This window comes from Papaver somniferum, chromosome 6 (assembly GCF_003573695.1).
Source record: "Papaver somniferum cultivar HN1 chromosome 6, ASM357369v1, whole genome shotgun sequence".
NCBI lineage: Eukaryota > Viridiplantae > Streptophyta > Magnoliopsida > Ranunculales > Papaveraceae > Papaver > Papaver somniferum.
In genome coordinates this window covers 38873157-38945245 of record NC_039363.1, presented here as the reverse complement: position 1 = coordinate 38945245, position 72089 = coordinate 38873157, and the positions used below count along the sequence as shown (strand labels likewise).

At 39.0% G+C, this 72089-nt stretch overlaps 2 protein-coding genes across 2 annotated transcripts; one reads left to right on the top strand and one right to left on the bottom strand.

The window, feature by feature from the left end:
• Positions 1 to 31492: 31492 nt before the first annotated feature.
• Positions 31493 to 51705, top strand: LOC113287350 (C2 domain-containing protein At1g53590-like). The gene is made up of 12 exons (XM_026536084.1): positions 31493 to 31961; positions 32087 to 32161; positions 32766 to 32909; positions 33275 to 33370; positions 33474 to 33605; positions 47826 to 47978; positions 48064 to 48105; positions 48301 to 48349; positions 49010 to 49102; positions 49183 to 49366; positions 49704 to 49800; positions 49904 to 51705. Exons 1-12 carry the CDS (start codon positions 31857 to 31859, stop codon positions 51002 to 51004), a joined length of 2271 nt encoding a protein of 756 aa, XP_026391869.1. The 5' UTR covers positions 31493 to 31856; the 3' UTR covers positions 51005 to 51705.
• Positions 51706 to 52290: 585 nt separating this feature from the next.
• LOC113290741 (ribosomal protein S14, mitochondrial-like) lies at positions 52291 to 52626 on the bottom strand. Its single transcript, XM_026540326.1, has one exon. The coding sequence runs from the start codon at positions 52624 to 52626 to the stop codon at positions 52291 to 52293; it is 336 nt and encodes a 111-aa protein (XP_026396111.1).
• Between the last annotated feature and the right edge of the window lie 19463 nt (positions 52627 to 72089).

Genomic DNA, 72089 nt, shown 5'->3' with positions numbered 1-72089 from the left:
AAAGCTTTGATCGCTTCGTTTTCAAAAGTGGGCTTCGAATGAGCGATCGCCAATCCTTCTTTGATCTTAGTTATCCTCAACCCAGCCGCCAAGTTCATGTTACCAGGAAATGGATTGGGTACCGTAATAGTGTTAGTCGAAATGTGCTTAACCTACTCATCAAGGAGCTCTATGCTCCCTGCCCTTTGACCGAGAAGGATTTCAAGGAGATGCATGCCTCAGGTCGTGTGAAATTGAATGCTGAGGTTGCTAAGAAGTATAAGCTATCTTCTAGCAACAAGGGTCGCCTCTCTTGTCCAACCAGTTGGGACCCCCTTCCTGGTGACGAGATTTCTCAAGGGGATGGGAAAGGTAGCGTTATTCCCCATCCAATTCCAAGAAAATGAGGCGTGTTCCTCCTATGAATCCTTTGCAAATTCCTTTGGATGCGTCTCCTCCCCCTGCTAAGTTATTCCCTTACTCTTTTGTGTTATTTTTTTTTTATCAAGTCACTTACTTAGTTATTTTGGTTCGCCACACATTTTTAGAATTCTCCGCCTATCGGCTGCAAACCTAGAGGTCTTATGTTTGAAGAATATATTAACCTGCCTATTGAGGAATGGAGGGACGATCGACTTGCTAAAAAGATGAGACGAGATGCTGGTATATTACCCAATCCGCGATTGCCTTCTTCTCGGACCGCCAATGTTTCTCCTTCATTTTCTCCGTAGGCTCCAAAAGTGGGGTCATCATCCGCAGGTACTTTTATTGAACGTGTGGAGCGTCAACTTGGTCGAGCAGTTAGCCAGAGCGGTCTTGAAATACTTTCTCCCCGTATGACTCTTCACTCTACTCGTCCTTTAATTGTTCGAACGATTAAAGATCCCAATCATCCTCTTCACACTCCCTCCGACATGTTAGGTGACGGGGACGAGTCAGAATCGGATCGTTCTATCAATGATTATTCTCAAGAGGGTAGTGGTCTTAAAAGCGGTGCCCAGGGTCAGAGTTCGTCCCCTCGTAAATCCCGTGAGTGTACTGTGTTCATGATTATATTACTTTGACATACTCACACGTGTCGGTTAAAATGTTTCCGTTGCAACTTATTTAATGCATTTGGCCACCTATATATGTATCTCCACTTCCCTCATTTTGAGTGACTATTTTATTTTTCTCTCTGCTTTCGATTTTTCTTTCCCCTTAGGTCATTCAGAACCGGCTATGTCAAGTTCTTCTTCTTCTTCTCGCAAATCAGTTCATTCTCCTATTAATTTCCTTCCTCCTTCCGATTCGGTATGCGTGTATTTTGAATTTCTCTTATTGTGCCAAGGTATCTTGCATATAATTGTTTTTTTTAATATCCGTCTTCTCTCTTTCTTTTTTTAGAATATGGGAAAACGTGATGGCGCTCAAGGGAAGGGAAGCGGTTCGAATCAATCTATTAAAGGAAACGAATCTGGCAGCGCCAATGGAAAGCGTCAGAAATCAACTCCCAAAGTTTCTCAGGGCGTGAACGCGGATGCTGAACTGATGGATATTCCGGAGGATCCCAAATTTCAATACCCGCGTGTCGTGTCTTCGGCGGAGGATGGTGTGGATAATCGTTACATTCTAGTACACGACTTTTGGGTTCCTTCTGCTAAAGTAGCCACCTATCGTCGCATAGTGGAGAAGTTTGGTCATATGTGCATTCATGAAGAAATGCCTGTCAATTCCTTGATCGTGGCTACCGGAATTACTCGACATAGCGGAAGGGCTTTCTTTGGTGGAGGAAACTCCAATTGATCCGGTTGTTTTGAGGAAGTGGGACGCTAACATTCAGACCCTGATGGCTCTTCGCTTCCCTATCAAATGGCTCAAGGAATTGTTGGACTCAGCAAAGGCTAGTCATAGTGCGCGGATCACCCTACCTCGTGAAATTGAAGAGTTGGAATGGGAATACCAGCAGCTGCTCGACGTGGCAAACGCGAAGAAGGAAACTTATGATTAGCTTATGGCGGATGTGGGTCGTACTACCCAGGAGTTGAAAGCCACTCGTGATGCTTCTGAGGAAGTCAATGGGCGTTTGGCCAGGAAGAAGGCCGAATTGGTTGCTTTAGATATTTTCTAATGATGACTTTTGAAACTCTTTTCTTTTTATTGGTGAGGTTGAGGATTCTATGGTTTGCTTTTCTTTCATGGGACATGTGTTATTGTTTGTTTGGTTTCGTTACACTTATTATTATGGTTGGATAATATTAAATATGGTATCCCTTATGTTTTCATATAAGTAGGGGTGAATACGTCTGATGTCCTTCATATTTCTTTTTATAGTTTGTTCCTTCTTTGGTTGCTAGCTATATTTCTGCAGTTGATGGCTCGTCAACTTCATGGGTATACTTTGGCTTTAACTCCGGTACCATCACTAGTTTTTCCGTATGAAAAGGATCATGAGCTAACTCGCTTGCTATTGGTAAAAGCTAAAGTGGAGATACTTAGAGAAGTTAGGATGGTAAGCAGAACATCTACGCGCGCGCGCTTTGACGAGCAGCATGAGACTTATTCAATGGCTCGAGGTGCACAAATGTTCGGGCGTGTCACTATATCCATTCAACGTGCCTTGGATAATGCCATAGCCGCTCGAAATAAAGCTGAGCGTTTATACCAGGAAGCTCTAATCATGACGACGGATATTGAGAAGGCAATAGCCGACTGTCATGCTTTTGTTTCTCAGCATGCGGGCCCGAGCCTTCCCGGATGTACTTTAACTTTTTGTTTTGTATCTGCTTTTATCCATCCTATTGATATGAGGGCGGAATTAGCTCGTTTACTCATTTTGAAAGATGAAGTTTGTATGTTGCCTGATGGTTTTGGATAAAGCCTGGAAGGCTTATGATGAACATACAGAAACATTAGGCATAGCTCGACAAGCTTGTGCTTCTAGTGAAGTCATGCATGAAGTTCATCAAGTGTTGGAGGAAATGCGTAGCGCTTTTACTGACTCTACTATTCAGTATGTGGAAGCTCAGTTGATGATGCAAGACTTAGACGAGGACATTTCCTACTTCCGTTCTCTTATAACTGACTCTTCTTCGTTATTTTAAGGAGTCTTTATGTTCATCATTTTTTTTTGTAATAAATATTATCTTGATTATCGTGTTATTTGGATTATATATATACGAGAACTTGCTTTAGTTAATCACTGAAACATTGTTAAAGTTTTCTTCTCTTTTCTATTTACCTCAGTTATGGCTGGTCGCATTAGATCGGTTCTTGAGATGAAGTATCTAAGTCATCTTCTCTGCGTAGTATGCCTTGCTCGAGATAATTTTGAAGTTGACAATGCAAGTTGGCATGAGCAACTATCTGTTGCGGATCATCTTGTGAAGAGGATTCAGGGTGAGGGATGTCTTCCTGACTTATCGCTTCTCGAGCATCATGGTTATTGCCATGAGAAACACATGCTTACCCATTTTCGTTGTGTTGAGGCGGATCATAGCGTGAGGTTTATTGAGGCTGCTTTATCTGAAGTTCGATCAACATTACATGTATTACCATGATTTTTTTTAAGGGGTAATTATGAAGTAGTAATAAATGTATTATTGTAAAAAAAAAAATTAGGGGTAGTTATAACGGTAGTTATGAAGTAGTAATAAATGCATCGTTGTACAAATTTCTATAAATAGGCTCTTATTGTTGGTATAATGTTTTATTCTCTAATTCTGCTTCTTGTATTTTTACTAAGTTCCTCATGGCTGAGCGTTTACATGGTTATTTGTTGGTTCTAGTTTCCGTGCCGACGTTGATATCCCCTTTTAGGAGAGGTTCTGAACTAGACCGCCTACGGCTTGTAAGAGCCGAGATAGCACTAATCAGAGAGAAGAGGCTGGCGGGTCGTGCGGAGGCACGCGCTCATTTTAACAAGCGGTATGAGGCATTTATAAAAGCTCGGGAAATTCAATCGTCCGGACCAATCTCTTTCGAAATTCAGAGTGATTTGGATGATGCTGCTTCCGCCCGGCATGCAGCTGATCAATTAGTACGAGAGATAAATCTTACCATGTTAGACATTAAGCAAGTTATTGCGGATTATAACACTTCCGCTGCTCATTTTCCCAGTCGTCGCATGCATGGTTATGCTTTGTATTTATGTATGATACCTGCCTTGATGCATCCTGCGCTTAAGCCAGTTGAACTGGCACGATTGTTGGTGTTAAAGAGTGAATTGAGATCTTTACGGACTCATAGGTTAGTTGTACAAGGGCATGCTCGCAAAGCATTTGAGGAGCAAGAGGAGACTTCCAAAATAGCTCGTCAAGGTAACGCATCTGAGTGGATTTTGTTCAAGGTAGATCAACTGCTTGGAGATCTACGAGTAGCTTTAGCTGTAGCTACCACTCAGAGTGAAGAAGCGCTTCTGATGATGCAAGATGTGGACCAAGAGATTGCTCACTGTCGTATGCTAATTGCTGCTGAGTCGACTTGAAAGTTGTCCCCTTTTTTTTGGGGGTATATAACTTAGTTTTGGAAACAAAAGGTTATGGTCTTGTTCTTGTTCAAGTTCTAATGGAAGAGTCAATTAATGAATTACGTTTGTTTCTTAAGCAACGAAAAGTGAAACTATTACAGGCTATTGTCATTGGTAATACTCAACTTGTTCAAGAGTGTGAGGGGATGTTTAGGATCAGTCAAGTGCAATATTTTCAAGCTATGGATCTTTATGATGAACGACTAAGTACCAGCCGGGTGGACCCCTCGATAGAAAATGTGATGGCTGCCAATGAGGATTTTGAGGCATTTGTGGATGCTCGTGATCGGATGGAACGTATGGAAGAAAGCCTGACCATTGCTCGTATCCGGCTGAGGCGCGCGAACTCAGTTCTTTCGTCGTTCCTTTAACCTATGTTACTGCGTTATTCTTCTTTTACGCTTTTCTTGTCTTGGGCGTGTAGAAGTTCTTTTAAGAATGCCGCTATTACAGAGTTTCGTGTTGTTTTGTCACCTTAATCAATGAATTATGTTTGATTGGCCTGTCTACTTTATCATGTCCTTTTAATTCGTTTGTCCGCGCATCTCATCATATTATATGCGGGCTTTTGATCATTTCTTGGACTATTAGTGTACTTCATCCAAAAGCCATGCACGGACCCTAGCCTTTCTTGGACTATTGGTGCACTTCATCTAAAGCCATGCACGGAGCCTAGCCCTTTCTTGGACTATTGGTGCACTTCATCTAAATCCATGCACGGAGCCTAGCCCTTTCTTGGACTATTGGTGCACTTCATCTAAAGACATGCACGGAGCCTAACCCTTTCTTGGAATATTGGTGCACTTCATCTAAAGCCATGCATGGAGCCTATCCCTTTCTTGGACTATTAGTGCACTTCATCTAAAGCCATGCACGGAGCCTAGCCCTTTCTTGGACTATTGGTGCACTTCATCTAAAGCCATGCACGGAGCCTAGCCCTTTCTTGGACTATTAGTGCACTTCATCTAAAGCCATGCACGAAGCCTAGACCTTTCTTGGACTATTAGTGCACTTCGTCTAAAGCCATGCACGGAGCCTAGCCCTTTCTTGGACTATTAGTGCACTTCATTTAAAGCCATGCATGGAGCCTATCCCTTTCTTGGACTATTGATGTATTTAGATGTATTTAATCACGGTATATGCTACAATTCATCATGACTCAGTTCGAATATAAAATAGATGATTTATTATTTTCATCCATCCGGCGTACATTAAGTTATTCAAGTGTAGTAAGTTTTGAGCCATTTACCATTGATAGGAGTATTAATGCGGGAGCCTTTCATCCGCTTTAGGTAATAATATCCACTTTCTGTTGCCTCACTTATCATGTAAGGACCTTGCCAGTTAGCAGCAAACTTACCTGCTTTCTCATTACGTTGGACGTGCGGTGCGATTTTCATCACCACATCATTCACGCTGAAGACTCGTTCTTTCACCTTTTGGTTATAGTACCTTGTTGTCCGCTGTCTATACTTATCCGCGAATCGCTCAGTCTTGGCTGGTCACTCTTCTAAGGTGTCCAGGTGTGCAAATCGACTGACATCATCCAGAGTAGTGAGACTAGCCATAGCCACACGCGCGGATGGTATGGAAATTTCCGCTGGTAGTATCGCATCTTCTCTATATATCAGGGAATAAGGGGACGCTCCTGTGGAACTTATTCTAGAGATACGATATGCCCAGAGTGCAAGCGGTAGTTGTTCGTGCCAGCTCCTGTGATGATCATATAACATTCGGCTTAATATTCTTAACAGTGTTTTGTTGGTAGCTTATGCCTGTCCATTCCCCTGCGGGTAGTAGACAGTCGAGGTGTGGAACTTGATCCCGTATTGATCCAACAGATCTATGACAGTTTGATTAACGAAATAGGTACCATTATCTGAGCGTATGATCATAGGTGCCCCGAATCGACAAATGATGTGCTCTTTGATGAACGCGACAATTGTTGCGCCTGAGTAGTCTCGGAGTGGTATAGCTTCAACCCATTTGGTAGAATACTCGGTTGCGGTGATGATATACTTGTGACGCAGGGACGAGGTTGGGTTTATCGGCCTAATGATATCAAGTCCCCAACTGTGAAAAGGCCATGGGGTGACGATGCTATGCAGCCAGGTACGTGGGGCGTGGATTAACGATCTGTGAATTTGACATTGCTGACATCTCTTTACGTGTTCCGCGGTATCGAATTCCATTGTGGGCCAGTAATTACCTGCTTCGTGTAGCTGTAGGAAGAGCTTCTGCATACCTTGGTGCTCGCCATTGTGGGTTGTAGCCATGACTATTTCCGCCTCTTCCTGTGATAGACAATGTAATACCTTGCCTACAAAACTCTTCCTATAAAGGACACCTTCACTTAAGAAAAATCGGACGGACTTCCTTTGAATTTTTAGTGCCTCCTGTCTGTTTGACGGCAGGCGCTCATGATGGATGAACTCTATGTAGGGTTGTCTCCAGTCTACTATCTCCGCGCTGCATATTTATGTTTGTTGCGGGGGTTCTTGGAAATCATCGCATTTGTCTTGGACCACAGCTGCTTGAACTGCCATGTTTGGCCAGTATACGCCCATCCTTTGTAACCGTCGATATAACGAGATTCCCCTGTCTGTCTGCATGACTCCTCATGGACGCGATTCAGTATTTTTTGTGCCTCTGACTTTCCTACGCACCGTGACAGAGCGCCTCCATATGTTCGAAAGTACAATGCTCCTCGTATTAAAACAAATTTCTTTAGTACTTTGATGGGCAACACTTGATCGTCCGCCCCTCTAGTCATATCTTCGATATACGCTGTTCTCCAACCATCTTTTAACTCGAATGCGATGTCCTCTTTCCATGTGCTGGGCAGAGCTCTTCTTTTACTACTATAGTGCCTTCATCAGATTCGTTTAATTGTATCTTAGCCACCAGCGTATCCATAGAGTCCGCGTGTTTGTTAGTGGACCTTCCTGCGTGCTCCACGACGGTGCTTCCCCTTCTTGCAATCAACTCTTGGGCTTCCGCTCGATATGGCGCCAGATGTGCTTCTTTTACTTGAAAGTCGCCTGATATTTGGTTTCTGACTAGCTTTGAGTCTCCTTTGACATCAATGGCTCCCAGGTTGAGCTCCTCCGCCAATCGTAATCCGAGGATTAGTGATTCATATTCCGCCACATTGTTTCTACATTCAAAGTCTAGCTTGAAAGAGAATGATAACAATTATTTATTAGGTGTTCCGAAGACTATTCCTGCTCCTCCATAAGAGCCGTATGAAGACCCATCAAAGAACAATTTCCAGCGCTCCTCTTCTTCGAGTTCCCCTACTTCACCAGGTATTTCCTCACTTATCTCTGTCATGTCCATTCCTGGTAACGCTGCTAACAAGTCCGCGAATGCTTTCCCTAGTACTCCTTTCGACCGCTGATATTTTAGTTCAAACTCGGATAATTGTAGCAGCCAGCGAGCTGTCCTGCCGGATAATACGGGTTTTGTTGCTAAGTAGGCAATTGGATTATCCGTGGCCACCACTATGGTTTCATGCGCGAGCAGGTACGATCGTAACTTTTGTGTGGCATAGATGAGTGCTAAGCATGCTTATTTCTCCAAAAACACCTACAAAGACATAAAATAATCAAATAAGTACAATATCGAGTACTAACAATATATACAAATGAGCTATATTAGACACATAAATGCGTCTATCAAATACCCCCAAACTTATTATTTGCTAGTCCTCGAGCAAATCTAATCTAAAATAAAATGACTACACTTAGCACGTGCAGTAAGCCGTTAAACCACTAGGTGGCCCTAGTGGCGGAGTGTTGTCTCCGGGGGGTTTACCAGAGGTGTACCCACAAAACCTTAATACTCCAGAGCTTAGCTATCTACGCAGAACCTTGGAAGGCACTAAAGAATCTCCTTGGTTGGCATACTTATTGACTACAGAAAGAAGTACCCTGATGCGAAATTCCAATTGTTGTACACGAGTTTGCACTCAAGCATACTAAAATTCATATAAAGTGACAGAGCTCTACTCAGATAGTTGCACTATGGACATCATATTCGGAGTTTAAACTAATCACATGGATAGATCAAGAAGATGGATATAGAAAACATAGATGGTTTTGATGTTTACTAAGTGAACGGCGTTTCCCATATCTGTCTGAAGGCCTCCGCCAAAATGAACCTATCCTAATGGATTGAGATACTAGTCTGACTAATATCAACACACTGGCATATACAAGGGTACCAGTGGTCGATAACCTAACTCTAGGTCAACACAACTGGCATATACAAGGGTACCAGTGGTCGACTTTATTGAATTTATTCCTTTTGGTCAAATGGTCTGGTCTCAATTTTTTTTTTTTTTTTTTTTTTTTTTTTTTTTTTTTTTTTTTTTTTTTTTTTTTTTTTTTTTTTTTTTTTTTTTTTTTTTTTTTTTTTTTTTTTTTTTTTTTTTTTTTTTTTTTTTTTTTTTTTTTTTATGGTATCTCAATCACTCTAATTCACCCTAGCATTGGTAACAACTTGAATCGCGGGCCCCACCTATCACTTAGAGAAACATAGTTTAAAAACAAAATAAAATAAAAATAGAAGTGAAAAGGACTCAACGAGATATGGTGAAACTATCATGTTATTTCTAACACCTGAGCTCTGTGCTTTTATGAATAGACTCTTTAGATGTTTCCATCTAATCAGATTGGTTCCTCAAACTCCTACAATCAAAATGCTTCCATCCACTTAGATTAGTTAGTGCAATCCTCAATAGGCATAAATTTCTAAGCTCTGGAGTTTATTTATTCATACTAAAAAGTTTCTCCCATACCCCCAAACTTAAACCTAACATTGTCCTCAATGTTCTAAAGATGAAATTAAAAGCATGAACAAGGAGAAACTGTTACCATTTGAAATGAAAGAGTTACGGAAGGATATTACCTGGTTGCATGAGATTGGGTTACCTCCCAAGAAGTGCTAAGTTTAAAGTCTTCAGCCAGACTAAGAAAAGTATTAGTCAACTCGAACCGTATAACAGTAGCCGGAATAACTGTGGGTCTTTAACACCAAAAAGAGCTGACAAAAGGAAACTGCAGTGAACCAAGAAAATGTACAAGACTAGCATGCCCTTACCTAGTTTCCTGATTAAGATATCTATATCTAATTGTGGTTCAGGTTCAGGTTCTATAAAAGGGTCTAAATATATTTCTTTAGGCTGCAACTCCTCAAAATTGAGATCCGAATTATTAGGTCCTAGAGTCTGTAAGTACTTAAATAAGAACTTAGAAGCACAAAATAATAACCTAAATAATTGAGGATCCTCTAAGTCAATCAGGTTTGACTTACATAATTGACCACAGTGAGAGTAGTGGTCATTCTTAAGAAAATGTGTCGATTCTAATATCCTAAAGTAATTAGGTTTAGTCTCAGAACTTAATAATTGACACATTTGAAATTTATACGTTCCCACAATTGTTTGAAAAATATTTGGTGGGAAAACAAAGTCGATCTTAGTATCATAGCCTGGTCTAACCTCATCAACCAGAGGATGGGTTTCTAACAACTGAACTTCCTTATGGACATCACTAGGTTCAGGAAAACGAGTATGAAAGTAATCTTGTAAAATGGTTGAGGCATTGATGTCAAGTCCTAAGTGTGGGGACTTTCTGAGAGTTAAAGGTAAGGCACTAGGGAAGTGATAATCACCCCCAAACTTAGAGTTTTCAGTTTCTCTAGATAGACCTCTAATTTTTTCTTGAATTTCCGTATCTTCAGAGTCCTTAAAATATTCAAGAGATTCTTCTAAGTTATTATCAGGTAGTGCATCTTTACTCATCTCTACGGGTCTATCTTCTTCTTCCAAGACTATTGTTTCTAAGTCGCTAGACTCTAAAACAGTATTTTCGAAATGAACCCGTTCCTCTAAACCACTATCGGCTTCGTAATCAAAAGGAAAAACTACATCGTCTAAAACGGTGGTATCCCTAATCAAATCCTCGTCCTTTTGAATAGGTGAATAATCATAAAAATTATTTGGATTTGAAGTAGAAATAATATAATCACTATAAAGCTCAATTGGATTACTAGATTCCTGATTACTATGCCTACATGTTTCAGATTCTTCATCACTACTATCCTCATCATCATAATAGTACGAAGATGATTGAACCTTATCTAAATAAGTAGTGTTACCAATTATAACCTCGTTATCTTGATTATGTGAAAAAGTATCTTCATTCTCAAGGGTATTATTGGATACACTATATTGGCAATTCAAGTTATTTCGAGCAATACTTTCATTCGTCTCTAACTCAAGTCTACGTGTCGACTCAGCTATCCTCTCAAGGGTCTCTTCCAAAGAAAGTTCCCTTAGTGTAGGATCTAAGTTTTGAGTTAATCTATTGAGGATATCTTCTACAGATTCAGTTGTTGTTGCAGTTCTTTCGTCCATAACTACATTATTCACCTCATCTAATTTATACGTCGATTCAGCTAACTGACGTGATGACTTAGCTAAATTCCTGAGAGTCTCTTCTACAGAAGAATGGAACTGAAGGATCATAATAAGGACTACTTTTCAAAAGTTTGATTGTATCCTCTAAAGACGAAGAACTAGTATTATAATCTTCTTGCTCGTATGACTGATGCGCGTGCGGATAGTAATTGGGCTCACCATGGTATGAACCATAACCTTGAAAAGGTTGACGTCCCCAGTCACTATTCTCACTATGGTCATAATACTGATGATGTCCATATTCAAATTCAGGTCGATATTCATTGTATTGGCTTCTATCATACCAGTTCGACATTCTTAATTTCAGGGGAATTCTACGCAATCACAAACAAGTCCGACTCGACCAAATCAAACCTATAGAATCTAGCAAACAAAAAGCATGATGGCTCCACTTAGATTGTTTTCTAGACCAGCTTCTATTCCTTCGAAAAGGAATTCGTTACAATTTGAGCACACCCCTCTGGAATCAATCCGAGCTAATGTAAGTTGAATCGAGGCGAGGGAAGCTCAGTGGAGCTTTGATACCCAAGGCCTCACCGCTATCACAAGGCGGCGCAGTCACGCATTCAACTCACAGAAACCATCATGAACTTTGAAATGTGCTTAAAGAGCAACCAATATTTTTCGAACGAGTTTCCTATTAAGCTCGTTACCCTATTGGTCTCGTTCTATTCAAAATTTTAGGCTTAGGTTCGCGTTTGGTTTCGTTTTCCTAAGGCGGGCAAGAAGGAAACGGTGATGAAATACGAGTCCTTATCTTGTTTAGGCAAGGCCTTGCCCTTTACTAGGAAAATAAAGACAGTCCGGTTCGTCCTCAAACAATTATCACCTTAAGGCAGACAGTAACCCGCGTGCAGGAGATTCGCGGGTGTTTCGATTGGACTTACCTCCCGTACCAGACGGGCGATGAACCGTTGTCGTCGACTCGGGCCACGACTCCTATGACGTGTGCGAACCCGAGGGGCCGAGACGATATAGTAATCGTCGTCCTTCCCTGCAAACAGTTTGTATTTAATTTTTTTTTTAATTTATAACCCTTCCGTAGGTTTTAAAAATAATGTCCAAAGTCCAGAATAAAGTCCAAATAAAAAGTCCAAAATTACAAAAAATATGAAAAATAAAGCCTATTTACAAATTCTAAAAATAAATAAATAAAAGCTATATACAAAAAAAATAATAATAATAAAAATTAAATCCTAAAAAAAAAATTATGTCTTTTTCTTCTTCTCTTTTAGCTTTTAACTTTTAGCTTTAAGCTTTTTGTTCCCAAGTCCTTAGTATTCCACTTCGAACCTGTAAATCAAAGACACAAAAAGAAACGTAAAAAGGAACAAATAATAGTAAAAAAAAATAAAATAAAATAATAAACCTAAAAACAAATCTATATACAAGTCCCCGGCAGCGGCGCCATTTTGTTGTAGTAATTCGATTGCGGTAAATAAGGATTCGATGCTCGGACTTGAAAAGATTTTTAAAGCAAAAATATATACAAAATTGTCACAGGATCAAGAGACACTAGGACTCAGGATTCCACCATAATCATTCATATAATTAATATATTTATTTCCAAAACAATTATAGCTCACATAAAAATAGGGACTCTAATTCTTGCCAAGGTAGATTTTTAGAAGATTAACTGTAAATCGAAAGCATGGCATATCAAAAGTACTAAGACCAAGCATAAACCATCAAAAGAAATGACAATCAATTAAGAAAAAAATCATAAAACATTTAATAAAAATGCAAGAAGTCATAAAAGAATTAAATATAATTTTTATATGTGTAAAATATGGCTTCCTCTATCATCCCAGTATTGGGGTTTAGCTATTCATATCAATCACACACTCAAAATATTAATTCAAAGTTCAAAGTGTGATTAAAAGAGTCAAAAGTTATAAAATAGTGGTTCTGAGACTCACAAAACACGTCCAACAGAAACGATAGAATATAACTGCAGCTAACTGCGACACTTCGCTGATGCTGTTGACACTGCTGAAAATAAGTCTGCCCTGGAGAGTCTGTTCTTCGTGTTCTTGAAGCTTTTTAATGGCAGCAGCAGCAGCAGGTGAACATTGCTGTTTTTCCTTCTTCTTCGCTCCTCCTGGCTCTGGATCGACACCCAAACTCTTCATACCCCTTCTCTGACATAAAACCAACTATTTATAGGCTTTAAATCCCCTTGAAACTCGATCAAACCCCTTGGAAATCTCCATTATTCTTTACGGGTTGTTTGAAGAATAATCTTCTTCTTGTTGCGTTACAGGATGTTTCTAGCTATTCTCTCGTCTCAAATATCTTCTAGGACTTTTACCCAACTGTTTTGATGTATATACCACGCAAGATATCCCATAAATCTCTCAAACTAATCTCAAACCCTAAACAGAAACCGTGTGCACTGTCTTGACTTTGTGTGGATTTTCTGACTTATACAGCCCAATTAGATGGGTCTAATCGCTTCTAACAGGTCCCTTATGTCTTGTAGAGTCCGTGGGTGCCAAATTTGCCCATTTAATCGCCTCCTAGGTCGCTCAAATCATTGATCCAAAACTGTTGACGCTGCTGCCTTTTTTCCCGCCAAAATCCAGTTTTGAAACTTTGAAGACGACCTCCCCCTATCCAGTTCCGGTGTCCCTTTAGTACATGCCCTGAAATGGGGTGCCCCTTAGTAATTAGGTTACCCCTTATCCAAAGTGAGAGTCCGTATAGTAATTTTCTCCCACGAGCGCAAAAACCACTTTTTAGCCAATTTCGCCGCAAAAGCTTATTTCTCCAAAAACACCTACAAAGACATAAAATAACCAAATAAGTACAATATCGAGTACTAACAATATATACAAATGAGCTATATTAGACACATAAATGCGTCTATCAGCCAGCGAGCTGTCCTGCCGGATAATACGGGTTTTGTTGCTAAGTAGGCAATTGGATTAGCCGTGGCCACCACTATGGTTTCATGCGCGAGCAGGTACGATCGTAACTTTTGTGTGGCATAGATGAGTGCTAAGCATGCTTGATCTTCCCTTGAGTATCTGAATTATGCGTCTCTGAACCCTCTGTTGATATAATGGATTGAGCGTAATTGATCGTTGCCAAGGTCTTGAGCTAATAACGCTACAATCGCCACGTTGGTAAACGTTGTATACAAATAGAGAGGCTCGCCTTTGACAGGGGGTCGTAGGACTCCTGATCAAGCATTCCTTGATATTCTGGAAGGCTTGCTCTTGCTCCTCACCCCACTCGAACGGTTTGTTTTTCTTCAGTAATGGTGTAAACGCGCGCAACAGTTGCGCCAGGCCCGGAATGAACCTCCGAACGTAAGACACCCTACCAATAAAAGTTTGCAGCTCTTTTGCATTTGCCGGCGATCTCATAGTGGTTATTGCTCCGAATTTGTCCGGATCGATTTGTATTCCTTTGTCAGTGACAACAAACCCTAGAAATTTTCTGGAGGTGACACCAAACGCGCATTTGAGAGGATTCATTTTCAAGTGGTATTTTCTACATCTGTTGAAAACGTGCCTCAGATGGTTAAGATGATCCACTCGTGCTCGATATTTTACCACCACATCATCAATGTATACTTCCATGATCTGATGCATCATGTCGTGGAAGATCGCTACCATGGCTCGTTGGTAAGTGGCGCCCGCGTTCTTCAATCCAAAGGGCATGACTGTGTAAAAGAAATTTTTGTATGGAGTATGGAAAGCCGTCTTGTGCGCGTCCTCTACCGACATCTTGATTTGGTTGTATCCGCTAAATCCATCCATGAAAGAAAACATACCATATCCGCTCATATTATTTACCATTATGTCAATGTTTGGTACCGGAAAATCATCCTTAGGACACGCTCGGTTTAGGTCTCGATAGTCGACGCAGCATCGGATTTTGCCATTCTTTTTCTCTACTGGGACGATGTTAGCTAACCATGTGGGGTGTTGGATTGGTCTAATGAAGTTGGCCTTAAACAGCTTCTCCACTTCTTCCTTGATAGCCAACTTTACCCCTTTAGAAAAGTTTGGCTTCTGCTGTTTGACGGGTTGATACTCGGGTGAGACATTGAGGTTGTGTGTGATCAGGTTGATGTCGAGGCCCGACATCTCGTCAGGCGTAAATGCGAACACATCTCTATACTCGCGGAGTAGTTTAATCAATCGTGATTTTTCTTCTTCTTCTAGATGCTTGATGATATGCACGCATCGTGGTTCTCCTTCTGAGCCGAGGTTCACTTCTTCTAGTCCGTCCATAGTTGGATCGGGCTTCGTCTTTTCCTCAGGTAAATCTTTTATCATTTTCTCTACCGAAATCAAGGGTTCTACTTCTTCTCGCCAATCTTCACCAAGTGTGGTTGCTTCCATCATGTTTTTTTCGTCCTCCGATGACATGGCACAGTCGTGTTGTTGACTGGAAGCTTCCCCGGCTAATTGCTATAAGCGGTAAACGTTTCTACCCCCTGGTCGTGAGAAACGATTGAATTGAGTGTTCTTTGTTTCGACTATAGCTCGTTTATTTCCCGTTGCGGGTCCCATCCTTGACGGATTGAAAAGGGATCTGGCCTTTCCTTTTACTTCTGCCTCCGGCTGGAATTCTTCCCACTTAGGGAGGGTGATAAAACACTCTGTTTGTTCGCCTTGGTCTACAGATGGTTGTGTGTAGAAAACCGCATCTGCCATGTAAGCCTCTTCTGGACTAAATGGATTGTTCGTAGCTGGGATCCGGAATTGTCTTCCTCCGATATTGGTCTTAACACATTGATGATAAGTCGATGCAACCACCTTGTGGTTCAGAAGCCATCCTCGCCCTAGTAAGACATGAAACGTGGTATCATCCTCGAGTACGTAGAAAGGCGTGAGCGTTCTGATGGGTCCAATCTTCATCATCAGATGTACTATTCCCATTGACGTCTGGGTTTGTCCGCAAAACCCCCTTACAGTCGTTGCGTGCATTTTGATTGACGCTCTTGGTACTCCTAAGGACTCCAATGTGTGCAATGAAATCATGTTGAGATATGCTCCGCCGTCTATAAAAGCTCGCTTGAGAGGCTGCTTGTTGATATGGGCTGTGAGGTACAAAGGCCGGAGGTGCTCTCCCGGATAGCATATATCTTCATCAATAAAGGTTATAGCTTTCCGCGGCAACGGATTGTACGCCTTGCCAGATGCGATGGCTGCAATATCTTTGGATGCTTCGCGGATTTGATCCTCGCTAAAACCAAGTGAATCAAAGAATTTTTGGGATAAGAATGTTTGGGCGAATTTGCTAGCGACTCCGGTTGTATCTGAGAAGGTAGCCGTCTTAGTTGCCTCGTATGCCTCTTCTTCCTTATCATCTTCCCATGGTCTACAGGTTTCCTCCTCTGTAGGTTCATGGGAGATCATCATGATTTGGTGCTGAGGGAGCGGATCCTTCTGAATGCTTTGCTCTCCTATTTTTAGATCGCCTCTGGCTCGCTTCCTTTGCACTATATAACGTAGAGAAAAACATTCCACAGTCGGATGATGGACTCTTCTGTGATAATGGCAGTACCGTTCATGCATCTTATCCGCTGCGGTTGGTTCCGTAACCACAGGTGGCAGAGTTTCTTCTTTGTTAGCTACCCATTGCTCCAGAAGTCCTACTATCTTCTCCCTACTGCATGGTAGTGGTGGAGGATTTGGTCTCCCTCCGTATGTTCTTCCATATCTCCTATTTGATTGTCCTCCTCGATAAGGGCCAAAAGCAGCCGCTCCTCCTTTACCTCTATCGCCACCTTGATCATTCGACGCCGCATTAACATAATGTAATTGCCAGCTGTGTTCACTTGCTCCGGAGTTCATAACATTCGCGCAGTCTGATATTCGCAACCTCCTCAACTTCGACAAAATTTTGGAATTTGAAATTTGTCAAATCCAGTCGGAAGACCGCATTCATTCCTCGAATACAAATTTCCACCAAGCGCTCTTCTGGGATGTCCTCATGGCATTCAAGTGTGAAATCCCGGAAACATGTGATGAACTTCCCAATTTCTTCTCAAACCCGCTGGGTGCATCTTCCCAAATCTATTGCTGTGACTCTCCTTTGGGCGAAATAGAATTTTTTCAGAAAGAGTTGTATCATGGCGGGCCATGAACTGATACTTCCGGGATTAAAATTATCATACCAAGTAAAAGCATTGTTTGTAAGTGACTTTGGAAACTCCCTCATGCAAAAGCTTTCGTCCTGAGCGTATGCGTTCATTGCTGATATGAAACGGATTACATGCTCGTGTGCGTTTCCCTTTCCTCCATATGTCTTGAATTTTGGTGACACGTAATCTTCAGGATATGAGTACTCGGCAACCTCGATGGAGTATGGCGGCTCCAGTGAATCGTAGGCGTTGTGTTTCGTTACTCGATAGTTTTCCTCTATATATTTGGCGATTGCATATCTTGTCATGCTCGGAGCTGTGTTCTTGACAACCTTAGTTTTCGTCGTGCCTTGTTCTCTCGCTCGCTTCAGTCGTCTGCGTAGCTCTTGCTGCTTTTTAATGGATGCGTCTAATTCCTCTTGTAACTCGGACATCTCTCGCTCGCTGATCTCTGCCGCGGATTTCTCTTTAGGCACTTCTTCTTTCCTCTGAGATCCTCCAGCTCCTTGCACAATAGGTGTAGTGACTACCGCTCGTACATGTACCTCTTCATCACTTTCTCCTTGAATGTCTTCCATAGTGACGCGGTCCGAGTTGGGAAGTGCTCCACCCGCTGACATCTCAGGGCTCGCACCTGGGAGTCATGTTGGACTAGAGGTTAAGAACCTCCCACTGTGGTCGCAATGTTGATAGGGTAAAATGTGGGAAGGAGGAACTAGCTCTAATCACAGAAAGTACTCCCATGGTGTAGAGAGGTTTAGGAGAGATAATGGTGGATTAATGATGATCTTAAGAAGTGTATCTTCTTTTCCTTTTATAATGACCCTCTTATGGATAAATACCCATAAGATTACCATATTACTAAACTGTCATTTCTCTTTCCTTAGGTTAATACCAAACCCTAAATGGCCTTTCTCTTTAATCCAAAGCCCAACTTCCTTAGTGTGTTCTTGTGTGGACTAGAAATTCTCATCTTAATGGGTTAGGCCTAGTCCCCAAGTCCCTTTTATTCCTAGAAGGGGGAAGGGGTGGGAGGGAGGAGGACCTTGATAGGTTAAGGGGAGGCTATTCGTATGATTAATCATTTCCATGTACCAACAGTCTTCAAATCTTTTTTTATCTTCAAAACCTGCACAACACCACTTGAATATCTTTTGATCAATCACGCACAGAATGAAGTTTGTTAACAATGAATTATCACAAGATGTCTTTAGGTCTAACAACAGTTCTAAAGATCCCGTTGATACTTTGATCTAGTCTGAGTGAATCTTATATCATAAGAGAAGATTCTCAAGCATAAACAAACTAGGTCCAATCGAAGTTTCAACAACCGCTAGTCAATCAAAACAAATTTAAAACTAATAACACTGCAATTATCTAGTTTCTCACCAACGGTACTCGTAGAGCTTCTGGATTCCACAGAAGTCTTTAAACAAGCTGTCGTAAGAGATTTCACATAATTAGGATACTTTCCTCTCTGAATAGACGGCTGATAGACACATTTTTGTGTCCGATTTGTCTCGATTTTATATATTGTTAAGGCTCATTTTTGTACTTATTATGGTGTTTTATTTATTTGTAGGTATTTTTGGCCAATAAACATTTTTGGAAAAAATTGGCTCGAAAAGTTGTCGGAAAGCACCCGGAGGACATTTGCTATACGGACCCCAGATTTGGCTAAGGGGAACCCCTGGGAGGCAACTGCTAATCGCACTCCATCACTGGATAAGGGGCGACCCTCTTCTTCATTTCAAATTCTGGTTTTGGCGAGAAAATGAAGAACAGAACTGAGTGATTTTCGATCGAAGTTTGAAGGAGTTCTGGGTAGATTAAAGGGATGAAATTTGTTGGGTAGTTGTGATATGTCCCAACAAAACTATCATGAGTGATTTGATCGATTAAAATTGGCTGGATTTTCGGCGAGAAGGAAACAGAGAAGCGTGTGCATGGAAAGATATGTTCACAGGATTACTCCGTTCCTGGATTGATTTGGCATGCTGAAGAAGTGTGCACCATCTAAGCAAGGATATTTTTCACGAATCATACAGCTGCAGACGCATGAAGAGGCGAGAAAGGAAAGAAAATTGTCCGAGATTATTTTTTATTTACTGCCGAGCTATGGAAAGATTTTCCGGAGTAATGAGCGAAGATTTCTGTCGCTGAGGAGTATAAAAAGGGTCTTGCGGTAGCAGAGAAAGGGTCTGGAGAGTTTGGGAGAGTTAGAGAGCATCACAGAGGCGAAAAATCGAGTTTCAGAGAACACCATTTCTGCTGCTGCAAAACTGAAGAACACGAAGAACAGACTGACGAAGACAGTCGTTTATCAACAGTGACAACGACAGACACGTGAGGGTCGCAGAGATACAACAACAACAGTTATCTTTTATCGTTCTTTGTAACAGTGTTTTGCAACAATTGTAAACGTTCCAAACACCCGATTTTCATCATTTTCTCCATTTCATCATTTGTACTCCTATTTTGAGTAATGAAATCAACTTTTGAGCCTGTTTCCAACATCATGATGAGCTAAACCCAATCTTCCGGGGCGATGGAGGAAGCCATTCTTCCAAAAGTTATGTGGTAAAATTTATTTGAATTTATTTGAATTTATTTATGCAATTCTTTTATGATTATTTGCACTGAATGAAAATTGAGTAATGATTTTTATTAATTAGTTGCGTTTTCTCTTGATGAAGTATGCTTAGTTTAGGGCTTTTGATACTTCATTCTTGCGATTAACAATTGATGTTTTGAAAATCTAATTTAGGCAATGATTAGAATCACAATTTCTTTTGATTGGAGTTATATTGTCTAGAATTGCATGATGAAAATTAACATTAAATTACATGAATTTTGGTGAATGGTGAAATCCTGAACCCCGGTCTCTCTAATATAATCAGTTTTAATTTGCTTTATTTTCTTTAGTTTTAAAATTTAAATCTAAAAGCACAACCTTCACAAGTCTTGAACGAACTCTATTTATTACTACAACAACTTTGAAAATACATCAACGGCTCCACCAGAAACAACAAGAAATGAAGTTTGGCTGTCTCTTAGGATAGTTACTAGAAATGCAAACTTAGTATTTATAGACCAAGGATGTTTGGACACCAAGGAATTTCCAAAACCGAAAATATTCTCAAGATATGCAATGAATTCCCAAATTCGGTTTTCATAATTCCAATAATTGTTGATCCAATATTTCTGAAATCTCTCAATAGAAAATCTCCAATTAGTAAATGCACATTACTAATTTTTATTCTCTAGAGATACGCATTAATTTCTGGTAATTAAAGCATATAAAACCAAAAACCTTAATTAAAAGATTCTTAATTTATTTCGGGATAGGATCACCTTGAGTACCAAGGAATATCTTCGAACAATAAATGATAAGAGTTATTGCTCGTGTTCAAAGCATGTTGACATCTTTTAACTGCAAATCCTTATTTCATATTTACATGTATTTGCTTTCTTGGAATCGGTTATACCACACTTCCAAACAAGTTTAGAATTGGTTTGCCAGTATTCCAAGACTACTATGTGACTGGTCATACCAAATCACAATGGTTAGTTGTGATCGGTCCTTCCAAATCACATACATAGGTTCGGATCGGTTATACCAATCACTAAGATCGGTTATACATAAATATGGTACCTACTTGTGATCGGTCACACCAGTCACTAGGATCGGTTATACCATTATAAGGATCGGTTCCATCTACACATGGTATCTACTTGTGATCGGTCACACCAGTTACCAGGACCGGTTACACCAATTACAAGGATCGGTCACACAACACTTATGATCGATCACACCAATTACTGGGATCGGTCACACCACTTACAAGGATCGATCATACCATCTCATGGTGATTACTTAGGATCGGTTACACTTACCAGAACCGGTCATACCAAATCATTAGTCTAGGCATTGTGATAGGTTGTATCAATATAAATAACCTGAGTTAAGATCGGTTCTACCAACTCACACATATTGGTCATTCAAAGATATGCAATGAATATGCGGACCAATAAACCTATTGATTTCCCTTTCGATTTACGAAACAAGTTCATGAATGTACTTCCTTTTAAACAAATGTAAAACATTGTTTCTTAGGATGAAATCTTCACCATAACCCATTCACATAATCATAACACTATATACAAGATTATGTCGATATCATATCTACGAAGTTCAAAAGATAAGTGTTATACTTCATAGTCTAATTCCTTAATACTATGATCATACTATTATGATCATGTCACATTACTAGAGTATTACATACAATATGTACAGTATATACAGCTTTGCAGTTATGTTTTCAATATAGCACGACTTGAAAGATATGTTAGGAATGAAAAAGTTCAAGTCAATATTACAAACCTCAAGTGGAAGGATGACGTCGTCGTTGTAGTTCGTTACTTCTTATCATTCTTCAGGTCTTCGGAGTAATACTTGTATATCTCAACATTCCTATACTTTCTAGTCTAACCTAAACAAAGTTGACTCTAGTATTTAATCAAGCGAGACTCTAGATGAGTTTTGATACTAAAATATGACTACCAAACTTGACATACCAACGCTTGGTGAGTACAACCGAGCTATGCTCTAATAAAAAGAATATTGCAATGGAACCGTACCTGCATTACGTGACTTGAGAGGTAGAAACCCATTGTTGGCGGAGGAAAATGAAGGATGCTGTGGGAATCATTCTGGAGGCAAAGATTTGGCACAAAGGTTTTTACAAACAAGCTGAAGTGTGTGGCCTGTCAGCTACATCGCCCTTTATTAAAGAGACCAGCAAGGGAGCTGCATTTGGTTAACAATTGCAGATTGGATATAGTAGGTCAATTACCCGCTACACCAGGGGGGGCGTCATATACTTGTTCGTTTCAACCAATAGCATCACCAAATATGAAGAAACAATAGCTTTGTTAAGGATGCTGGCAATACATATTCACGAATTTAGCTGCGGAATATAAACCAACTGTGATTATCTCTGACAACAGAAAATGTTTCGATTCTAAAACAATCAAATCTATGTGGCAACTGGATGCATATCCTGATGATGGAATGCTCGACGAGATAATTCTCAAACGATTCTGATATTTTATAAACTTGGTTTATAAATCTATCTTTGTTCTAGTCAGAATCAAGAACTCAACATAGCATACACATGTATTTATTAAAGAAGTACTTGCAAAAAGGAAAAAACGATCAAAGGAGGCACCAGAAAAGGCCAGACAAATGCATTATGTTTTACTTTATTTTATTATTTATATTCATAAGATAAAGATGAAAAGTGCACAGTCTGTGATACACATCAAGTTGACGTCGATGGAATCAGTGGTAAAAAATGCTTTAACAGCTAAAGGATTTAATTACCTTTGAGTCTTTTTATCTAAATGATAAAAGACGTAAACAGCGGCAGAAGAAGACAATAAAGAGAAAATATGAAAGAAAAGAAAGAGACAATTGATGAGTACCTTAGTCTCGTCGACCGCAAGACACGGAGCTGACACCAATCAACAGAATGGATGTTAATCAATCAAAGGAGTTAACTACCGTTTCTGGTGTTAGTTTGGAGGCTTGATGCAGTAAGTAAAGAAAAAAACAAAGAAGAAATGAGTAATCTACTTCGAAGACTGATTTCAGATAACTAAAGAGAATTTTTCTTTCCACTTTCCATTATTTCTTGAAACTAAAGTTGGATATGGGGTATTAGAAGCCGGGTTCAAAGTGATTAAAGGATCAAGAAGAAAGAAAGCTTACCTCTTCATAATCCATGAAGAAAATAGGCGGCGCTTAGCACTGATTCCGCATAACTTTGCTCAGCAATACATAGTGTTTTACAAGAAACAAGATACAAGGGAAGTGGAGTCCTAAACTAAGTAAAATACATGGTTAAAAACATTTCGGGAAGAACTAAAATATTAATGTTATTTTATGAAGGAGTCCCATGAAGAAGGGAAATCTAGTATACAATTAAAGAAAAACTATTGTCCCCAAACATACATGGTGTACCGTGGTCAAAGGAACCTCTTTTTCTAATGCATATTCTGGCGGTTATGAGAGCAAATAAACCTGGACGGATTGGGGATACCCAGATTAATTGGGGTATACAAAATTTAAATCCATCTAAGGTAGTGTATTAAGGAGTGTCTAAAAGATGTAAAGATCATATTGCCCTAACTATGATTTCAGTCAGTCAACAAATCACTAAACAACCATGCCAATCAAATTTCCCTGATTTTTGTAATCAAACTTCATGTGATGGAATCAAGAAAGCAAAGAAAAATCAAATCAAAACAAAACAAAACAAAAAAGTCAAAATGAACTGAAATTTGGTTGTATGGGTGTACCCGGTCTCATATCCCGTACAATTCGAAAATTGCTAATGAAAAGTCGTCAGGGTATCTCATATCCCGGACTAATATTAGTCGTTATCTTCCTAGGTTGAGTATAGTGACGATTTTTCATCTCTGAAATTAACATTTACAGGGTCGTCATGGTATTCATCATTATACCTAGACGACTAGTGTTGTAGTAATTAAGGTCGTCATGTATTGAAAACTTGAACCTTCCCGACCAATAACTGTTATAAAACGGTTTCCCTGTGTACGTTTTTTTTTAGTCGGCATGGTTGTTTTATATGTAACCGTGACGATCCTGTTTCTAAGAATTTTAGTCGTTGGTGTTTGGAATTATCTACCTTGACGACTATAGTTATTCGGCAGGTTATGAAATTAATACCCGACTAATCATGCATTTGTAACACCTTTCTATGTATGTCAAAAATCCTATAGCCGACATGATTTATCATCAGCATGCCGACTACTAATGGTTGTTATCTTCCAAATTTTTCGACCGTGCCGAATTTTCATACTTTCAGAATTGAAAGTGTTGATTCCTTCTGTAATTTTGAGTATGAAATCACTCAGCAGCTTTGCAATCCCCTTTGTAGAAGTGTTTGGCTAGTGTGGTTTCTTTTCAGTTACAAAAAAAATCTCAAAAAAGAAAAAAAATCCTTAAAAATCATAACACATAATCCATGAGTTCAATCCAATTAAAACCTAATTTCAGAATTTTAATTTAACTAATTAACTAACTAAATTAATTAACCTAAACAGATTATTAGTGTTAATTAAGCAAGGGTAGATTCTGAAAATAACAGGTTAAGGGGTATTGTGTTTTACTTCAAAATGACCCAGATTTTATCTCATTAGGTATGTCCAAATTAATCTAGGTATACCCCAATCCGGCGAGGCAAATAAAGGCCGAGAATTATTGATTTATTTTTTTGAAGGAAAGAGGAGCATGAAAGCTCCAAACTTCATGGATCTTCAAGTATAAATACAAATATAAAATGATAAATACAAGGTCGTTATTTTGGATAACTACAAATTTAGGGTTAACTACAACTAGATTTAGTTTTTATTTATAAATAAAGGCCAAAATCCAACTCAAAAGGTACACAGTTTAGTTACCCCACCTTTTTAAAATCATCACAATTTTCATCAACAATTTCTAAAAGAATTGATCTGATGAATATTCAATCAATCTATGCATACTTCGAAAAGTGTTGGAATAAATATTTTTACATCAACACAACGAACTTCAAATAAAACGCAAAATTTGAAAATATTCTGCAAGAGAGATAATTCATAACTGACAGTCGGTTTTTCGATTTTGAGGTGCAAACTTTTATATTTTATACTTTTCCAATCACTGATGTAATCGATCATACCGCAAAGAAATCATTTTCATATATTAATTAATGAAAAGAAGGTGACAACAAGTAATGTAAAATAATTTGAAACCTGAAAAGCTTGTTGAAACTAGTACTGGTGAAGAGATTGATGATTTCTTGTTCTTGTTTGATGTTTCCATTTCTTACTCAGTTTCTTTTCATACATTGATAATGCAAAAATAATAATTATGTAGAAGAGTTTATATTCTAATATGCGGAGATGAGATTTATATATTTTTGTATTTGACTGGTTCAAATTATTTAACGTTGTTTGTTCAAATTCAGAAGAGGTTGTGATCAAGAGAACGTGATTAATGGAGTTTTGAGGATGTAAATCTAGTGGAACAGTCGTCTCTCTGTTCATACAATAATCCTTACTGAAATTTTCGTAAACATTTCATTCATAAATCAGGAAAGTTAGTAAAATCATCTTCTTTACTTTGTTTACAAATAATATTTCCTTAAGTTCTCGGATCTTAAAGTTATTAGTAAAACCTAGTCTCTGGGTTTTTTACTGATTCCTTTAGGATCTCTCTTTATCTTCTTCATTCCCCAAAAAAAAAATCTCCGAAAGATTATTTCCCATCATCTTCAAGTCTAATTCCCATTTTCTATACCATTATAGCCAGTTAATTCCCATCATCCCCACCATTATTGTCAGTTTTTCAGTTATTTTCTTTACGATTTTTTCAGAAACCGTCTGAAACTGTTAAACAACTTCCTTTTCATCGGTTATCAAACCTTGTTTTATAGTTATTTCCAGACTTTGTCTCACTCACTTTCTTATTAACAATGAATTCTTCAAATCAACAATCCCATGATGACCTTCTACAGCACTTCTCTAATCTCCTATCACAGGAAAAAGCTTCTTCTACAATCAACCTCAATAATCACTTCCCAGGATCCAAACTAAACCATCAAAATTGCTTGGTTCTGAAAGTAATTACTGCAAAACCACCTCAAATCAACACCATAAGGGATATTCTTCACAAAACTTGGAAAACAAAATCATGCATATTATATCTCTATCTTCACTGATGATACTTTCTTAGTCAAATTTGAATCGCATGTTGATTCTGTACTGATAATGGAAGGAATTCCTTGGATTATAAAAGAGGATCTTTATGCTCTTGAGAGATGCACTCCTGGTAAACTACCAAGTGACTACAAATTTGAAACTGTGGAGTTTGGTCTTCAAATCCATGGACTCCCAGTGGAAAACTTATCAGCAATGTTTGTTTTTGAATATGTCTCTCAAATAGGAAGAACTCGGACTATTCCAGTGTATGAAGCAACAACATGGGGTAAATTTTCCAGAACCAAAACTCACATCAACATAAATTATCCTCTCCCTCAAGCACTTGCTTTTCCTCTGGAAAATAACCCAGATTATGCAGTAACCATAAAGTATGACAGACTACCAAAGTTTTGCCTATTATGTGGGTTAATAGGGCACCTGATGAGAGTTTTTCCCCAAATGAATGATCATAAAGATTTCATATTCAATAACTTTCCGGAACATATGCATGATGAGGTGTTGAAACTACTACAACCAAATTATTCTCCATCCATTAATGTTGTTGCTAGGAACCAAATTTCTGAAGTTCCTGTGTTCAAAGATATTTTTGTTGTAGAGGAATACCATAGGAACTCATCATCAGATAATGCTCCTCATATTTCAAGTAGAACACGTAATGCTTCCACTTCTGTAATTCATCCAAATGCTCAATCGGATATTCCTCAGGATCAGACAAACTTTCATAGGACATACAATCCAACGCAGGCAAGACTGAGATCACATATTGTAGTTCCTGATAGGGTTGTTGTTGAAAGAAGTTCCATGGATGTTTATAATTTCGAAAGTGGTTCTTCTGATTCAACATTTGTCCAGCATTCTGCGAATCGTAGTAGTGTAACTATGAATAGAGGGAAACAAATTGTGGTTGAGGATTATGTTGTCAATCCAAATCGTCCAAGGTTTTCTGCAACGGTAAGTGTTCCACATACCATTCAAGTGACAACTGAGAATCCTGACTGCCTTAACCCGATTATGGCTTACACAAGATTGAATGGAGTTGATAGGAACAACAATGTACTGGTAAACTCTGCTGCTAATTCACTTGGTCAAGACTGGAAGTATATGGCTCGATCTCAAGGTCAACAGAATTTTCTAATGATTGGAAAACCAAAGGAAGCTAAAACTCCTAAAAGAAGACAAGATGAAGTCTATATAAGAAGAAACTCTCCTCATCCAAAATCACAGAGAAAATTGGAACATGGTTCAAACTCTAAGAATGGTACTGCGGCACATCCTAAACAACCGCATGATAAATGTTAATTCTTGCATGGAATTTTTGGGGTTTGGGGAATCCCCCAACAATAAGGGCTTTACACTCATTCCTCAGAGGTACCAGTCCCTCCGTTTTATTTCTTTCGGAAACTAAAATGTCATAAAACATGTCTTTAAAAAGAGTTAATTAGTTTAGATTTCACAATTTTTGTATTGTTTCATCTGTGGGAAGAAGTGGTGGTTTATGGTTGCTATGGAAGGAGGAGATTCAAATTGAAATTATATCCATGTTGTAGTTAATAACAATGATTTTATTCAACCCTGGCATCTGTTTTGCATGTATGGCCCTCCAAATATTTGTCATAGAGCTAAATTTTGGGAAACAATGACTCAATATGTTCAGAATTTTGATGGCTGCAAATGCTTCATAGGAGACTTTAATGCTATTTGTTCCAAGAATGAAAAATATGGTGGTCTGGCAGTATTGAATTCGAATATAGCATATGTCAATAATTTTATTCAACAGAATCACCTGATAGATCTTGGTTATAAATGACCGGCTTACACATGGTCAAATGGTCGTTGTATGGATAATCTTATTCGACAACGTCTTGATAGAGTTTTAACCAATCCATAATGGTGTGTATGTTTTTCTTTTGCCCCAGTTCTTCATCTCCCAAGATTAGCAAGTGATCATGCTCCAATTCTGCTGAATACCTGTAGAAATATTTCCAGATCTCCTCCCAACTATAAATTTGAAGCAATGTGGCTTTCCCATCCTGAGTTCTTGGATAAAGTTAGAGAATACTGGCCTGAAGATAGTGATGAGAACATCCAATCCAAATTAACAAAATTAGGTGGTTTTTTAACTGAATGGAGTCGAACAAGAATCGGCTGTGTTAAACATAAGATATCTTTTATGAAGAACAAATTACTGAGAATTCAATCTTGGAGGCCTACAGCTGCTAACATCCAAAGAGAAAACCTAGTGATAGCTGAGCTTAATGATTATCTCATCATGGAAGCTACATATTGGGATCAGCGTATGAAACAACAGTGGGCAAAAGATGGGGATAGGAATACAAGACACTTTCACCTTTCTGTTCAACAAAGAAGAAGGAAAAATACAATCAGCCATCTTTTGGTTGATAATCAAGGTTGGATATCAGATCAGGGAGAAATTTCTCGTGTCCTAGTGAATCACTTCAAATCTCTATTTCAACAACCGGTGATACCTGATTCTCCTCAATGCTCAATTCAATGTGGATAATGAGGCTTTAATTATGGTTCAAACCATGGAGGAAATACGGGTAGTAATATCAAAAATGGGCTCCTATACTTCACCAGGTCCATACGGGTATTCACCAGCGTTTTATAAATGTTGGCCCACAGTTTGCAATGATGTTCATAAAGCTGTTAAAGAGATATTCGAAACTGCTTGCCTTCCGGATCTGCTGAACCATACGAATATCACATTGATTCTAAAAATAAAAAACCTGGAATCTCTTTCAGATTTTCGTCCAATTTCACTGTGTAATGTGTTATACAAGATTGTTACCAAAATTCTTTCTAACAGACTGAAACCATATTTTGAGGAGTTTATTTGTTGGTCTCAGAATGCATTTGTTCCAGGGCGTCATATTTTGGATAATATCATCATTGCAAAGGAATTGTTACACTCGATGAATAATTCAAAGGCAACAAATGGTCACTTTGCATTAAAGGTGGACATGGCAAAAACTTATGATCGTGTCAGTTGGAGTTTCTTAGGTGATATGTTGAAGATTATGGGAGTTTCAGGTACTACACACTCTCTTATTATGACATGTGTCTCAACAGCTTCCTTCTCCATCAACTTGAATGGTTCTCCTCAAGGTTTATTCAGAAGTGAAAGAGGGATTCGACAGGCATGTCCACTCTCACCAACTTTGTTTATAATATGCTCTCGGGGATTATCTCTTCTTATGATTCAAGCAGAAATCCAGGGTTTATATCAGGGATACAAACTGAATAGCTGGGCTCCTAATATCACTCATCTAATGTTTGCAAATGACTTATTTTTCTTTGGTGAAAATACAAGAACAAATGTTAGAAACCTTATGAAGCTACTGGATGATTATGCTAAGTTGTCTGGTCATATGATTAATTATGAGAAGTCTTCTATTCACTTTAGTAAAGGAATACCTGTATGGATGCGACAAACTACAATTCAAGATATGGGTGTTAGAGATATGACGGTGGAGGATAAGTATCTTGGTATCTATCCACTGAAATTGGACTACCAAATTTCTAGTTTTGGTTTCCTTGTTGATAAGTTAACTTCAAAATTGCCTGGATGGAGAATACATAACGTCAACTCAGCAGGAAGAACAGTTCTCTCAAAATCTACTCTCTCTACAATTCCTTTATATTCCATGGGTTATTGCTTGTTACCTAAAGGCGTGACACATGAAATGGAAAAAGTTCAACGTTGCTTCTGGTGGGGACATTCGCCTGGGGAAAGGAAGTTGCATTTTATTAACTGGAGCAAAATTGAATTAAGGAAAGAATTTGGATGTCTGGGCATCTAAAATATGGAGCTAATGAACATTGCTCTCATTTGTAAACTTGTATGGAGATTCTTAGAGAATGAAGATGCAATGTGGGTACAATTATTAAGTGCTAAATATCTTCATGACAACTCTTTCTGGACTGTTGAAAAGCCTATCAAATGTACAACAACTTGGAGTAGTATGTTGGAAGTTCTTAGTATCCTTGAGAACAAAGTCTTCTGGCAGATTTCTGATGGTAAGAGTGTTCGGATTTGGGATGATCCTTGGCTCCACCAAAGTTTAGATCATTTGATAGAAAAAGCTCCATCATTACCCAATAACATTCGGAAGGTTGCAGATTTGATATCCCCTAATGGTAGAGATTGTAATATTTCTCTCCTTAGTGAATTATTTCCTCCGGAGACGGTTCAGAAGATCACTTCGATTTACTTAAATGCAGAGGTGGAATCAAAAGATACTCTAGCGTGGTCTTGTTCACCATCAGGTAAATTCACAACAAAATCATGTTATCACCTTTTGATTAACAATTCTCCAGCATCTTCGGGTTTAAGTGAATTCCCATGGAAGAAATTCTGGTCATTCTCTAATCTGTTACCAAAGATTCATATCTTCCTTTGGAAAGTCTTGCACACGCTTGCAGTTAAATGTAACATCAAAAGATTTGTTTCCAGTGCTGAAACTAAATGTTCTTTCTGCCAACAAGAGGATGAAACTGCTTTTCATCTTCTTATATCTTGTCAGCGATCAAGACTGGTATTTGAATTAGCTGATCTCCAGGGAACTTTTTCTTCTCCGGTGCCTGACATTCAACGGTTGATTTCTAGATGGATGGAATTAGATTCAGAAAAAGTTTTCGTGAAAAAGATATGTCTTTTTTGGAATCTCTAGAAGTTAAGGAATGATATAGTATTCTCTCAAGCAAATTTCTCGGAGAATTTGGTGATTCAAAAAACTTTGCAGGATATGGATTTATGTTTAATGGGTGATATTGAGAGAAGTAATTCTATTCCTGCTACATTGCAAACCATGGACTGGACTGCTCCTCATCCTCCATACGTTAAAATTAACGTTGACGTTGCTTTTATCCCAAACAATGTAGCGGCTGGTGCAATTGCTCGTGATCATACGGGTAAATTTATGGGTTGTGGATCTAGTACCTTTGTTGCTACTTCATCATTATTGGCAGAATCAATTGCTTGTAAGCTGGGATTGGAATTGGCAAAAAAATTTAGGTTTCGCAACAGTATTGTTGAAGGTGATGTGTGTAACGTTACTTCGGGGATTCTTGGCGAGGTAACAGACATTCCTTGGAATATAAGATCGGTGATTTTAAAAATTAGGGATGCTATTTCTTCTTTTGATCATGTAAACTTTAATTGTGTTCCTAAATCTGCAAACAATCCGACACATATATTGTGTCAACATGCTATGCATGACAATGTAAATATGTGGTGGACTGCTGATACTCCACTTCTTTGTATCCTTTCAAATCCCAGTTCTTGAGGTTTTTTTTATAAATTGGGCTCTTCGAGCCCCTTTCCCCTTGATAAAAAAAAAAAAAAAAACAATATTGTTTCGTAAAGGTGAAAAAGTAAAAATGAAAAGGAACAATATTGTTTCGTAAGGTGAAAAAGTAAAAATATAGTCGCGTCGTGTTCACATGGATATCTCCCAAAATGCGACAAAGATAATGCGGGGCGATCGGTGAATTTCAAAATTCTTTAAGATTTTTCCGGATGTTCTCAAGTGAGTCAGACTCATTGCTTCACAACATAACACATGTATTACATTACACGTCAATTACTGAACGCCTAAATATATCACAGTTAACCGTTAGACGTCAACTTTTACGGTTAGCTTCTAAACCACCGAATCGCCGTTTCCTTTGTTCTCATTCCTAAATCTTCTGATTAATGTCTTTCTCTTTAAATTCAATTTCCATGTCAATAGTGTGAATTTCTCCTTAATTTCAGTTGCATCTCACATCACCTACCTAACCCATCAAATAAACCTTTTCTTTTCTTTTTTTACTGTGTTTTTTCTTAGTTGGAATATATTTAGTCAAACTGTTGTTATGATGATGAAGTTTTTGGATCAAACCAGGTTGAATTTTATCCCATTCATATTCATCTACTAATAGAAGTGCAACAAAGATAGAGATTTGTGGATTTATTTAGAGGAGGAGGTTCGATGATTCATCATATCGTAATTGTGTTTGGTTTGATTTGGATACTTGATTGGTTTCGTTATCGTCATCCTATTGTTTACTTTATTTCCTTGATCTATCTCTACCAGGTATTGATTCTTTTCTCTGGTATTGAAATTTTGTGTTGTTTGCTGTACATCTAATTAAATGAATTAAATCTGTTAATTAGGAGTTAAATTGAATGCCTAATTGTGCTTGTTTACTTCTTGAGAAGGTTCATGAACGATATTATCTGCGATTACGAAAGAAAACACAATACGAGGAAAGAAAACAAGCGAATCAGAGAAGGGTAAATTACCGTTTTTTCTTCGTAGTATTATGTGTATGTTCTTTCTTACTTTTATGATGTTTCGATTTTAGCATTGATATGCTCAATCACATTAGACCTGCATAAGAGCATATCTAGTGACTGCAAAGGTGTCAAAATTCATTTCATGTGAAATGACATTTTGCTAGCTCCAATGGTTTTTAACACTTTCGAGTTTTAGTCTATTGCAACTGTCCTGTGGGTAATCCTGGATTTTCCTAAGTGCTGAGTTAGGCTGCAATAGGAACAACACTATTGTCACAATAGTTCGCCGAATTGGTACATCTGTTGAAGATGTTTTTATTTTTTGGCTGGTGCTAACGAGTTTCGAGCTCAGGTCACTGGTAGTGGTATCATCACCCAATGATTTTACCACAATACTATAGTGACATTGACCCGTTGAAGATGTTTTTGGAGCTGAAGAATCAAGATAAGGAGTTTGCTAAGCTGGTAGCAGGGGGTGGTGGTGGTGGTGGGAGCCTTTGATGAATGCTATTTTCCTTGTGAAGACCTCCATAGTACTGTTGCATATGATACTGTAATTTGTTGAACACTTTACCTGATTACTGTTTCTCTTTTTTTGCAGCCACTTGCTGATTCTGAAACAGTTCGGTGGTTGAACGATGCAGTCGAGAAGGTGTGGCCTATATGCATGGAACAGATTGCTTCACAGAAAATTTTACTCCTGCTCGTACCTTGGTTCCTGGACAAGTACAAACCTTGGACTGCTGTATGAGTTCTCTTAAATTTAGTGCTTCAAGATAAATCCTATTCCAGTTTTAGTAATTTTTAATCTTGTTCGTTGTAAGATCTATCTTTCAAGATGTTTTTTCTTTTCATTTTCCTTTCTGTACTCCACAGTTGACTATTCCTATTGTCAAAACCAGCATTATTATCTTATGATATTATGATCCATTGCTAAATCCATTTTGGCCGTCTAGAGTGTAAGTTTTAGGATGTTGGCTGGTGCCAAGTGTAGGTTCGAATATTGGAAATCTACTCCCAACCTTTTTTTCTTTTGTTTTGGTTCTTGTGATTAAACTGGATCTTTCTTTGCTAAGTTAGTTTTATATACTCTATTCACCATGTGAGCAGAAGAAACCAGAGGTTCAAGAACTGTATTTGGGTAGAAATCCACCAATGATAACAGAAATGAGGGTTGTTCGCCAGTCTTCGGATGATGACCACTTGGTATGTCTATCTAACTTTTTTTATGCCCTTGGGATCATTTGTTGTGATATTAATGGAGCGCGACTTGTATAGTTCTATTCATTGGTCATTATGAATGCTGTAGGTTTTGGAGTTGGGAATCAATTTTCTTACAGCTGAGGATATGAGTGCATTAATTGCTGTGAAGCTAAGAAGAAGACTGGGATTCGGCATGTGGACGAAGCTGCATATGACGAGCATGCATGTTGAAGGGAAGGTATGATTACTGGTTAACCTGTTACTATTATGTCCAATAACTAAGTACTTCCGAGTTTCTGCTTCTTATGGAAGAAGCTTTGAAAGCACACCTGATAGACGCATTTATGTGTCTAATATAGCTCATTTGTATATATTGTTAGTACTCGATATTGTACTTATTCGGTTATTTTATGTATTTGTAGGTGTTTTTGGAAGAATAAAGCTTTTGCGGCGAAATTGGCTAAAAAATGGTTTTTGCGCCCGTGGGAGAAAATTATTATACGGACTCTCATTTTGGATAAGGGGTAACCTAATTACTAAGGGGTGACCCATTTCCAGGCATCTGCTAAAGGGAGACCGTAACTGGATAGGGGGAGGTCATCTTCAAAGTTTCAAAACTGGATTTTGGCGGGAAAAAAGGCAGCAGCGTCAACAGTTTTGGATCAAGGATTTGAGCGACCTAGCAGGCGATTCAATGGGCAAATTTGGTACCCACGGACTCTACAAGACATAAGGGACCTGTTAGAAGCGATTAGACCCATCTAATTGGGCTGGATAAGTCAGAAAATCCACACAAAGTCAAGACAGTGCACACGGTCCCTGTTTAGGGTTTTGAATTGGTTTGAAAGATTTGGGAGAGATTCTTGCGTGGGATATACTTCAAAACAGTTGAGTTCAAGTCAGAGAAGATTTTGGGAGCAATAGAATAGCTAACAGACGCATACAAAGATCGACAGATAGAATTATTTTTAAAACTGCACGTGAAGAATAGAGATTTATTCTCGAATTTGATCGAGTTTTCTAGGGAATCTGACGCTATAATAGGGGTTTTCGAGTCTTAGAGGGGTTAGAAAAGTTTAGAGACAATAGGAAGAGTTCAGAGCCGAAACGAGGAAGACCATTGATTGTTGCTGCTGCGCTGTTCAAGGAAGAAGAAGAGGAAGAATAGACCTGCTAAGGCAGTCGTTCTTCATCAGTCTTAAACCAGAACACGCTGTGTCGCTGTTTACAGCACCGGCTTTATCGTTCTTTCCACAGCTTACACCCTGTGTCGCTATTTACGCATTTAGTTCTATCGTTTCTTCTCAGCACTTACACCATTTTAACTGACGCTGTACACTTCTACAACGTTGCTAATTCCTATTTCATCATATAATCATCATAAAAACACCTATTTTAGCCATGAATTTATCTTGTGAGGTGTTTTTGGGATGAGGAGCTAAACCCATTAGCCGAGACGATGGAGGAAGCCATTGGCACAAAATTTATTGGTATAATTCTAATTTTTACATTTATTTGCAATATTATTATTTGATTATTTGCATGAATTAAAATTGAATTAATTTTTTATTGAGTAATTGTGAATTGACTTGATGAAGCATGCTGGTTTTAGTAACTTTTGATTTTTATACTTTTTAATTACAATTACTTCAAAACTTATTTGAGGCAAATATTAGAAGATTTTAAAGATAAAATTGCATAAGAACTATTTAGAGTTTACTATTAAAATGGTCATTGGTGGAATCCTAGTCTTGGTGTTTTCTCTATAACTTGAACAACTCTTTTTATTTGCCTGTTTAAATTTAAATCTAAAACGTTTTCTTCACAAGTCTGATACGAATCCGTTTTACCACTTCAACTACAATCACTATTTGAAAAACCATCAATTTTTTTTTTTTTTATTTATTTCTTTTGAATTCTTTTTAGTGTATGCCCGATTTTGTTAATAGGGCTTGGAAAAGAGATACTCTAGGTCGATTGATTAGCGAAAAACCTAGTAGTTCTTCTGATTTAAGCAGGGAGCTCGAAGACTCTTCTTTGGAGAGCCCTGTTTTTGGAAACTTCAGTTTTGAGAATTTATCTCTGAGTGAAAAGTACCCCTAGTACTCTTGTGCCAGCGATGGCAACTTTGAAAGATTACATGTTCCCAACTAGGACCAACCGAGCTTCATGCATTAAATTGCCAGCCACTACGGCTAATTTTGAGATAAAACCTAGTATTCTTCAATGATCCCTATATTCTTAGGAAAAGATGATGAGAACCCTTATTTTCATATTAGGGACTTTGAGGAAATCTGTGGGACAATTAGGATAAAGGACCTACCGATGAAGTCTTGAAACTTAAGATGTTTCCCTTTTCTTGAGATAAAGCCAAGACCTGGCAAAACCTACCGTCTGAATCCATAGAAACATGGCAGGAACTTATCGCTGCCTTCTATATGAAATTCTACCCTAAGCATAAAACTGCAGCTGTTAGGCAGAAAATTAGTGCTAGTGTGCAACAAGAGGGAGAGTCTCTTTATAGGTTTTTAGAGCGATTCAATGATCTCCTATCTCAGTGTCCTCACCATGGATTTGATAATATGAAACTGTACAGATTATTTATGATGGTTTAGACTATTCGACCAAAGCCATGGTTGAGTCTATGTGCGCTGGTGAGTTCACTAGTAAAAATGCTGATGATGCTTTTACCTTCTTAGGAGCTATCGCTGAAAAATCCCAACAGTGGGAATCTTTGTTGAACCCCCTAAAAGACTCTTGGTCAATAGAAGTAGCACCAATGGTAGATACAAGTTTTGGTTCAGATGCTAAGTTTGCTGCTTTATCTAGAAGGTTAGAAGCTTTGGAAATGGGTCAGTCTAAAAATAGGTCCCTTGTTGAACCTAATAGAGCCTCTCAAGTCTCTAGTTGTGGAATAGAGCCCGATAATTCATTTTGGGAAGGTCAGGTTAGTGAAGAGCAAGCCCATGCTGTCTATAACAATGCTAGGTTTGAGAACCGTCAGAAGTTTGACCCATACTCAGAAACCTACAACCCTGGTTGGAGAAACCATCCTAATTTCTCTTGGTCTAAGGGCCAGAGTCAAGGCCAGTCTAGCAATTCTCAGCCTCCCCCAGGTTTTGGTTTTAAGAACTCTTCAGGTCAAACCCAGTTTCAAACACTTCCGAGAAAAAGATCTCTACCTTAGAGGACTCTCACTATGTTAGCAAATAACCATGAATGCTAACAAAGAACCACATGAGCTTTCAACAAGAAACTAGGCAAGAATTGAAGAATAATTCCCAGAGTCTTGCCAATTAGAACTTCAAGTAGGACAAATAGCTAAGTTATAAGTGAGAGAGAAGATGGAAGGTTCCCTAGTCATACTGATCCCAACCCAAAAGGAGAAAATCGTACAATCATGTGAATGCTGTCACAACCCTTAGGAGTGGAAAGAAAGTTGACAACAAGGTTGCCATGCCTGATAGTGAACATGCTGTAGTTCACCCTGCTGAGCCAGAAAATGAGGAGACTGATAGAGTCTCCAAGGAGACCAATGAGGGTCCTGTTGAGCCCGGCTTTGTTCCCAGAGCCCCATTCCCACAGCTGCTAGTTCCGACTAAGAGGGAGTCCAACTTTAATGATATATTGGAGGTTTTTAAGCAGGTTAATATCAACCTTCCATTATTAGATGCAATTAGGCAGATTCCCTCTTATGCCAAGTTCCTTAAGGACTTGTGTACGCGAAAGCGTAAGCTCAGTGTCCAGAAGAAAGCCTTCATAGCTAGTCATGTGAGTTCTATTATTCAGAATACCACTACTCCTAAGTATAAAGACCCAGGGTCCCCTACCATTTCTTGTACAATAGGTAAGTACCGTGTTGAGAAAGCGTTGCTTGACTTAGGAGCCAGTGTGAACTTACTGCCATACCATGTGTACCTTAAGCTAGGACTTGGTGAGATGAAACCTACCCAGATAACACTCCAGTTAGCTGATAGGTCCGTTAAAATCCCTCGTGGTGTGATCGAGGATGTTCTTATTGAGGTCGACAAGTTTATTTATCCAGTGGATTTCGTGGTCCTAGATACCCAACCTGTCCCCGACCCAGAGAACCAAATACCTGTGATTTTAGGTCGCCCATTCTTAGCTACGTCTAATGCGATCATAAACTGTCGAAATGGTATTATGAATCTATCTTTTGGTAATATGACTATTGAGCTGAATATTTTTAATGTAAACAAGCTACATTCTGAGCTAGATAGCACATGTATTGAAGAGGTGAACATGATAGGAACCTTAGTTCAGGAGTCATTACCAAACATCGTACCGGAAAATACATTGGAGAGTTGTTTATCCCATTTTAGCCTGGATTTCGACGATGATAGTAACATTGAACAAGTAAATGCTCTGTTGGATTCTGTTCCTATGTTAGATATTGATATATGGAAAGATAGGTTCGAACCATTACTAGCTTCTGAGTCTATCTTAATACCTTATTTAAAAGAGCCTCCTGAGTTGGAGTCTAATTATACATTTTTAGGCCCACCCGAGTCTTTCCCTGTGATTATAGCCTCCGATTTGGATAGTGATCAGGAAAGTAGTCCAGAGACCGTGCTTCAAGAAAATAAGGAAGCCTTAGAGTGGACCATAGAAGATATGAAGCAAGCTGAGGATGAACCACCTGATTATGACTTAGAGAAAGCAATTGACCTTTTTCAAGAACCCGATGGTCTAGAAATTAGGAACATTGTGACTAGTCATTGTAGAGGCACCCAAAATTCTAAGTTTGGGGGTAGAGATTGTCAATTATCCCCAATAGAAGTCCCTAACTTGGGACTCAAGCCTAGTGCATCTGAGGTATCGCTTGAGTGTATTCAGACTCCACAACCTGATCCGCCTGATAATGTCCAGGAGAAAATCCATATGTTAGAGACCCGTTTTTCGGATGAATCTGTTTGCCGAGACACTCATATGAAGCCCAAGTGGGCACCTCAGATAAATCCAGTTGTCTTGCGAGAAACTTTAGATCAGGTTGTGCTCTATCTGCTCATTTTTCTGATCTTGAGCATTTGTCTCCTATTTGTGGCAGTTCTATTTGGTCTTATGGACCCACAATTATTTCGACTATTGGTATACGACTTTGGAAGGTGAAAATTCTTTTTGAGGTATTTGATGTCTAGCTAATGACTATAAATTTAGCATTTACTGGGAGGCTCCCGCGTTCATGTGATACGGTAATATCCTTCCTTATTTCTTTTCCCTCCAGTGGTAATAGTTTCTCCTTGTTCATGCTTTTATTTTCATCCTTAGAACATTGAGGACAATGTAAGATTTAAGTTTGGGGGTGGGGAAGAAACACTTTTTGTTAGCTTTTAGTTGCAATAAATAAACTCCAGAGCCTAGAAATTTATGCCTATTGAGGATTGCACTAACTAATCTAAGTGGATGGAAGCATTTTGATTGTAGGAGTTTGAGGAACCAATCTGATTAGATGGAAACATCTAAAGAGTCTATTCATAAAAGCACAGAGCTCAGATGTTAGAAATAACATGATAGTTTCACCATATCTCGTTGAGTCCTTTTCACTTCTATTTTTATTTTATTTTGTTTTTAAACTATGTTTCTCTAAGTGATAGGTGGGGCCCACGATTCAAGTTGTTACCAATGCTAGGGTGAATTAGAGTGATTGAGATACCATGAAAAAAAATGAAAAAAAAAAAAAAAAAAGAGTGAAAAAAAAAAAGATGAAAAAAAAAAATAAAAAAAAAAAAAAAAAAAAAAAAAAAAAAAAGAAGAAGAAATTGAGACCAGACCATTTGACCAAAAGGAATAAATTCAATAAAGTCGACCACTGGTACCCTTGTATATGCCAGTTGTGTTGACCTAGAGTTAGGTTATCGACCACTGGTACCCTTGTATATGCCAGTGTGTTGATATTAGTCAGACTAGTATCTCAATCCATTAGGATAGGTTCATTTTGGCGGAGGCCTTCAGACAGATATGGGAAACGTCGTTCACTTAGTAAACATCAAAACCATACATGTTTTTCTATATCCATCTTCTTGATCTATCCATGTGATTAGTTTTGACTCCGAATATGATGTCCATAGTGCAACTATCTGAGTAGAGCTCTGTCACTTTATATGAATTTTAGTATGCTTGAGTGCAAACTCGTGTACACAATTGGAATTTCGCATCAGGGTACTTCTTCCTGTAGTCAATAAGTATGCCAACCAAGGAGATTCTTTAGTGCCTTCCAAGGTTCTGCGTAGATAGCTAAGGTCTGGAGTACAGGTTTTGTGGGTATATCTCTGGTAAGCCCTCCCGAGACTATAACTCGGCCACTAGGGCCACCTAGGGGTTTAAAGGCTTATTGCATACGCTAAATGCAATCGACGATGCCTGCGACAGTGAGTTAGGATTTTATTTTGTAGTTTTGATTTGCTCGGGACTAGCAAATAATAAGTTTGGGGGTATTTGATAGACGCATTTATGTGTCTAATATAGCTCATTTGTATATATTGTTAGTACTCGATATTGTACTTATTCGGTTATTTTATGTATTTGTAGGTGTTTTTGGAAGAATAAAGCTTTTGCGGCGAAATTGGCTAAAAAATGGTTTTTGCGCCCGTGGGAGAAAATTACTATACGGACTCTCATTTTGGATAAGGGGTAACCTAATTACTAAGGGGTGACCCATTTCCAGGCATCTGCTAAAGGGAGACCGGAACTGGATAGGGGGAGGTCATCTTCAAAGTTTCAAAACTGGATTTTGGCGGGAAAAAAGGCAGCAGCGTCAACAGTTTTGGATCAAGGATTTGAGCGACCTAGCAGGCGATTCAATGGGCAAATTTGGTACCCACGGACTCTACAAGACATAAGGGACCTGTTAGAAGCGATTAGACCCATCTAATTGGGCTGGATAAGTCAGAAAATCCACACAAAGTCAAGACAGTGCACACGGTCCCTGTTTAGGGTTTTGAATTGGTTTGAAAGATTTGGGAGAGATTCTTGCGTGGGATATACTTCAAAACAGTTGAGTTCAAGTCAGAGAAGATTTTGGGAGCAATAGAATAGCTAACAGACGCATACAAAGATCGACAGATGGAATTATTGTTAAAACTGCACGTGAAGAATAAGAGATTTATTCTCGAATTTGATCGAGTTTCTAGGGAATCTGAAGGCTATATATAGGTGGTTTTCGAGTCTTAGAGGGGTTAGAAAAGTTTAGAGACAAATAGGAGAGAGTTCAGAGCCGAAACGAGGAAGATACCATTGATTGTTGCTGTTGCTGCTGCTGTTCAAGGAGGAAGAAGAAGAGGAAGAACAGACCTGCTAAGGCAGTCGTTCTTCATCAGTCTTAAAACCAGAACACGCTGTGTCGCTGTTTACAGCACACGGCTTGTATCGTTCTTTCCAGCAGCTTACACCCTGTGTCGCTATTTACAGCACTTTAGTTCTATCGTTTCTTCTCAGCACTTACACCATTTGTAACAGTGACGCTGTAACACTTCTACAACGTTGCTAATTCCTATTTCATCATATAATCATCAATAAAAACACCTATTTTAGCCATGAATTTATCTTGTGAGTGTGTTTTTGGGATGAGGAGCTAAACCCATTAGCCGAGACGATGGAGGAAGCCATTGGCACAAAATTTATTGGTATAATTCTAATTTTTACATTTATTTGCAATATTATTATTTGATTATTTGCATGAATTAAAATTGAATTAATAGTTTTTATTGAGTAATTGTGAATTGACTTGATGAAGCATGCTGGGTTTTAGTAACTTTTGATGTTTTATACTTTTTAATTACAATTATTACTTCAAAAACTTATTTGAGGCAAATATTAGAATTGATTTTAAAGATAAAATTGCATAAGAACTATTTAGAGTTTACTATTAAAATGGTCATTGGTGGAATCCTAGTCTTGGTGTTTTTCTCTATAACTTTGAACAACTCTTTTTATTTGCCTGTTTAAATTTAAATCTAAAAACTGTTTTCTTCACAAGTCTGATACGAATCCGTTTACCACTTCAACTACAATCACTATTTGAGAAACCATCAATTTTTTTTTTTCTTTTATTTTTTCTTTTGAATTCTATTTAGTGTATGCCCGATTTTGTTAATAGGGCTTGGAAAAGAGATACTCTAGGTCGATTGATTAGCGAAAAACCTAGTAGTTCTTCTGATTTAAGCAGGGAGCTCGAAGACTCTTCTTTGGAGAGCCCTGTTTTTGGAAACTTCAGTTTTGAGAATTTATCTCTGAGTGACAAAAGTACCCCTAGTACTCCAGTTGTGCCAGCGATGGCAACTTTGAAAGATTACATGTTCCCAACTAGGACCAACCGAGCTTCATGCATTAAATTGCCAGCCACTACGGCTAATTTCGAGATAAAACCTAGTATTCTTCAATGATGATCCCTATATTCTTAGGAAAGATGATGAGAACCCTTATTTTCATATTAGGGACTTTGAGGAAATCTGTGGGACAATTAGATAAAGACCTTACCGATGAAGTCTTGAACTTAAATGTTTCCCTTTTCTTGAGAGACAAAGCCAAGACCTGGCTGAACAACCTACCGTCTGAATCCATAGAAACATGGCAGGAACTTATCGCTGCCTTCTATATGAAATTCTACCCTAAGCATAAAACTGCAGCTGTTAGGCAGAAAATTAGTGCTAGTGTGCAACAAGAGGGAGAGTCTCTTTATAGGTTTTTAGAGCGATTCAATGATCTCCTATCTCAGTGTCCTCACCATGGATTTGATAATATGAAACTTACAATTATTTATGATGGTTTAGACTATTCGACCAAAGCCATGGTTGAGTCTATGTGCGCTGGTGAGTTCACTAGTAAAAATGCTGATGATGCTTTTACCTTCTTAGGAGCTATCGCTGAAAAATCCCAACAGTGGGAATCTTGTGTTGAACCCCCTAAAAGACTCTTAGTCAATAGAAGCAGCACCAATTGGTAGATACGAGTTTTGGTTCAGATGCTAAGTTTGCTGCTTTATCTAGAGGTTAGAAGCTTTAGAAATGGGTCAGTCTAAAAATAGGTCCCTTGTTGAACCTAATAGAGCCTCTCAAGTCTCTAGTTGTGGAATAGAGCCCGATAATTCATTTTGGGAAGGTCAGGTTAGTGAAGGCAAGCCCATGCTGTCTATAACAACTCTAGGTTTGAGAACCGTCAGAAGTTTGACCCATACTCAGAAACCTACAACCCTGGTTGGAGAAACCATCCTAATTTCTCTTGGTCTAAGGGCCAGAGTCAAGGCCAGTCTAGCAATTCTCAGCCTCCCCCAGGTTTTGGTTTTAAGAACTCTTCAGGTCAAACCCAGTTTCAGAACACTTCCGAGAAAAAGATCTCTACCTTAGAGGAAGCTATCACTATGTTAGTAAGTAACCATGATGCTACAAAGAACCACATGAGCTTTCAACAAGAAACTAGGCAAGAATTGAAGAATACTTCCCAGAGTCTTGCCAAGTTAGAACTTCAAGTAGGACAAATAGCTAAGTTATAAGTGAGAGAGAAGATGGAAGGTTCCCTAGTCATACTGATCCTAACCCAAAGGAGAAAATCGTACAATCATGTGAATGCTGTCACAACCCTAAGAGTGGAAAGAAAGTTGACAACAAGGTCGCCATGCCTGATAGTGAACATGCTGTAGTTCACCCTGCTGAGCCAGAAAATGAGGAGACTGATAGAGTCTCCAAAGAGACCAATGAGGGTCCTGTTGAGCCCTCACTTTGTTCCCAGAGCCCCGTTTCCCCAGCTGCTAGTTCCGACTAAGAGGGAGTCCAACTTTAATGATATATTGGAGGTTTTTAAGCAGGTTAATATCAACCTTCCATTATTAGATGCAATTAGGCAGATTCCCTCTTATGCCAAGTTCCTTAAGGACTTGTGTACGCGAAAGCGTAAGCTCAGTGTCCAGAAGAAAGCCTTCATAGCTAGTCATGTGAGTTCTATTATTCAGAATACCACTACTCCTAAGTATAAAGACCCAGGGTCCCCTACCATTTCTTGTACAATAGGTAAGTACCGTGTTGAGAAAGCGTTGCTTGACTTAGGAGCCAGTGTGAACTTACTGCCATACCATGTGTACCTTAAGCTAGGACTTGGTGAGATGAAACCTACCCAGATAACACTCCAGTTAGCTGATAGGTCCGTTAAAATCCCTCGTGGTGTGATCGAGGATGTTCTTATTGAGGTCGACAAGTTTATTTATCCAGTGGATTTCGTGGTCCTAGATACCCAACCTGTCCCCGACCCAGAGAACCAAATACCTGTGATTTTAGGTCGCCCATTCTTAGCTACGTCTAATGCGATCATAAACTGTCGAAATGGTATTATGAATCTATCTTTTGGTAATATGACTATTGAGCTGAATATTTTTAATGTAAACAAGCTACATTCTGAGCTAGATAGCACATGTATTGAAGAGGTGAACATGATAGGAACCTTAGTTCAGGAGTCATTACCAAACATCGTACCGGAAAATACATTGGAGAGTTGTTTATCCCATTTTAGCCTGGATTTCGACGATGATAGTAACATTGAACAAGTAAATGCTCTGTTGGATTCTGTTCCTATGTTAGATATTGATATATGGAAAGATAGGTTCGAACCATTACTAGCTTCTGAGTCTATCTTAATACCTTATTTAAAAGAGCCTCCTGAGTTGGAGTCTAATTATACATTTTTAGGCCCACCCGAGTCTTTCCCTGTGATTATAGCCTCCGATTTGGATAGTGATCAGGAAAGTAGTCCAGAGACCGTGCTTCAAGAAAATAAGGAAGCCTTAGAGTGGACCATAGAAGATATGAAGCAAGCTGAGGATGAACCACCTGATTATGACTTAGAGAAAGCAATTGACCTTTTTCAAGAACCCGATGGTCTAGAAATTAGGAACATTGTGACTAGTCATTGTAGAGGCACCCAAAATTCTAAGTTTGGGGTAGAGATTGTCAATTATCCCCAATAGAAGTCCCTAACTTGGGACTCAAGCCTAGTGCATCTGAGGTATCGCTTGAGTGTATTCAGACTCCACAACCTGATCCGCCTGATAATGTCCAGGAGAAAATCCAATGTTAGAGACCCGTTTTTCGGATGAATCTGTTTGCCGAGACACTCATATGAAGCCCAAGTGGGCACCTCAGATAAATCCAGTTGTCTTGCGAGAAACTTTAGATCAGGTTGTGCTCTATCTGCTCATTTTTCTGATCTTGAGCATTTGTCTCCTATTTGTGGCAGTTCTATTTGGTCTTATGGACCCACAATTATTTCGACTATTGGTATACGACTTTGGAAGGTGAAAATTCTTTTTGAGGTATTTGATGTCTAGCTAATGACTATAAATTTAGCATTTACTGGGAGGCTCCCGCGTTCATGTGATACGGTAATATCCTTCCTTATTTCTTTTCCCTCCAGTGGTAATAGTTTCTCCTTGTTCATGCTTTTATTTTCATCCTTAGAACATTGAGGACAATGTAAGATTTAAGTTTGGGGGGGGGAAGAAACACTTTTTGTTAGCTTTTAGTTGCAATAAATAAACTCCAGAGCCTAGAAATTTATGCCTTGAGGATTGCACTAACTAATCTAAGTGGATGGAAGCATTTTGATTGTAGGAGTTTGAGGAACCAATCTGATTAGATGGAAACATCAAAGAGTCTATTCATAAAAGCACAGAGCTCAGATGTTAGAAATAACATGATAGTTTCACCATATCTCGTTGAGTCCTTTTCACTTCTATTTTTATTTTATTTTGTTTTTAAACTATGTTTCTCTAAGTGATAGGTGGGGCCCACGATTCAAGTTGTTACCAATGCTAGGGTGAATTAGAGTGATTGAGATACCATGAAAAAAAAAAACAAAAAGATGAAAAAAAAAAAAAAAAAAAAAAAAAAAAAAAAAATAAAAAAAAATAAAAAAAAAATAAAAAAAAAGAAAGAAAGAAATTGAGACCAGACTATCTGACCAAAAGGAATAAATTCAATAAAGTCGACCATTGGTACCCTTGTATATGCCAGTTGTGTTGACCTAGAGTTAGGTTATCGACCACTGGTACCCTTGTATATGCCAGTGTGTTGATATTAGTCAGACTAGTATCTCAATCCATTAGGATAGGTTCATCTTGGCGGAGGCCTTCAGACAGATATGGGAAACGTCGTTCACTTAGTAAACATCAAAACCATACATGTTTTTCTATATCCATCTTCTTGATCTATCCATGTGATTAGTTTTGACTCCGAATATGATGTCCATAGTGCAACTATCTGAGTAGAGCTCTGTCACTTTATATGAATTTTAGTATGCTTGAGTGCAAACTCGTGTACAGCAATTGGAATTTCGCATCAGGGTACTTCTTCCTGTAGTCAATAAGTATTCCAACCAAGGAGATTCTTTAGTGCCTTCCAAGGTTATGCGTAGATAGCTAAGGTCTGGAGTACAGGTTTTGTGGGTATATCTCTGGTAAGCCCTCCCGAGACTATAACTCGGCCACTAGGGCCACCTAGGGGTTTAAAGGCTTATTGCATACGCTAAATGCAATCGACGATGCCTGCGACAGTGAGTTAGGATTTTATTTTGTAGTTTTGATTTGCTCGGGACTAGCAAATAATAAGTTTAGGGGTATTTGATAGACGCATTTATGTGTCTAATATAGCTCATTTGTATATATTGTTAGTACTCGATATTGTACTTATTCGGTTATTTTATGTATTTGTAGGTGTTTTTGGAAGAATAAAGCTTTTGCGGCGAAATTGGCTAAAAAATGGTTTTTGCGCCCGTGGGAGAAAATTATTATACGGACTCTCATTTTGGATAAGGGGTAACCTAATTACTAAGGGGTGACCCATTTCCAGGCATCTGCTAAAGGGAGACCGTAACTGGATAGGGGGAGGTCATCTTCAAAGTTTCAAAACTGGATTTTGGCGGGAAAAAAGGCAGCATCGTCAACAGTTTTGGATCAAGGATTTGAGCGACCTAGCAGGCGATTCAATGGGCAAATTTGGTACCCACGTACTCTACAAGACATAAGGGACCTGTTAGAAGTGATTAGACCCATCTAATTGGGCTGGATAAGTCAGAAAATCCACACAAAGTCAAGACAGTGCACACGGTCCCTGTTTAGGGTTTTGAATTGGTTTGAAAGATTTGGGAGAGATTCTTGCGTGGGATATACTTCAAAACAGTTGATTTCAAGTCAGAGAAGATTTTGGGAGCAATAGAATAGCTAACAGACGCATACAAAGATCGACAGATAGAATTATTTTTAAAACTGCACGTGAAGAATAAGAGATTTATTCTCGAATTTGATCGAGTTTCTAGGGAATCTGAAGGCTATATATAGGTGGTTTTCGAGTCTTAGAGGGGTTAGAAAAGTTTAGAGACAAATAGGAGAGAGTTCAGAGCCGAAACGAGGAAGATACCATTGATTGTTGTTGTTGCTGCTGCTGTTCAAGGAGGAAGAAGAAGAGGAAGAACAGACCTGCTAAGGCAGTCGTTCTTCATCAGTCTTAAAACCAGAACACGCTGTGTCGCTGTTTACAGCACACGGCTTGTATCGTTCTTTCCAGCAGCTTACACCCTGTGTCGCTATTTACAGCACTTTAGTTCTATCGTTTCTTCTCAGCACTTACACCATTTGTAACAGTGACGCTGTAACACTTCTACAACGTTGCTAATTCCTATTTCATCATATATCATCAATAAAACACCTATTTTAGCCATGAATTTATCTTGTGAGTGTGTTTTTGGGATGAGGAGCTAAACCCATTAGCCGAGACGATGGAGGAAGCCATTGGCACAAAATTTATTGGTATAATTCTAATTTTTACATTTATTTGCAATATTATTATTTGATTATTTGCATGAATTAAAATTGAATTAATAGTTCTTATTGAGTAATTGTGAATTGACTTGATGAAGCATGCTGGGTTTTAGTAACTTTTGATGTTTTATACTTTTTAATTACAATTATTACTTCAAAAACTTATTTGAGGCAAATATTAGAATTGATTTTAAAGATAAAATTGCATAAGAACTATTTAGAGTTTACTATTAAAATGGTCATTGGTGGAATCCTAGTCTTGGTGTTTTTCTCTATAACTTTGAACAACTCTTTTTATTTGCCTGTTTAAATTTAAATCTAAAAACTGTTTTCTTCACAAGTCTGATACGAATCCGTTTTACCACTTCAACTACAATCACTATTTGAAAAACCATCAACACCTTCCTGCAGTTTAAAAAATAATACCTTCCCAGTTATTCTTTTTTGTTTTGTTTTTGCACTAGCACAATCTCAATATTCTTAGAAGAACATTTTTGTTCTTGGAACACTTCTAGAGGCGATTGATATGGACAACATGCTATACACTGGTAGTCTGAGTGTTAGAGTAGCTCATTTACAATAAATAATGTTCTTTTAGAGAAGTTAAGTATTAACTGAGGTTAATCCTTTCTATTGTAGATTTTGGTTGGTTTGAAGTTTATTCGTCAATATCCTTACCTTGGACGTTTGCGTCTATGCTTTGCTGAACCACCATATTTTCAAATGACAGTAAAACCTATTTTTAATCACGGGATTGATGTTACTGAATTTCCCGGAATCGCTGGATGGATGGTAAGTTATTAGTCAGAAATCGACTTGTACATGGACCTTTTTTGGAATTGATCATGTTATGTTTTCTCTCCCCTACTCTGGGCAGGATAAGCTTCTGGGGATTGTGTTTGAGCAGACACTTGTTGAGGTTAGTTCTAAATAGTAAACTTGTTCATGGATCACCCTTAAACCCAACTTAATTTGATCTAAATTTGCCTATGGTAACCAAGAAGTCTTGGCTGACCATTTGTCTCTTCTTCCATAATCCAAAGGTCAAAGGATTTCAAAATATCGGCAATAATTGCTAGCTAATTTTACCTGACTTAATTTCACTATGTTGCAGCCCAATATGCTGGTTGTTGACGTGGAGAAATTTGCTTCAGCAACAACAGGTATATAATGAATTTTAAAAAAAAAAAAAAAAAAAAAAAATGAAGGGGGTGGGGAAATTTGTACAATTTGCCACTTGTGTTCTGGACTGTCCTACCTACTGCTCAGCAGAAATAACCTTAATCAACCTTTATTGATATTTTGATTAGCTGTTTAGCTTAGTGAGCTGATGGCCAAGAAGTAGGCTGGATCTAGTACATCAATACCGAAGCAGTGATTATTTTGTTGACTTTAGCCAATATCCAAGCCAATACCCTTCATAGATGGTGTTCTTATTTTAAATGCCGTCTTATTTCCTAGTTATTCTAGATCTTCTGCGCTTTCTTTGTACATCATCTTAGGACAGGCGCATGTTCGCGGTTACTGTCACATTTTTGTCGAATACAATTCTATGTTATGTTATATTGTCGGATACAGTTCATATTCGATGTAGCACAGCTACTAGTAACAAAAACTGATTGTGTGACTAGTTGAGCATATATTATCCTTGAATATGTTTTACTGCACAGTGTAATTAACTACGCGTTTCTCTGAGTTTATCTTAACTAAAGGATGCAGGGTTCATTTGATGCTGCAATATTTATATATATATATATAGTTGATTGATACACTCTGTAAAGAAGCCAATACACCTCATGAAAATGTCCTCATTTTTCTTCCAGAAAATTGGTTCTCTGTGGATGAAAAAGACCCTGTTGCTTATGTGAAGGTGGAAATTGTTGAAGGAGCTGACATGAAACCCTCAGATCCCAATGGTTAGCTTGGCTTTTGAAATTTTAGACTGTTACCTGATTTCACTGAGAATTGCTGCGTACTGATGAATGCTATCTTGCAGGATTGGCTGATCCTTACGTAAAAGGACAACTGGGGCCTTACAGATTTCGAACAAAGACCCAAAAGAAAACACTATCTCCAAAATGGATCGAGGAATTTAGGATCCCTATCTGCACATGGGAATCACCTAATGTCTTAACTCTTGAAGTTTGTGACAAAGACCACTTTCGTGATGACACCCTTGGGTCAGCATTTCTGACTCTTACATATTGAAGTTAGGCCGAACTTATTTAACTTTGAATCTCATGACCCTCACAACTCACTCTGCCTCCAAGAAAGTCCTTGATGTTGGTTTATATTGATTTTCAAAACATCCAGAAGATTCTGACTATTAGAACCAACAGAGTTGAATTTGAATTTACATCAATGGTTTTAACAATCTTAAATATCAGCCTGGGATTTGGTCAAGTTAAGTTCCACGCCCATCAGGGCACATTTGGGGTTGTGTGTATGGTTGGCAAAGCACCTTCTTGCACTTGTTGCGCCGCTTTCTAAATATGCATGTGTCTTTATTATTAACAGGGATTGCTCTGTAAATATCACCGACTACAGGAGCATGCAGAGACATGACATGTGGTTGCCTCTTCAAAACATTAAAATGGGAAGGCTTCATCTTGCAGTAACTCTTCTTGAAGCTTACAGGAAGGTACTCAGTATATTTTATAACTCAGACTTACTCAGCGTGATATGACCTGAATATAACTTCAATATAATTTGGACAGGATGGAGGTGATCCATATTTCGTGGAAACATCAAATACAGCAGCAAGCACAGACTCTACAACAACTGTAACTGGTCAGACTCTCTCGGATCCAACTATTTTTCCAGTAAAAGCGGAAAAAATGGTGGATAAATACGAACCAATAAAAATTGAAGGTCGGCAACAGACAGGGATATGGGTTCATCATCCAGGGAGTGATGTTCCCCAGATATGGGAGCCTAGAAAAAGGAACAATAGGCTAGCTGATATAAAAATTCATAGAGTGGAGAACACTTCCACTAACACCTCAGCAGAAACTGGATGGAACCAAAAGAGTGGTAACGATAGTAATGAAAATGAAGAAATGAGCAACTCTAAGTCACTTCTTACAGTTAGGAGGGGTTTACGGAAGTTGAGTTTAGCGTTCAATAAGATCCATACAAGAAAAGATTCCAGAATCATATCTCCAAGTCCATCACCCACACCACGTCCGAACATACGAGCTGTCAATGAGAGGACAACAAAGCTGAAAGTTATTGTAGATGACGAAATGTGCGAGGCTATCGGAGGTTTTGGTACGAGCAAGCCATGCTCAAGTAGCCCTGAGATGAAAATGGTTGGTAGTACAGACAAGGGAATCATGAAAGAGGTTGCCTCAGATGTGCTAAATTTCAATACTGTCAAGGAGTTGAAAGTAGACAAGAAATGCTCGAGTCCTCAACCAATGAATGTGAAAAATCATGAGGGTGTCGAGGGTTTTAAAGCAGATGATGAGTTGAGTCCTCGGAAAATTGGTAGTACTGTGAAGGATTTCAAAGCAGAAAAGGAGCTTGCAAGCCCTTGGGGAAATGTGATTGGTACTTCAGGCAAGATTAATGTCAATGGCATGACAGAAGTAAATGGAAACCGCGATACAGATAAACCACTAGATTGTGAGGCTGCTGAAGGTTTTAAATCAGAGAAAGAATGTCTAAGCCCTGGGAAAAATGGAGGAGCGAGTTTAAGTAAGGGAAAGTTGAAAGCCATTAACGCAAAAGGCATGATAAAGAATGTCCTATCTCGAAAATGGTCTAAGAAACGTAACAATGATTCAGGATCAGCAGCAGTTTTAGATAGCCCATAGTTGAAAAGATGATTCTTACAGAATGGATTTCAAACCTCACCAAGTATTATTCATCAAGTTAGGTTTGAAAAACTGATTCTGGGTCCAGTTTTGAACCTGCTTAATGATGATATGGGTACTGAACGGGTTTGGCACCGATTGGGTGTCTGGGACAGCAATCTCAAAATGACAAACAGTGTGCACAGGCTGTCCGACTGGGCCATGTGTATATAAGCATATAGTTTCCTGAGAACAAAATGCCTGGAGGTGGACCAGGGAGAAGACAAAACTGACTTAGAAAAGGAGAAGGGTAAAAAGGGTTGGTGGAAGAGTTCACTCAATGCTAGTTTCTTATTCCTTCATCTTGGCACTATCTGCAGTGTTCCTAGTTTCGGAGGATAATGCATACTGCAATATAAATGCCACCAGCGCTTGAACACAAGGTGTATGGAAATGCATTTATATGGAAAGTTGTTTTCAACTGCGGTACGTAGATTTATCAGAACTCAAAAGTCTGATGATGCAGATTTCTTGGTAGTATTTCCAAGAATTATAAGTAACATAGTCAGACAAACTTCAGCAAGAATGGGCCAGGAAAGCTTAATTAAAAGGTTCCCTTATTGGCGACTTAGAAGCATAAAGGGGATTGATGCAAAGGGGGACACTTGATCTAAAAGCTAGATTCAGGAACGCAAAAAGTGGGTTAAGTAAGTAAGACTTACATCAGTTTAAAGTTGTTTGTGTTGCTCAACTTAGAGTTTTTTCTTTTCTTGAAGAGCATACCAGTTTTATGTATATAATTTTGTCCATTAGAACAACCATGTGTAAATATTTACACTAGAATTACCAATTTGTGAACTCGATTAGATATAATTAAATGCATCAAAAGAAGATAAGAAAACATTGCCCGTTGTCAACTTGTTCTATTGTCATCTTCTCTTCTTCTCACACATCCAGTTAGGCAATTCATAAGCACTTTACCTATGATAAAAAAAACTCAGCCAAATTATGAAACACTTAACTCGCAAACTATTTTAAACACAATTGAAAAAGCTACTCACTTAGGCAATTTATCAAACACAGAGCTGATAGACAATTTTAAACATAATCGAAACAAATTTCTATGTAGATTGTTTGAAATTGAATCGTATTGAAACTTCAACGACGTACTAACATAAACACAAAGTAGCAGTGGGAAAATGTAAACCTAACCCATTACATATAAACCCTTAATTAGTGTTTGGGTTGATTGAACAAGTAGTTTACGACCTTCACCGCCGCACTGAAAACTGAATCTCTGAAGCCTTCTACCAAGAAGATTTCTTAACACCAGTCAGAGCCCCTTTATCAGCTAAATCACGAAACACAATTCTAGACATACGAAACATGTTATAAACAGCACGAGCACGACCAGTAAAAACACATCGATTAACAATTCTTGTAAATGAACTGTTTCTTGGTAACTTCGATAACTGAATACGATGTTCGTCTCTCAATTCACTTGGTAAACTGTTATCTTTACTCATTGCTTTATGGAAAATTCGTTTCATTTCATATTTCTCTGCCAGTAATCTGCATTTGTGATCTCGAATGTTTCGGGCTTCCAATGGGAATCGATTCTCACCACCATTTTTAGTTGACATTTTTTGTCTGATCGGAAGAATTATCTGCTCGACAAATGTGTGAAAACGCAGAGATTTGATCGGAATTTATACCAAAACCTAAATCTTTTCGATCACTGTCTATCAGGAAAAAAAAAAGAGTAGAGTATCCCATTTGTGGGAATGTTATAAATACCATTTTGGTCCAAAACTTCATTGCTGGTACAATCCCATGGAGTCAACCTCGGCCAAGACAGCCAAGGTCTCGCAGGCGAATTTTCTCGGCGAAACGGATTGGATGGAAAAACCCGTCGAGACGGGCAAACTGTTTTCGAGTTTAGCCGAGACACATATTCTCGGCTGGGACCGAGACATCATAACAGTTTTATCTCTAGAAGATTATCTCGGGAATATATAACCATGACAGTTTTATCTCTGTGTAGATGGGGAAAAACGATTTGTTGGTTTTTACGGAATTGAGGAGACGACTGTGCGGAGGAGTCTCCTTGAACCGAGCGAAATATTTCACCTCACACAGATGCACTGCAAGAAGGGAGTGCTTTAAGTTCGAGAGATCAATCTGTAGGACTCCGTCCTAAACCAAGACAATGGCCGTTCCAGAGTCAATTCGGTCATAAGAGAGGATGGGTCGATCTGTAGGAGGGAAGCTGAGAAATGTGTGAGATCAATGGTGATCAAGGATTGCTGGTGTGTTGTGTATTTTACGTGAAAATAGTTTCTGAATGATCGAGTTTACTCAATTGAGAGTAATTGCTAAGACGATGTAGACGAAACACTGTCTATGGAGAATTGTCTGTTGTTTCAATCATGATTCAGAGACTTATTTATATTGCTAGAATTGTAAACACCTTGATCACATGAAGTGTGATAGTTGTTGGAGTCAAAGAGTGGGGAAGTGGAAATCGTGTTAAAACCAGTTGCTCATCGTGCGGAGACTTGGTTGATTTTCTACCCATTACTTTGCTAACTCCTCCAACTGATTGCACGAGTTGCTCACATTCTCGTAGTGTGTATGAACGCACGTGTCGTAGACCGCCATACCAAAACCCTAGTTAATATCCCCCATGTGACACGATTGATGTCTCGTGATTGTGGGGTCAGTTGACTCTATGGGACGATGAGTCCTTGTATTGCCGAGTCTTGATTTGCAAATGTTCAGAGACTCATGAATTGAACATGTCTGTTGAGGCGAAGGTATCATTGTCGAATAAATATTGATAACTTAAGACGAGCAAACTGTTACTGAATTGTTGAATATTGATAGTTGAACCAATATTCCTTAGTCTAAGAAAATATTGCTCATCTGAGCAAATATTGGTGGCAGGACCAAAAAAAATATTAATTTAAGATACTGACAACTAGGCCGAGCATAATAATAAAAGTGTTGATCACAGGATCAACGTAAAATTATTAGTGTTTGAATCTGCTCAAAATTATGTTTTTGCAGAGCTCTGGATTTGAAAACCTAATTTTTGATCAATTGATGATTTATTGAAAATAAATCACGGAGTGAAGGAGAGACTACCTACGTGGGATGATGGACCATTCATGTAGTGCCTGTATGCTCGAGTGAAAAAATACCAAAGTCTCTTGAAGACCAGGTGAAAAGATGATTAAATGTTGGTTTAATCATTTATTAAAATAGTACTCGTCTCAGCTTCAGGTGATGAAACCTAATTATGAAGAGATGAGGGACCGTCCAAGAGGGCATGAGACCGACCCTTGATGGTCGTGGGACCAGCTGATGGTAGTTTGAGCAAACTCCAAGTTGTTTGAGAAGAGTTTGGACCCAATATGAGCAATTGAGCAAATTAGGTCAAAATTGTTAAAACATGTGGGACCGGCTCTTTGCAAACCCTAGGGCCGTCCTTGGTCGGTCAAGGAGACATTCCCGTGTCACCATAATGTCCGTGTCTCGGTCCTAAGAGTTTCGATATTTTCTGAGGCGCGTTTGAGCAACATTTTGAGAAAATATGAAGGATTCAGGGTTTTGCTGAAACTGTGAATCTTCATGAGATGATGAAAACAATTAATAAAATAGGGGATTGCAAGGTGTGGGGCCGGCCACGGCTAGGGCATGGCCGACCATCTAGCATGCTCGATCCCGCAACACCTTTCCCAATTTTATATAATTTTATGTATTTTCCCCGATGTGAAGCAAATACCATGAAACCGAGGAATTTCATGAGGTTAAGGAATTTCCATGAGATTATGGAAATAATAAAATAGGAATTCATGAAGTGTGGGACCGACTATGGCAAGGCATGGTCGACCAATGAGCACGGTCCCATGGCACTTTCTCTAATTTTATATTATTTTCATGGTTTTAGGGAAATATCATGAAATCAAGGAGTTTGTTGAAACTAAGGAGTTTCCTTGAAATGAAGGAGTTTCCATGAGATGGGGGAAACAAATAATATTAAAATAATAAGACAAGAGCTTGTGGGACCGGCCACGACTAGGGCATGGCCGGGTGGCCAATGAGCCCGGTCCCGTGAGATTTTCCTTAATCTTATGTTATTTTCATGAGTTGAGGGAAATATCATGAAATCTGGGAATTTTTCTGGGATGAAGGAAATAATAATAAGGAATCATGAGGTGTGGGACCGGCCACGGCTAGGGCATGGCCAGCCGGCTAGTGGATTCGGTCCCACGACACTTTCCTAATTTTTATTATTTCTTTGATACGAGGAAACACCATGAGACTGGGGAGTTTCCTTAAGAAGAAGCAGATTTGCTCAAATGAAGGGATTTTCATGAGATCAGGGAAAAATAATAAAATATGATAAAATATATAATTGGGCCTGGGACTGGCCACGGCGTGACCGGCCGGCCGGTGGGCCCAGTCCCCTAGCGCCTTTGCTAATATTTTTTTTATTATTATTTTTCTTCCTATTTTGCATAGGTTCATCGTTCCTTAGTGTTTTGGAATGCTCATTCGTGCATTCAGGTGCTCGTTTGTGCATTATTGCTGAGTACACTTGCACCATTTGGTCGGGGCTTACTCGATATCGGCTCAGACGCCCGTTCGTTGAATATCTATTACTAACCCATGGAATTCTGCTGGGAAAACCATGAATTGAAGTAATGAAATATTATGAAGAACATAGAATGTTTCCAAATATTCAGCTAATGAATTTAAAGATTATAAGTAATTAATTGATGGTTCTATACTAGCAGGCATGCTGTCTAGGAGCATTAATTATCTGAGAATTGAGCGATATGAGCTTGTTGAAGCGTCATATTTTCTTTACATAGTCAGGGAAAACATTGTTACATCCTGAAGACGTTATTGCTCTATACTAGCAGGTAAGTCGTCTAGGAGCCGTCTAATCTTTCGATTCTACATAGAAGTAATTACTGAAATTGCTCAGTATTTATGAGATACGTCGTTGCCTCAGCTTAGAGACTGTATATCTGTGTATACTCTGAGAGATAGTATTCTCAGTCAGAGATTCATGCGGCATGAGCTTTCATGCTTCGATGAGAGACATGAGCCTCAATACTCATACGATTGTTGGATCAGGAGCATTACAATTATGGTTTTACGATTTTAATCCTTGTTGAAAATCGACCATCTACACTCTGGAAATTTTTTGGTGAAAGCTTAGAGTCCTTATTGCTGAAGACGTTATTGCTCTATACTAGCAGGTCAGTCGTCTAGGAGCCGTATAATCTTTTGATTCTATATAGAAGTAATTACTGAAATTGATCAGTATTTATGAGATACTCAGTTGCCTCATCTAAGAGACTGCACATCTGTGTATACTCTGAGAGATAATATTCTCAGTCAGAGATTCATGCGGCATGAGCTTTCATGCTTCGATGAGAGACATGAGCCTGAATACTCATCGGATTGCTGGATCAGGAGCATTACAATTATGGTTTTACGATTTTAACCTTGTTGAAAATCCACCATCTACATTAAGTCCCCTTCTTAGTGGGGGACAGTCATGTTCCTCAGTCAACACTGGATGGTGATTTTCTAATTATAGACGAAGTAAGTAATTGAACTTAGTCGTAAAATAAGATGTTACCGGATTTTCGATTGCGTTAGCAAACCATGGCTTGAACAAAGAACCCAGTGGCATGATAGAGAGCTGTCCAACGAGTCTAAATTGATGTAGGCCCGCTGATTTAGTGATGGAACCTTGGTCGGTTTAGGATTCACGTGTCCGGGCCCAAGAAAAGAAATCCTTGTGAAATTAGGTTTTGGAAACAAAATTTGATATAAAAGGAATTAATCTTCTCCCTTTTTTTTGTTTCTTCTCCACGACCGACCACCACCTTCATCCCTCTCCCCCTTCACATCAGCAGTAGGAATAAGAGCGGAAAATTCCGCCAGAGCCGCCAGCGTCGACCGGCGCCGCCACCGTACGGCCGACACCGATTAGGTAAGCGTGTTTTTTTTTCCAGAAACTTGGTGATTTTTTCATGAGTTGTTCATGTTAAAATCATATACATGTGCATATTTTAAGTGTGAGTTTCGTAGAAAGCCCTTATTTTATTAAACGTATGTTCGTTCGATCGTTAGTTCGAAAGACTAGCAATAATCTCTAGCTTGAGAGATTTTTTTTTTGAAATAGACCTATATCCAGTGATAAAATTTTGTTTATGAGCTTTCATGGAAACCAAAACTTTATCTTAAAAGGTGTGAACTTTTCACAAAACCAAAATAAACCTCTGTTTCAAAGACGGACAATCGTACGAAGGAAAAGAGACCCTTCTTTTTTTTTTAATCAAACCGTGGAGTATCCAAAAAAAAAATTTTGATAAAACCACGTGACCTTGCGCTCACGTCAATTATTTTTTTATAATTTACTTGAGTTAATCACGTTATTTATTTATATATATATATATCCGAAAACCAAAGCCTGACTTTGAGCAATATTAACAGCAAATAATTATTTATGATGAAATATTTGTTTAGTTTTCATAATTCGATGATTAATGTTCGTATCATCGTATGATGTAAGTGTTCATGATTTTATCAAAACCTGAGTTTTGCTCGTCTTTTGTCGATTCGAAGAAACGAGCAAATTTTGGAGTGTTAACTCTTGCATTACCATCACTATTATTAGTGGAATCGTAAAAAGGTAAGAGTTAAGAGTTACCATTTTGTGAATGCTTGCATGAGTATTTTGTCATCAGATTGTATAAGTCCATCATATTGTCGAAGTTTGCATTTTGTATGATGATATACTGAAGTAGAATGTTTTGTGCACATTACAGCTACTTCGCAAGGATGTCTGACTCCCAAGAAAATGACGCCTCCAGAGACGATACATGTATGGATGAGATTTCCGTTGGTGAAGAAGAAGAAGAAACACCTGGAATCAAAAACGTCCCAAATATATATGATGCATTCTTCACGGTTCAACAGGGAATTGAAAAACGCCTCAAAACTCCAGCATTTCGTCTTCTGATAAATCCCAAAGAGGTTGTTCAGAAGAAATTGGTGGCTCCTCGAGTAGCTATTTGATTTTGTCTTGAACGAGGAATTTTTCTTGCGTCGATTATAGAATTCAAACTTTCTCGGCGACCTTTAGAAAATTCTCTGGATGGGCGAGACATATGCTGGGTTTTCCTCGTGTTAGAGCCATGTTGGACAGTGCACAGGTGACAAGGGCCATCCTATTATCTAGATACTTGTTCATTTTTCATGACGCGAGAGGTATTGTAGATCTTCTTGCTCGTTGGTGCATTCCAACTCATAATTTGATATGCAGATGGGGAGAGTTTACCATCACTTTGGAGGATGTAGTTGCTTTGTTGCATCTCCCAATCACGGGTAACTTTTCTATAAATCTTTCAGCAGAGGAGACAACAGTTTCCAACATCTTGACAGCCGAGATGAAGATAATTAATAAATCATATGGCAAAGGTTGTTATGCCCACTAGTTAACACACTGGTGACCGAGAGATACCCCTCTTGATAGACCTGTTGATGGTATGTTATCTATTGTTGCTTTCTTGTGTTTATGACTGTCCAGGGACGTATTTGAAGATACTGGAACTTTGCTAAAGCCTTTTGTAATTCCTTTTGCCATTAAGATGGCTCAAGGTGAACAACTTCTCATAGGTAGTCTATTCTTGGGTTCTTTGTACTCTAACCTAGACTCCTTGGTTATAGACTCCAGCGTTTCGAACGCCTTTATGAAGATTGAATGCTACGATAATACGATGTTTCTCCAAGCCTTGATGTGGGAACGATTCAAGAATTATGCACCTATTCCTCGTAATACCTTGCAAGGACTGAATGATGTTGATGCTCGCTGTATTTTTCCTGAGAAGGATAATGTCAGGATTATGCGCTGGTCTACAAAGCAACCTCAATCCAAGACACATCTCATTGATGTGTTAGACAATGAATCTGAGTTTAATTTTCGCCCCTGGGTGTCAATTCCTTCTTATGTTTCTCAGTTGTCAACCTTCAATACTGATGAAAGCGTGACTTTGAAATCTGGTGCTGACTTGAGTGATGGCGAGAGATCCTTCATGTTGAGTTGTACTCCGGTTCATTTGATATCAGCAATGTATGGATATTTTTCAGTAGAAGAATACAACATCGATAGAGCATCTCGTCAAATGGGTATGGATCAATGTGTTCCAACTTTTTGAATGAGGAAACCATCAGTGGAACAGATTAAGATCTGTTTATATCGCACACATGTGGAAGGAATCTCTTATTGGTTCCCTTGTTCTGAACGAATTTCATATGTAACTCCAAGTTACATAGATTTCTGAGATCAACAGCTTGAGGGTTTACACGATTTTGTAATGGTTGGACAACCTTTAGTGAAAGAGCCTCCTTCTACTGAGATGATTGCTTCTCGACCAAGATTGAAACATATCTTTAGCGGAGATAAGCGAAAGGCATCTCTAGGATGTTCACCAGTATGTATCTTTTGCGTAATCTTCATAAAATTAAAATAATTGCTTTTTGATTATCGCATCAATTTATTTTGCAGGATGGTCGTACTGTGAGACCTCGAATCGAAGTAAACTTCTCAGAAGCAGAAACAGTTATTCACGGTGGAGAGGGCAGGAACAAGAATTGCAAGATGTTTGCGAACACCATAAAGTCCCCAGTTGTTTATTTGGTGAGTTGTCAATATTTTTTCCGCAGTGACTCTTTCCTATCAATGTTATTAGGATCATAAAACCAATATTCGTTATTTGGTTACATAATTTTACTCCATCAAGTATTGACGGCCTTCAATTCTCTGCTGCTGGGCAAACGGTTCCTGACTTGAGTGCTGAAGAAGAGAATGACGTGAGTATCTCTTCATATAATCAAATATGATGCTTCGTAGATAAAATGTTAATTGTTTGAGAATATATCCAGGAGAATGTCGCCATGGAAGTGGAGAGTACTGATGCTCGTTCATCTTCGGAGGATGGAGATAAAGAAAATTCCCGGGGTTCAAAATCGAATGGAAGTAATGATACTCTTGATGTTGACACGGGGAATTCTGATTCCTTGAGCGTTTCAGAGACCACCCAAGTAAGTATTTCCATTACATTTTATCCATAGAAGCATAAAATTGTTGATTTATGAATGAATGAATGAATGAATGAGAATCCATGTGAATACACGAAAAACTTTTCCGAAATACGTCACCAGAAAATTCAGAACTCAGTCTTTTAGAAAAAAAGCCATAAAATCTTCGTCCGATGTCAGATTTTCGCGATCTACCCATGTACCTTCATGCACAGAAAATTTCCCATCTTTAGAAAAGAATATTTTGAGGTTTTGAGCACATTTAGGGGTCGAAATCAGCGAAACAGTAAACTTCCAGGAGACTTTCAGAAATTTCTCAACTGGTGTGTAGTTCGATGTTTTGGTCACATAGTTTTACTCGCTCATCCAATAGCTACGAAATTTTGATATGTTGTAGAGAACATCCATACGAAGAAAATGGTATATAACTAAACTTTAAATTCTACACCAATTGCTCCCAGTTCGTCATCTTATGCAGGGCAGTGTGAATCTTTTCAGACGAGTTTGTTGCCAAAACGTGTTTTATGACTTCCACGCTATTTGTTCATTCCTTGAATGTATAATGGTGAAATTTGATAATCTTAGACCACTTAGATGCTGTAGTTTATGATTCCATTTGGTTTCCTCATTTTGATTACTCTAATCTTATGTAATCTTCGTATTAGGTGCTAAATACCGAAGTTGGAAATACTGAAACCAACAATGATAACTCGAGAATACCAGAGGTTATTGATGAAGGGACAACCATATCTTCACTTCAAGGCCATGAGAGGGTCGTTATCGAAGCCGTTAAGGAGACCGAGACTTTGATTGTTGTCGCTTTAATGACTGAAGAAGCTGAACCGCAGGTAGAAGACACTGAGGAAGCTGTCGACATGACTGTAGAAGTCGCTCCAGTGGTTGAGAATCGTATAGTGGTGCATGAATATCCAAGTGAAGGGATTTCTTTTGATCCTCCATTTTATGCATCGCTCCCATATCACCAACTAGTTGGTGGATTCAGTGTTCCTATTGGATATGTCGGTTTGTATGACAATATTTGGAAGAAGTTTGGACACATCATCATTACCAGAGACCCTGAGCGTGCTTATTCTTTAACCATGAAAGTAAGTGTTATCTTGCGTGTTGTAAATGATATACGCACCAGGGCCAGAAATACTGTTACTCCAGATGTACTCTTTGATTGGGAGTTCAACTTGGAGAATTCTGAAAGACTTGGCTTCAACGTGAAATGGCTTCATAAGAAGATAGATGCTATCAAAGACTCATGCGAGAACAACATACCCTTTCCCAATGATGCTGTGAAGGAAAAGGAAGACAAGATTGCTAGGATGACTGAAGAGATGAACACGGAGAAGGCGGCTTTGCAAGTCTTGAAGGATGCAGAGGAGCGAAAATCTTTCTTTGCTGATTTTCTTTGATTTATTTTTCATAATCTCCTGAATTTCTAAACTTCTGAGAGATGTGAGATTTTATTTCTTGGTTTTGGATAAGTAGAGGATTGAGGATTTTCTTTGGATTTGATAAAGATTTTTTTAAGTAAACTGAACTGAAGATAAATTGCTGAATTCAAATTCTGAATGCAAGTATTGCAAACGTTTTGGAGGAATTGAAATACAATGAAAGGAAATCCTAGATGCCAAATCCAGACGTCATGAATGTTCAAACGTCTAATACCTCAAATATCTAACGATCTCAGGCGTCAAATGCTTTGAGCCAATTCTCATGTATCACTGGTACAGTCTTTCCATCCGTGTTGATTAGCTTGTAGTATCCTCCAGCTATGGATTTAGCGACCATAACAGGTCCTTCCCAATTAGAGTTCCTTGCGAAATGAAGATTGCGCTTAGATTCTTTAAGAATTAAATCTCCTTCATGAAATTTGTTAGACTTGATCGTTCGCGCCTTGAATATCTTCTGTTGATTAGGAATTCCTCGTGCAGTGGAGCTCCATGGTTGTGGGGCCTTCCAGTCTTGGGGCACATATGAACATTCACACAAAGAAAGGTATCCAGAATACTGCTTGTCATGTTAAACCATATCTTCAGCAATAAACCTTCTGATGGAATGTTCAATTTGAAGGAGCTCCATATTCAGCCATTTGGCGTAATATTGCTGAGGTAAGGTCATCCACTCATAGCATTTTGTAATAGCTACGGTGTTGATAGGACGAAGCCCTCGGACCCAAGAAGTATAGTTGAAAACTGACAAAATAGACACATTAGGAGGAATAAGACTTGCCTGAGCGCGGAACCTTTTGACGAAGGCGTTTGCATTTTCTTCCGGCTTTTGTGTTAGTTCCATTAAAGCTTAGACATGCTCAAATGGTGGAGCATCCTCTATTTCTTCCGAATCAGAGCTTTCTTCAACGGAGAAATGTGCAAGTGAAGGTGTTGGAGTTACCTTTCCAGTATGAATCCACGTACGCCCAAGGATCATATCATATACTGGATCTTCCCGGATTATGTAAAATTTGGTCTCTGTCCAGGTTGAGTCCACCTTCATCTTGAGAGTGATGTAGCTATAGGCGTCTCTGGGCATCCCTTCATAATCCATAATTGAGGTTGGAGAATGGATAGCTCCTTGTCGAGTGATGCCCGCAGCTCTGAGAATTTTTAGAGGGATAACATTGACAGCAGTGCCAACATCAATCAACACTTGTTTGAACTCGTTTCCTTTGAGATGGACTGTCGTGAGAAGTCCCCAGTCGTACATTTTTTTGTCTGTTACTGAAGGCTCAGAGAGCATCTCCTGGATCATCAAAAGCTTTCCTGACACGATGTGGTTTAGTGCAGCAAACATGTCTTTCCTTTGAGCCTTTGATAGGTATAGAAATTCACAGGCATGTTCAATTAAGGATTGAACTTCTTCCTTGACAGGTGGTTCAGAGAGATTGAAAATTCTGACTGGGAGGGGATCTATGTGTACTCTTTCAGTCCCCAAGTTAAGCTCTCCTGATTCAACCTTTTCCCTGAATATGCGTTTCAAAACTCTGAAGTCACTTTTGGGATGATTGACGAATCTGTGGAAGCGGAAGTAACGAGGACTTTCCATGTCCTCTTCAGTTGGTTCTTTCTTGACATATGGCAACTTGATTGCACCATCTTGGATCCAGACATCCAGCAGTTCGATCACCTCTTCAATGGAAAAGGGGAAGTCAGGTGCTTCTTGATCAGTTCATGTGTGTTGGTCAGGGGCTTGTGCATCTTTCTTATCCTTTCTTTGTGCTTTTGAAGGAGCTGAGGTATGCTTGGGTGGCTCGGATTTCCGTTTGCTCCCTTCTGTGACAACATTTGTGCAGGGTTGGAGATTGTACTGCTTGTTGATTAAACGTCTTCTACCTCGAGTTTCTCGTGGTTCTTCAGTTTTTGTAGCCTTAGCCTTTTCTAGTAAAGCGGGTGCGGTAGTTGCCGATCTCTTAGCGGCTTCATGAAGTTATGAAAAGGTCTGGAAGCGTAGATTTTCCAGTAAAGCTCTGTAGACCGGGATCATTCCATTGATGCACAAGTCCACAAGTTGCTTCGTGACATTTGGATCATGACAATCCATGGCTTGAACCCTAAACCTTTTCACATAATCAATAGGATGTTCGTTGCTTCTTTGAAACATCCTTCCGAGGTCAGAGAGAGTGATTTGCTCTGAAACGAAGAAATATTTTATGTAGAAAGTATTAATCATTTCTCCCCAACTTTTGATAGTTCCTGGTGCGATGTTGTTGTACCAGGTGTATGTTCTTCCTTTCAAAGATTTTGAAAATTCCTTGAGGCAGACAATATGGTTATGTTCATGTTCGCCCAAAGCTTCTAGAAACCGAGAAACATATTCTCGAGCATTTCTTGTTCCATCATAAAGGGTGAACGTTGGAGAAACATAACCTTTTGGCATAGGAATCTTTTGTGTATCGGCAGGGTATGGGGGTTGGTGACGGTGAACAGAAGAGGACGCCTTATCCTTTACACGATCTTCCAAGAGGCGCTCCAAGTCTTCACGGGTGATGAAACTGGTCGGTTCCTTCGACTCTGCAGCTTTAGCTTTAGGAACCTCCTCAACATCTACTTCATGGATCGGAGTGACTTCGGGATTAGTGTCTGAAGTTTTTTGTTTAGCTTTTCCTTTCTCCCGAGTTTTCTATGACACCTTGTCTGTAAGAGTCTTGAGATAATTGAATAATTCCTTCTGAGTCGCATCCATATCAGTCTGATTCTTGGAAAGAGTTTCCTGCACTTTCATGAGATCACCTATGGTATGCGGATTTTCTCTAACTTCCTCAGGATGCCGTCCAAAGAGAGGATGATTTCCAGCATTGGGCTGAGGAGGAGTAACATCGCCACCATTGTCAGAAGCAGAAATAGTTTCTGGAATACCATCATTGCTATTGTTGCTAGTGCTAGCGTCGTTTGCATTTGTAACTAACCAGACCTAAGACCATCCATCTTATGAAAATGTGATATTGCAACCGAGAGAATGATCTCCCACTGTGGTTGCCAAACTGTAGATGGGGAAAAACGATTTGCTGGTTTTTACGGAATTGAGGAGATGACCGTGCGGAGGAGTCTCCTTGAACTGAGCAAAATGTTTCACCTCACACAGATGCACTGCAAGAAGGGAGTGCTTTAAGTTCGAGAGATCAATATGTAGGACTACGGCCTAAACCAAGACAATGGTCGTTCCAGAGTCAATTCGGTCACAAGAGAAGATGGTTCGATCTGTAGGGGAAGCTGAGAAATGTGTGAGATCAATGGTGATCAAGGATTGCTGGTGTGTTGTGTATTTTACGTGAAAATAGTTTCTGAATGATCGAGTTTACTCAAATTGCTAAGACGATATAGACGAAACACTGTCTATAGAGAATTGTCTGTTGTTTTAATCATAATTCAGAGACTTATTTATATTGCTAGAATTGTAAACACCTTGATCCCATGAAGTGTGATAGTTGTTGGAGTCAAAGAGTGGGGAAGTGGAAATCGTGTTAAAACCAGTTGCTCATCGTGCGGAGACTTGGTTGATTTTCTACCCACTACTTTGCTAACTCCTCTAACTGATTGCACGACTTGCTCACATTCTCGTTGTGTATATGAACACACTTGCCGTAGAACGCCATACCGAAACCATAGTTAATATCTCCCATGTGACACGATTGATGTCTCGTGATTGTGGAGTCATCTGCTGACTTTATGTGACGATGAGTCCTTGTATTGCTGAGTCTTGATTTGCAAATGTTTTGAGCCTCATGAATTGAACATGTTTGTTGATACGAATGTATCATTGTCGAATAAATGTTGATAACTTAAGACGAGCAATCTGTTACTGAATTGTTGAATATTGATAGTTGAACCAATATTCCTTAGTCTAAGAAAATATTGCTCATCTGATGAATTGTTGGTGGAAGGACCAAATAAAATATTAATTTAAGATACTGACAACTAGGCCGAGCATAATAATAAAAGTGTTGATCACAGGATCAACGTAAAATTATTAGTGTTTGAATCTGGTCAGAATTATGTTTTTGCAGAGCTCTGGATTCGAAACCCTAATTTTTGATCAATTGATGATTTAATGAAAATCAATCACGGAGTGAAGGAGAGACCGCCTACGTGGGATGATGGACCATCCATGTAGTGCATGTATGCTCGAGTGAGCAAATACCAAAGTATCTTGAAGACCAGGTGAAAGATGATTAAATGCTGGTTTAATCATTTATTAAAATAGTACTCGTCTCAGTTTCAGGTGATGAAACCTAATTATGCAGAGATGAGGGACCGTCCAAGAGGGCATGAGACCTTCCATTGATGATCTTGGGACCAGATGATGGTCGTTTGAGCAAACTCCAAGTTGTTTGAGAAGAGTTTGGACCCAATATGAGCAATTGAGCAAATTAGGTCAAAATTGTTAAAACATGTGGGACCGGCTCTTTGCAAACCTTAGGGCCGGCCTTGGTCGGTCAAGGAGACATGCCCGTGTCACCATAATGTCCGTGTCTCAGTCCTGAGAGTTTCAATATTTTCTGAGGCGCGTTTGAGCAACATTTTGAGAAAATATGAAGGATTCAGTGTTTTGATGAAACTGAGGAATCTTCATGAGATGATGAAAAAAATTAATAAAATAGGGGATTGCAAAGTGTTGGACTGGCCTCGGCTAGAGCATGGTCGTCCAGCTAGCAAGCTCGATCCCGCAACACATTTCCCAATTTTATGTATTTTCCCTGATGTGAAGCAAATACCATGAAACTGAGGAATTTCATGAGGTTAAGGAATTTCCATGAGATTATGGAAATAATAAAATAGGAATTCATGAAGTGTGGGACTGGCTATGGAAAGGCATGGCCGGGCGGCCAATGAGCACGGTCCCATGGGACTTTCCGTAATTTTATATTATTTTCATGGTTTTAGGGAAATATCATGAAATCAAGGAGTTTGTTGAAACTAAGGAGTTTCCTTGAAGTGAAGGAGTTTCCATGAGATGAGGGGAAAAAATAATATTAAAATAATAAGACAAGGGCGTGTGGGACCGTCCACGGCTAGGGCATGGCCGGCCGGCTGTAGATGGGGAAAACGGTTTGCTGGTTTTCTAGGAAAGTGGAGAGTCGAGCGTGCTGTCGGGACTCCTCAACCGAGCGAACTGCTGAACCTCACACAGATGCACCGCTGCAAAGGGGGTGCTTAGATTCGGTAAACAATCTGTATGACTCCGGCCTAAACCATGACAATGGCCGTTCCAGAGTCAATTCGGTCGCAAAGAGGAAGACGGGTTGATCTGTAGGAGGGAAGCTGAGAGTTGTGTGGGATCAGTGATGATCAAGGATTGTGGGTGTGTTGAAGGTTTCTGCAATATTGTTGAACTGCTGAAGTTGAGTTCTGTGAATAAGTTTATATCGAGTTGTTGACGGATAATGATGATAATTGATGATATCCTGATATCCTCTATTTAGACTTATTTTTATTGCAAGAATGATGTACCACTGATCCCTGTAAGTGTGACGGTTTCTTGAGTGAAAGAGTGGGAAAGTGGGAGATCGTGGTAAAGTCAGTTACATGTCGTGCGGACACTTGACTGATCGTGCACCCACTACTTTGCTAACTCCTTCAACCATTTACACGACTTACGCACATTTCTCGTTGTGGATGAATCCACGTGTCGTAGACCGCCAGACCAAAACCCTAAGTGACATCCCCCCATTTGTGACGTGATTGATATTTCACGAATCGTGGAGTCTGCAAGGTAGACGTGTATTAGTTAGTCAGTTGTTGACTGATTTAGACTGTGAGTCTAGTTTTGTTGAATCGAGCATAAGTGGTGAATGCTCAGTGATTCATGGATTGAACATGTAGTTCTCTGAGATGTCAATGAATTACTGACTAGACGACTGAGCAAGTATTGCTCAACTCGACGAATTGTTGAATATTGAGAGTTTGTCGAGCAATTGAGCAAGTATTGCTCAATTCGACGAATTTGATAATTTTGGCGTGCAACTGAGCAAGTGTTGCTCAATTCAACAAACTACTGATGAATTACTGAACATTGATGGTTGGATCAATATTCGAGCAACTGAGCAAGTATTGCTCAATTCGACGAATTATTTACTGGTGTCGTGACCCAATAAAATATTAATCAAAAATATTGGTGAATTACCGAATATTATTAATTTGGATGTTGATTGCTGAATCAACATTATTTTGTGTTTGAACTTGCTCAGAATGGTGATTCGTGAAGCGTTTGTTCGAAACCCTAATTTTTATCAATCCTTCATCAATTGGTGAATTGCTGAAAATTAGTCATGAGTGAGGAGGGACCGAACACATGGGATGATGAGCGTCCATGGGTTACCAGTGCTCGAGTGAGCACGCACCAGGGTTCTCAGTTTGAGAGTTGGTGAAAGAACGATGATTAAATGCAGGTTTCATCATTTATTGAAATATTGCTGGATTCATCATTAGGTGATAAAACCTAGGTATGAGAGATGAGGACCGACCAAGAGAGCATGGGACCGGCTCTTGGTGGTCACGGGACCAGTTGTTGGTCATTTGGAGAATCCCCTAGTTGGTTGGAGAGAGTTCGGGCCCAGTATGAGCAATTGAGCAAATTAGGTCAGAATTATGAAAACCTGTGAGACCGGCTTTATGAAAGACCTAGGAATGACTCTGGTCGGTCATCAAGGCATGCACATGTTTCCGTGGTGTCTGTGTTTCCATACTAAGAGTTTCAGTATTTTCTGATGCGCGTTCGAGCAACATAGTGAATTTTCAGAAGAGTTTCATCTTGACAGAGAATTCTCGATTTTTGTTGGAATGAGCATGTATGCTCAATTCATCAATATTTTGAGAATATTAAAATAAAAGTGTTTTAATATTTAAAATTTTCATGAGAGGCCATCCAGTCGTATGACTATGTTGGTTTTTGGTTTTTCGTGATTTGAGCAATATTCGAGAAAATATGGAGAAATCATGAATTTTGCTCAAACCCCAGGAGTTTCATGAATTAAGCAAAATAATAATTATGAAAGATTAGGAATTGCAAGGTGTGGGACCGGCCATGGCTAGGGCATGGCCGGTCGGCTAGGTTTCCCGGTCCCGCACTCCTTTCCCTATTTTATTATTTTTCATGAATCCTTGAAGTTACGGAGAATCCTTGAAGTTATGGAGAATCCACGAGTTTTTGTTGAAACGGAGGAGTTTCGTAAGATTAAGGAATAATAATTATAAAAAGGTAAGAATTGTGAGGTGTGGGACCGGCCACGGCTTAGGCATGACCGACCGGTTAGGTTGCCCGGTCCCGCACACCTCTCCTTATTTTATAATATTATTTCGTGAATCCACCAAGTTATGGAGAATTCACGAGTTTTGCAAAAACAAGGAAAGTTGCTAAAACCAAGGAGTTTTCGTGAGTTCACGAAATAACAAAAAATAAGGAAGATAATGGGAGAGGCACGGACCGACCATGGCTAGGACACGGCCGGCTGGTGGTCCCGGCCCTAGGCGTCTCTTATTATTTTATTAATATTTACTGTTTTCTCCTGTTTTGCGAAGGATTCCTCATTATTTCGTATTTTTGGACACTCGTTCGTGCATCCGGGTGCTCAGTCGTGCATCATTGTCGAGTACACTCGCACCATTTTTGTGGGGCTTACTCAGTGATGGTCCGGATGCCCGGTTGTTGAGTATCTATTACTAATCTATGAATTCAGTGGAGAATAATCCATGAAACTGAGTAATAAAAATGAATAGTTGTTCATTATTAATTCGCAGGATCAGCTATGGATTCGACTGTGAATTCAGAATAATAAAACAAGCATTACCATCCTATGGGATCGTGGATTCGACCATAGAATCAGAGTAATTAAGATTATCTATTACCATTTCATGAGATCAGTGGATTTGATCATGAAATCGGAGTAATGAGATAGCAAAGTTGTTTTATTGCCGTTCTATGAGATCAAGTCATGGATTCAACCATGGAATAGGAGCAATTGTTATTGCCATTCCATGGGATCAGGTCGTGGATTCGACCATGGAATAAGAGTAATTTTTATTGCCATTTCATGGGATCAGGCCTTGGATTCGACCATGGTATAGGAGCAATAATAGATTATTCTGGGAATTCAGTAGTGAATGTCACGGCTGGATTAATCTATTGCAGAAAAGATATTAGCCATTTAAAGCGTCATATCTATTCTGAATGGTGCATAGTCAGGGAGTCACGATGTTTTTTACGACCTGAAGGCATTAGTGTTTTCAATCTACGGAGAACCGCCTGAATCTATGCACAGTCTCTCCACATAATCATGGAACGGTGAGTGTCACCGACGTCCTGAAGGCGTCCGCCGCCCAACTATTATTCTATGTGGAGGTGGGTCTCTCTCCTGCAGTCAGGGAACAGTGAATATCACCGACGTCCTGAAAGCGTTAAGCTCTCAATCTACGGAGAACCGCCCAAACACTTTATTTCGCATAGAGGTCACGACGAAATGCCAGGGATCGAACGCTCAGCTGGTGGAGGCTTTTCGAAAACATATTCATCATGGCTTCGTAAAATATGAATCCTTGCATGCCTGAAAGCCGTGTCAAAAACATGCCTCATGATTTTATGTTTTTTTCCCTTTGTTGAAAATCCACCATCTACACCGGCCAATGAGCCCGGTCCCATGAGCTTTTCCTTAATCTTATGTTATTTTCATGAGTTGAGGGATATATCATGAAATCTGGGAATTTTCCCGGGATGAGGTAAATAATAATAAGGAATCATGAGGTATGGGACCTGCCACGGCTAGGGCATGGCCTGCCGGCTAGTGGGTCCGGTCCCACGACACTTTTCCTAATTTTTATTATTTCTTTGATACGAGGAAACACCATGAGACTGGGGAGTTTCCTTGAGATGAAGGAGATTTGCTCAAATGAAGGGATTTTCATGAGATCAGGGAAAAATAATAAAATATGATAAAATATATAATTGGGCCTGGGACTGGCCACGGCGTGACCGGCCGTCCGGTGGGCCCAGTCCCCTAGCGCCTTTGCTAATATTTTTTTATTATTATTTTTCTTCCTATTTTGCATAGGTTCATCGTTCCTTAGTGTTTTGGAATGCTCGTTCGTGCATTCAGGTGCTCGTTTGTGCATTATTGCTGAGTACACTTGCACCATTTGGTCGGGGCTTACTCGATATCGGCTCAGACGCCCGTTCGTTGAATATTTATTACTAACCCATGGAATTCTGCTGGGAAAACCATGAATTGAAGTAATGAAATATTATGAAGAACATAGAATGTTTCCAAATATTCAGCTAATGAATTTAAAGATTATAAGTAATTAATTGATGGTTCTATACTAGCAGGCATGCTGTCTAGGAGCATTAATTATCTGAGAATTGAGCGATATGAGCTTGTTGAAGCGTCATATTTTCTTTACATAGTCAGGGAAAACATTGTTACATCCTGAAGACGTTATTGCTCTATACTAGCAGGTAAGTCGTCTAGGAGCCGTCTAATCTTTCGATTCTATATAGAAGTAATTACTGAAATTGCTCAGTATTTATGAGATACGTCGTTGCCTCAGCTTAGAGACTGTATATCTGTGTATACTCTGAGAGATAGTATTCTCAGTCAGAGATTCATGCGGCATGAGCTTTCATGCTTCGATGAGAGACATGAGCCTCAATACTCATACGATTGTTGGATCAGGAGCATTACAATTATGGTTTTACGATTTTAATCCTTGTTGAAAATCGACCATCTACACTCTGGAAATTTTTTGGTGAAAGCTTAGAGTCCTTATTTCCAAATTTTATACTTCTTATTAAGTAGTTGATGCAGTCGCTGGATATTGAACTAACTTGAGCTCCTCTCTCGTTATATGATTCATACACAAAATAGACAAAAATCAAGTCATTTGGGACTAGTTTTGATTTTGATTTTTTCAAGATGAGTTTTTTCACATATCACCTTATTGAATATACATTGGTATCACCATAATTTGGACAATGTTTATTTTTTTGCTAAGAAAACCAACATTATATTAAGAAAGAAGAGAATTACAGACTTCATTTAGGTTCTCCTTCCTAATAAGCGAGTTCAAAAAAGGAGGAACAGAGACCCAAAGACACTTAAGACTGAGCCTTCTAGCCCGACGTGCAAGACGGTCTGCTAGGAGATTTTTCACACGCTTAATGTAAATAATTTTAAAGGACACTAAACTAGAAATTAAAATCCTGCATTTCTCAATAAGATCACTACTTCTCCAAGCAATATTAGTACCGACACCATTACTGAAATTCACAAGCTGAAGACAGTCACTAACAAACACGACTCTGGAATTCATATCTTCTGTCCAAGAGATGGACAAAATTAGAGCAGCAGCTTCAGCACCTACTGCATCTGTCATCAAACCATAGTCCGAACGAGAACTTCTTACATTTCCTGCAATGTCACACCAAATAACACCCAAACCCATATTAAAATATTTGAACGAACCATAAATAAACATAAAATGAT

Excerpts from the sequence above, each read along its gene's own strand:
- LOC113287350 (XM_026536084.1), top strand. The coding sequence starts at position 31,857 with ATGATTCATCATATCGTAATTGTGTTTGGTTTGATTTGGATACTTGAT. Across the intron at positions 32,162-32,765 it reads AACAAGCGAATCAGAGAAGG|CCACTTGCTGATTCTGAAAC; the intron begins GTAAATTACCGT and ends CTTTTTTTGCAG. Across the intron at positions 33,371-33,473 it reads CTTCGGATGATGACCACTTG|GTTTTGGAGTTGGGAATCAA; the intron begins GTATGTCTATCT and ends TGAATGCTGTAG.
- LOC113290741 (XM_026540326.1), bottom strand. The coding sequence starts at position 52,626 with ATGTCAACTAAAAATGGTGGTGAGAATCGATTCCCATTGGAAGCCCGA.